We start from the raw sequence: 55,491 nt of genomic DNA, 5'->3' as shown, positions 1-55,491 counted from the left end.
TGCCACCTCACACCCCAACCTGGTCATTCAGAGCAGGAGCTGATTTATACACAGCCCCTCGGGTCACTGGGAACCCGTCTTGGTCGGGAGGGGGGGGAACCTGACCCAAATTCCAGCTGGGGAGGACAGGCGTGTTCTTGGTTCCAGGGAGGAAGCAGCAATGCTCTGTTCCCCCACAGGTTCCTGCAGCATTAAAGGGAGACCCCAAGGCCACTTGTCCAGGCTGCACGTGAGCTGTGCTGGGGAGGCCACCCCCAGGGAACCCCAAGGGTCTGGCTCCTTCAGGTGCCAACTGCGCACACAGCCTACAGCAAAGACGGGCGTCATGCGGGAACAGAGGACGGAAGTGGCCCCAGGTCACACCTAACTGGAAGAACCAGGACTCTGAGCTGGGCCCAACTCCAAGGCCCTGGCACCCTCCCTGGGCCAGTGGGAACAGGAACCTTGAGAAACTGGCCCGAATGTGTCCCCAGGCAGCGGCCACCCTCTAGCACAGAGCACAAGCCGCGGCCCTCCGGGGAAACCCCGGAAGACACCAGAAGACAAGGTCTGTGGCCTTGAACTACAGTAAGTTATGGGACTGCGCGAGGGACCAGAGACAAATTCCTGCATCAGCAAGGCTGGCCCAGCTGTGTCGGACAGACAGACAGACGGGCACGTGCATAGCGGTCAGGGGCCTGGCGAGGCTGAAGGAGGCCTCTGCAGCTGGGTGGCTGGGGGATGTGGTCGGCCAGAGGGCACCCGTCTCTAAGGGCTGCTGCCCGCCCCAGGTGGCCACAGAGGACGAGGAAGTCCGGTGGCAGGCCAGGCCCAGACCAGCCCCCTCCCCCCATACACAGGAAGAAGGTGGCCCGGAGGCCTTCCAACCCTGGTCAGAAATGTTCATTTGAAACCAGAGACAGGCAGAGAAAGCCCTGCAGGGACACAGACCGCGACAGTGCTGGACAGACGGCCAGGGTCTCACGGAGCCCTGTGTGTCCCTGCGGGCAGCAGGCACACAGAGAGCTCCGAGGAAGCCCCCACCACTGCCCCATTCTGGTAAGCTGGGCTGCAGGGCCCTGATCTGGGTCCAGCTCCCCACAGCCCGAGTCCCCCCAGTACACACACTCACCAGGCCCCAGAAAAGGTAGAGAAATATTTGCTCAACTTACCTATTTACCACTTCCTCAGAACAGACTCATGCCCGTCGGGCGTTCCAATTCCAGAGGCAGCTCTGACCTGAGTTGCAAACCTTGTCCTGCCTCCCAGAACCCTTTCTGAGAGGTGCCTCTCTGAACAGGAGCGGCCATGACAGCTAGTGCCCCAGGAACAAAAGGTTCGAGAGCTTTTTTAAAAAGGTGAATCAAGGCCTGATGTTGACTAAGGAGCTTCAAGGCTAAGAACCATCTCCAGGTCAACTCACAGCTGAGCTCAGGCAGAGAGGACCTCTGGCTGTCTCTTCCAACCTGTCCCCCTGAACTGTGCACCCCTTGGCCTCCCAACCCCCCTAGCCTATGCCTGTCCTATCACCAAGCACGCTGCCCCTGCACTCAGGGTCCAGGGTCACCTGGTGCATTCAGAGGGCACAGCTTCCAAGGTGGGGGGGACCCCAGCTCAGCAAGCCGCCTGGAACTTTCGCTCTGACACCAGCCCTACACCATCAGGCAAAATGCCAGGCGCAGCACCCACAGGGGAAACAGGCCAGGAGACATGAAAGCAAGAACAAAACCAGAATCAGGCGCGTTATTTTTATCATGGTACAGACTCGCAGCAGAGATCTAACAGCTAAAGGGGCACCCCAGGCGGCAGGCAGGTTTCTCTCCCCCTCTGCCTCTTCACTGCTTCTGTGCCCCGAGCCCCCTCCCTCGGGAAACCGAGAAAGTGGATCGGGTCAGAGCGAAACATTCCTCATTCTGCCTTCGCCACAGGAAAAACTAATTAGTCGCCAAATATTCGGAATGGGTAATTGCTACCTGAATTAATAAGGGCGAACAGCCGGCGAGAAAACGGTGGTTTACTATTTCTGAGAGCTTGCGGCTCTGAACCCGGGGTCCCAGGCTCGGCGGGGAGGGACAGGCTCTGGGGACACACGTCTCCCACTGGCAGCCAGCAGAATGGGGACACAGCAGCCTAGGGCTGTCCCTGCGTCTGGGGCAGTTCAAACACTCCTGTGGCTGGGGGTCACCCCTGTCTCCTCCAGCACACAGCGCGCGTGTGCTCACACACACGTGCACACTCATGCACCATCACCGCACACATGCACACAGCACACACGGGGACGTCCAAGGTGTCCAAGGGGAACGCACCAAACCAGATCCTCACCCGGGGGCTCACCAAGTTGCCCCAAGTTCCTCTGCTCTGACGGGGGGTATGTAGACCAAACTGAGGGGGTTGCCGGCAGTAGGAGGAGGAAGAGAGAGGAAAAGGGCAGTGGAGATGACCCTAAGGAGAAGAAAACAGGCACGCGGGAAGGCGGGTGCAGCCCCGGTCCACTCCCACCCAGCACAGGCTCCGGAGTCCCGCCCAGAGGGTCCTGGGGAGCCTGCTGAGCCCCACCATGACCTTGCTGTGTGACCTTGGACACATCGCTTTCCCTCTCTGGGCCTGGGTTTCTCCCCTGTAGAAATGAAGGGACTCCGTGCAATTATTTGAACAGTTCTGAGGTGCTGCCCCCCCAGGAAGTCTTCAGTTCAAATTTGGGGTCATCCCGGTCTCCCCTGCCCGCAGCCCCTCCCCCCACCGTGCCGGAGCACTTACTATAGGACTTCCCCTGCACAGGGCCGCACGCAACTTCCTCCGGGGCGGCCGTGGCTCTCCGGAGGCGTCCCAAGGTCACAGGGAGCTTAGGCCTGAGACAACAGCCACCAACGCTGCTGTCGAAGCTGCACAGGGAATTCGGGGCTGCACCTCCAGGGGCGGCGCGAGTCCGGCGTGCATCCGTGTGAAGCCGCCACGGAAATCAAGTGTGTCCACACAGTGCACAATGTGTCCTTCACTTTTCTTTATTTAATGTCATGTAAGCACCTGTCATGGCTGTACGTGGACGGCTCTTTTTCTAACAAACACCCGATAATGCTACTGAAGGCTGTATCATAGATCCGACTGAGCCCTACTCGGGGACTTCAGAGCCAGGCTTTGGCTTTTATAAGCGTTGCTCTAAGAAGTCTGCTCATATGTACTCGTTCTGTAGAAATAGAAAGTTCTCTGTATGTCGCTATCCACAGGTATCTTTTTTTTTTTTTTTTTTTTTTTTTTGCATTTCAATGACTTTATTGAGAGGTATATCCCTTAGTACCAAAACATAATGGTAGTTGGTTAGGCTACCTCTGCCAACTCAAAATTAACACTGATGTAGTCAATTATTGAAATATATCAGCCTTTTGGGAAAATTGAAGTTATCCACAAAACACAGTTCACAAAAATATAAGATATATTGTGGTTCTTTGGTTTATTTTCTAGTGCACATTTACCCACAACATGATGTCAGAACTGGGTCCAGCCATTATGGATGGACTCAGGCTATGTGCTGCACTGAGTGTCTGCAACACTTTTCATGCTGTAGATCTCCTTACAGTCACTGACTTAATAGAAAATCTTGAATATTATCCACCGGTATCTTTAAAGGTTCCTACTCGCCTAGAAACAACGTCTGGTGCTCCGCACACCGTGTCATCAGCTGTGGTCACTGCTGGCACATGGGATTGGGGAAGAAAACTCGAGCTTTGTGTAAGCAATACTTTATACTGTTCTGGAAATGCCATCAGTAAAGGGGAAAATAAACGAAATGCAGTCCATGTTGAAGCGCCTTCAGAAGGGGTTTTCTTAGTGGGCGTGGATCCGGCAGGAGCAGAGCCACAGAACCAGAGAACGAACGGAGGAAGACGGCAGAAGGAGCCGCCGGGAGCCCACCTTGTTCTACTGGGTCGGCTCTCCCCTGTGCTGACGAGGAAAGACCTGGGTTCAAACCCTGCTCCGTGCACTCACCCGGCCCCTGGGTGTTGTTTTTGTCTCTGAGGACTTCCATTTCCCCACGTGCCGAATGGGACCCCCAGCCAGCCGGTCCCACGAGACCACCAGAGAGCACCAGGCACAGGGCCACCATCAGCTCTGTGCTGCCATCTTCCTCCTTCCTGCTCCACGTCGTGAGAAAAAGAAACACCGAATCTCACGGCTGCTCCTCAAGTCCCCGTGCCTCTCCAGCCTCCCCCACAGCCCCCAGCCCAGTCTCAGGGCTTACCTACCCTGTGGCCTTTCTCCCGAAGACAGAACCTCTGCCAAGACGCACCCCTTGGGCACAAATGGGAGCACATCTAGAAATCTCCAGATGATTAATAACTAAGACAACCAACCCCCTTTGTCACTAATGCTACAGGGCAATAAATCTACTAGCCAATGTTTTTTATTTATTTTTCCCAGAAAACACAATAAGCCCAAGAATCAGAAACACAGCAACTCTGGGGTTGAGCAGGGCTATTCTTAAAACTCCCAGTGATGGTTATACAGTTTGGCGAGCATCCCCTTCCCGTGGGCGCGCCCTGGGTTAGGAATCAGGACCCCTGCAGACACAAACAGGAAGGGAGGCCTGGCGGGCAAGAGCCGGGTCACCCAACGCTGAGCAGCCCACACCCCTGCCAGGATGCAGTTGCCTCCACCTGGCCAGGCCACTGACCAATCCCAGCTCACCTAAGACCAGGGGACCTCGGGAATCAACAACTTGAGCCGAAAGCCCTGGCTTCAGAGGCTTCCATGAGATAAAAGTCAACTGGCCAGTGGGGTAACTGCTGACGTCACCCCCTTCCCACAGATCTCAGGGGGCTGTTCTTGTGGCCAGATGGGCTCATGTCTGTGAAATCATGTGAGGTCATATGAAGTGGGGACTGTAGTCACCCCTACTCCCAGGAGCCAGCCCTGGGTCCCCAACTAGCCAGACTCCCCAGGCCTGGGAAGGATTGCTGTTCGTCACCAAAGATCCTGCCCCCACCTCCCCAGAGGCTGCCCTCCTGCCCCAAAAGCAGTCCGGGTTCCCAGCCCAGGAATCAGCCTTTGGCCCGCTCCCTACAGACACTCTGAACACTGCAAGTGCCTTCGCTCCAGAGAACATCAAAGCCCACAGCATTTCCTACCGTGTCCTTCAACCCAGTGAGCTGTGAACGTCTGTCCCCGTGGCCCGGGTACTTGGCTTTGACCAGGGAGCCAGACCCCATGCCCAAGTCCATTGCAGAGGTGGGTGATGCGGCTCCCCCAGTGGAAAGGCTGAGGTGGGTGCCTTTAAGCCACTCCATAAAGAGCTTGTCTCCATAAGCCTCTCCTCCACTTTCTTATGGGCTAATGGGTTAAACATCTTTAATTTTAGAAATAATTGCAAACAACTGTAAAGCACACACTGGTCCGAAATCTGTCCATGCATAGGGGACAACAACATTTTTATCCTACTGCAGTTACCCACCTTGGCTGCAGATGAAATGTTAATGAAAGGTTATGCTCGCAGCCTTCCAAAAATGATTACTCGAGACAGCAATTATATTTTCCCCCTTTCTGTGCAATAAAACTGTACCTCACTGCGCACTGAGAATTAATAATTCCAAACCCTGTTGTTACAGAGGCAGCATCAAAGCGGAAGGGAAGGCATGCCCATGAGGGAAAACACACACACGTTGAGACCCACAAAGAAAAGTGGGTGACTTCAAAAGAGTAGCATTCTATATTCAGGGCTGGGATCCTTTCTCAAGGTCATTAACGACTCTAGCTGACTGAAAGAGTGGCCCAATTACAAAGCACACAGAGAAACAGAAATTAGAACAGGACATAGTGACAGCTCCAGCCCTGGGTCACTCTGCACAGCCTGGCAAAGACCTGGAACCCATTGGCCAATTCCCCCAGAATCCTTCATGACTCAAAAACTCAGGACAGCCGGCTGAGTCCAGAGCCAAAGTTCAGGAGCTTCCTGGGTAATTTCCACGTGAGAAGAAAGAAGACATCCCATAGCCAGGAAGAGGAACAGCAGCCATTTATTGAGCATGTACTATACTGCAGGCAAGAGCAGCGAGGCAGGAATGCCCAGCCTCCCTGGATGGCTAACAGAACGGAAGCTCAGAAAGATTCAATGATCTGCCCGAGCTTGCACAGTAAATGCAAGAACTGGGATTTGAACTGACGTCAAAGAGGGTAAGGGCGGTCTGTGTGTCTTCCCCGTTCACTTGGGTCCCCTCAGACCTACCTAGCAGGGTGCACAGCACAGAGCAGGTGCTCAATGAATTGTACTTATTTAATGAGGGCAATTACTCTGGCTTGAGCCTCTGTGCTCAGAAGGCAAAACTCTGCCCCTTCTCTACAGACTCCAAGAGAAAAACCAGTTGCAACTTTCAATGAGTCTCAGCATTGAGGGAACTGGGGTGGGTGGGGGAAAGGGCAGGCACGGGATTTGGCACACCCCATGACAGCAGGCCCCCGGCATGCCCCCCCGCCAATGCATGCTCGAACTTCACCCCGGAGGTCCAATATTTTTCCTAAGATACATTATAATCATCTGCTAGATTAGTGGGCAATTACGGTGTGAGGCAATTGGGGTTCCTTTTGTTCTGTGACCATGCGAAAATCAGAAATTTTTCATGACTCTCCCTTGAGGAACCTTGGGTGACCAGATAGTACCCTGGTCCTTGGGGGTGGGGGGCCCGCCCACTGCCCTTCAGCCCTTTAGGTAACTCTGGGGCAAATGAGAAAACCTTAAGGCCTTAGAGAACAAGGTCACAGGTTGCAGGCGAACCAAGAGTTGGGGAGCTGTGACGGAGCTTGGGATCATGTGGCCCAGAGCCGGACCCAAAAGGCAAAGGAGAAAATCTGCTGACCCTACCGGAGGTGGGGAGAGCTGCTGAGGCAGGGGGAACAGAGCTGTCCAGGGGTCACCGAGGTGGGGGTGAGTGAGGCCTTCCCCTTGGACAGGGAAGAGCAGGGGTTCCGGAGAGCGGGTGGTGCATGTGGAGGGAAGGGCCCAGGGAGGCCAGAAAGTGGCCAGCGGGGGGGAGGAGGAGACTGCCTGCTGGGTGGGTTCCTCGAGCCCCAGGATTCTTCTGGAAACTGCAGCAGTTCTGGGTACATGTGAGGAGCTGGGGCGGCCCTGTGTGATGGGAAAGGCAGGAGGGGGCAGGAGAGGAGGTGATAGGAGAGTGTGAGAGACACCCGGGGACTCAGCTCCCCAAGCAGAGGCAGCGAGCTGGGCCGACCGAGGATGCCTTAAAGCTGGCGGGCGGACTAACGGGAGCCCTGTCACCGCCCAGAGTCCAGGCTGGTGACAGGGCCGGCGAGCAGCAGCCGGAGGAAGGGACACCCATGCTGAGTGTCCCGTGCGTGTGGCATGGCGCTCGGTGCGAGATTCAAGGTCAGAAAACATGAACGCAGCCCATGAGGATCATGCAACCGTGTGACAAGGCCAGCTCAGCCCGAGTGCAGCCGGCTGCAGAAGTGAGGGCCCGAGGCTTGCTGGGGAATCGTGACGGAGCCCGGGTACCGGGGCAGCTCCTCGGGGGGCATGGCCTGCCAGGGGCAGTGTTTGCACAAAGGGCTCAGGTGAAGAGTACCACAGTCCCCGAGACACCTGCCGACCAGGGTTCCGTGAGACCCCCAGACGGCCCTCTAGAATGGGGACACCCTGGGGGGAAGCCCTAAGTACACGACGGCCAGGGGCACTGCTGGACGGAAAGACGGAAAGAGGGTCCCACCACCTCCGGAAAAGGACCAGAGCACCTGCACTTTCTGAGCATGAATGAATCCACTGGCACTCATCCCTCTTAGTCACACGTGGTCCCAGAGCCTGGAGAGTCACTGCCCAGAGGTAGCAAGGCCCCAGCTTCCTCCTGCCCTTGACCTATGGGTCCTTCCCTGCTCAGCAGGGCTTGGCCAGAGAGGCCACCCAGAGAAAAGGCACAGGGGAGATAAAAGAGAGGTGGCAAAGGGAGCTGGGTCCTGGGACAGAGCAGCCCCGGGATGTGGGATTCCATTTACAGCCTCAGAGAGCTCCTCAGGGAGCCTCGGGGCCTCACAGGCCTTCCTGACCTGCCTATGAGTGGGGGCAGGGGTCAAGGAGGCAGAGGACAGGCATGAGAGAGTAGCCAGGGACACCCAGAACCGCTGCCAGGAGCTGAGCCAGGGCTGGGATGCCTGTCGGGGGACCACTCAAGCCCGGGCCTCGGCCAGTGTGGGTCACAGATGCTCCAGCCTTCGTGTGCAACTGAGCAAGGAGCACCTGCGAGAAGAAGAAGCGGGAATGTTCGGAGAACCAGATCCTCCTTCCCTCTTCCAGAAAATTGGGGCCATTTTCCAAGAAAGTCAAAGAAGAAGAAGTCAAAGAAGCTGCTTTCCAGAGCCTGAGAGACAAGGCACTTTCCCAGTCACAGTTTCCAGCAGTGCCTACCTACTCCCATCCAGAGGGCAGGAAGCGGGTCGCCCAGGCCAGGAACACAGAGAAGCTGGGGGCTCAGAGCAAGCCCCCAACTCCCCCACCCCACCCCCAGCCCCGCCCAGATCTGTAGGAAGAGCCTCTCCTCAGCAGTGTTCCAGATTCTTCCTCCACCCAGGTCTCACCCAGCATGGGGACAGGAATGCCTGAGGATCCCTGAGGCACACCTGAGAGGTGGCCACCTTGAACCCAGGGTCTACGGGCAGAGAAGCAGTAACGGCCCCCAGCGGGACTGAGGTGGTGCGGCCACCTGGTCTTAGGCATGAGGAGAGGGGGCGTTGAGAGGAGGGGGTGCTCTGCCTGGCTCGGGGAGGCACGGGGGCATCACAGGCTCACGCATTCATTCCGTAACACTTACTGGACGCCTCGCGATGCGCAATCTTAAAACAGAAGCGGTCTCAGAGGGGAGGGAGGCTTGTGATTCTCCGACCCAGCGCAGGGAGACGGCCCGCCCGGGTCGGGACAGGGACATGCGCGGGCACAGAGCGCGGGCTGGGGCGCAGAGAGGGAAAGGGAGAGAGGGTGCGCGGCCCCCGGGACCCGAGAGGCTGCGGGCGCCTCTCTAGCGCCTGGATGGAGAAGTTGGGGTCAGAGCTCCAGACGGGAGTCCCGGCTGCTGAATTCCCCTCCCAGACATCAGAGGCGAAGAGGAACACGCATTCGAGACCACTTCCCGCTGGGTCAGAACGTCGGGTCGTCTCGTCTCCAGCGGGGCGCAGGGACCGCTTCGCTTCGGCGGCGGCCCCGAAAACCACCGCTCCAGGGCGAAGGCGGCTGCCCCCGGGGACGGGCCCGGGGCGGAGCTCCTGGAGGCCCCGCCCACCGCGCGCACCCGGCGCAGCCCCGCCCGGGGCCTCCTCGCCGTGACCTTCCCAGCGGGGTGCGGGAGTCCCCCGCGCGCGGTCCCCGGCTCCGTGCCGCTTCCCGTTCCTGCCTCCCGGCATCTCTGCGAACTGTCAAAATCACCTCTTTTTAAGTCCGTTTCATTGCTCAAGACTTTTTTTGGATGAAGCCTTTCCTTATTCCTGGGCCCAGATACAACCTTTCTTTTCAGCACTCCACCTCCGGACCCCCCAAAACCCCATCCCCACCCTCCGTAATGTGGGCACACCTCTAGCCCCGCTGATCGTACCGTAGGGCCTGCTTGCCCCTGGCACCGCGAGGTCCTTCAGGACTCTGTGCATGGGAGGAGAGAGGACTTGCTTCCCTCACCCTGCGAGCAATCCCAGCTTCACCCTACGCCGGCGCCTGTGCACTGTCCGGGCTCAGAAGTGGAACCAGGGCCCTGCCTTTACGATGAAGTTTCCTCTGCCCTGACACGAGTTGTCCATCTGCAGGACTCGCCTGTGCCCCCTGGAAACCGCCAGGCTCCGGTCCCCACTGCAGCTGACGGCTCAGCGGGCTCGCGGTGCCCCTAATGTGCGCTGCGCGCCAGGCTGAACGGCGGGACAGCGGCAAGACGTTGTGCAGGGGTGTGCTGCAAGGTGAGAAGAGTGTGAACCTCGAGGTCAGGGGGACCCACTTTCCAACTCCGCCTGCCTTACACTGTGGCTGTGCTTAGGCAAACTCCCCGTGGCTCCGTTTCTTCCGCTGCAAAGCAGGGGCAGTGACCACTGTCTGGCAGACCTCTTGTAAGCTCTGCAGAAAAGCAGGAGCACCTGTGGGCTCTCAGTACACATTAGTCGCTATTGGGCACCCAGGGGATGCTGGAGATGAAGAACACACGCTCTGGACCCAAGTCACCTGGGTCAAACCCTGGCTCTGCCACGGGTTTGTTGTGTAACCTCGGACGAGTCCTCGTTTTTCTGTGCCTCGGTTTTCCCATCTATGAAATGGGGATAATATGCTTAACAGTGACTCCGTCTCTGGGAGGGGGAAGAAAAGTTTGGGAAAGAGTGGTGGCCACAGCACAACGCTGTAAATGTAATGAAAGTCGTTGAATTGTATGCGTAAAATGGGTGAAAGGGACACTTTTATATTATGTATGTTTTATCACAGTTTTACAAAGTTAATAATAATGGCACATACTAAGAAGCCGTGGATTATTGCCTGTGAATCATCCCTCAATAAAACTGCTAGTAAAAAATAAAAATAAATGAGGATAATAGTTTAACCTGCCCGGTAGGGTTGTTGGAGGGGATTAAGTGAGTCTATAGGGTCCTGAGAACAGTGTCCAGGGCTGCTGGGGAGCCGTCAGCCGGTGCTGGCTAGCATATTAAATATACACCATCTGTATCATTTAATTTAATCTTTACAAGCACCCTACAAATTAAAAGGTATTTTTACTCATTTGATGGGTAAGAAAATTGATGATATATTCATGCATGCACATCCTATCAGCTATTGGTTCTGTTTCTCTAGGGGACCCTGAGCGATACAAGCTGCAAATTCCCAGGTGCATTTGGAACCAGAATGACCCACTCACTGTGGCCACGAGCTCCCGCCACAGCCGGAGTACCTAAGACGTGCCGACGGCCATGGCCACACCTCAGTAGCAAGAACTAGAAATTCCAGCACTTTCCCGAGGAAGGAGAAGCACAACTCTGTTTGGGGATCTGTGAAAGTTTGGGTTTTCTGGGGCCTTTTGTATTTTGTTTTAGGATCCTTTTTTATTAGTATTATACAAACCACACAGAAATGTCTGAAATTTCCACTTCTAAGCTGGCTGTATGTCACCTGACAGGCACAGTGCTAGGTGACAATGGAAGACGCTGACACTTGAGAAGCCATCCTGCTCAGAAACGGAAGGAAAGGTCACTGTGTTGAAGGTGCCTGGTAAGTGGTTACATACACTTCTGGCTACTGAGTGTAGAACTTGGTCCCCCAGAGATAGCACTGGACACTTCTAGAAGCTTCTCCTCACGATGGCTGCTCCCCCCGCCCCTTCTCGCTTTTCCCTCTCTTTTGTTTTCTTTTTTTGTGGGAGGAATTAGATTTCATTTTCTTGTAAGCATAACTTCTTTATTTTTCGACAGTGTTCTGTTAGTTTCAGGTGTACAGTGTCGTGACTCGACACTTCCATACGTCACCCAGAGCTCATCACCCTCCTTCATCCCCAACCCCTGAGTGACCCAAACCTCCACTCACCTCCCCTCTGGTAACCATCAGACTGTTCTCTGTAATTAAGAGTCTGTTCCTTGGTTTGTCTCTCTCCCTTTTTCCCTTTGCTTGTTTGTTTTGCTTCTTTTAAACTCCACATCTGAGTGAGATCATATGGTGTTCCCACACCCCTTCTTCCACGCAGCTCTGGGCTCACAACAGGAGCATAGCCTTCCACTGCTGCCAGAGCAGGAGAGATGCTGGACTCCAGGGAAAGGGCTGGCAGCTCTCAGAGGCCAGTGACCAGAGGCAAAGCTGGGAGAAATGGCTCATCTCGAAAATGGATGTCAGGCTCAGTCAGCTTTGCCTGCCTCTTCCTAAAGTTGAACTCACATTTGCCCCCTGATAGAGAAGGGCTTGCCGCAACAGGGTGGGGGGGGGGTGTGTGCCGGGAGGGTAGAGACAGACCTGGGCGTGGTGGGGGCAGGGGGAGCCGTCAGTCACTTCCAGACAGAACTGGGTGGTGCCAGCCAGGGGCCGGACCCCACAAAGTCAGCGAGGGTGGTCCTGGGTCAGGTCACCTCTCTGGAGCCTGAACAGCTCATTTCGAACCCAGACAGGGCATAGAAGAGCTCAAGCCAGCAGGCCACAAACCTTAGACTCACCCCAGATCTGGGATAGGTTTGCAATTAAACCCAAAGACTGGAACTTGGAAGATCAAAACACTTGTCAAGTTTACCCCAATTCGCTTTAAAGTGAGAACAATGACATTTGAGAGCAGATGGTGGGCTTAGGGTGTTGCTGTGTGGATCGCGGGATTCTAAAGAGGGATGCACCTGAGTTCCAGGTTCCCTCCTCTCCCTGGCCACCCCAAGGCTCCCAAAGCACTGTCTCCTCCTAGGGCTGGGGGCCCAGGTGTGAACCCCAGACAAGCCCAGACATCTGCCCAGCCCAGCTGGAAGGGCACATTCACCCTCTGGGTCTGTTGGCTTTCCTCTGGGCTGACCCCAAGCAAGACCAGAGGAGTGTGGCGTGCTGAGTGAGCACCAGGCAGGGGAGGAAGTGAGCTGTCGACTTCTGCTTCCCCTCCCCCACGGGCCTTCCTGGGGGGTGGGCCTTCCTCCTTGTGGGGGCTGGGGAACCTGGCTTTCCCCTAAAACCTCTGCCCTTGAGAAGGATGCCAGGCGGGGTGTAACCAGTGGCAGCCCCAGGGCACAAGCCACCTGTACCCCCAGCCAGCACGTCCCTTGGCTCCAGGCTCCTTCTCTCCTTCCGAGTGACCACTGGCAAGAAAGTGGCCGGCGCTCCCTCACAGACCCCACTCAGGAAGCCACGGAACTGTGGCAGGGCTTTGCAGCAAGCCTGAGGGCTGCGGGGCCCTGGTGCAATCGCGGAAGCCCTCTGGCCCCTGGTTCCCCCCGCAAGCCAGGCTTTAGCCCTGAGCTCTGCCCTCTCTCCCAGTTCCAGTAGAGCGACCAGCAGCTCCCCGATAAATTCCAGTCGGGCACTGGGCACTGAGTGCCTAATCCCTCTGATCCTTGAGCCCACTCGGTGTAAGTGCAGCCGCACTTTACAGATTTGGAAACCAGAGCCCAGAAGGCAGCTAGTGAACAGCAGAGCCTGTCAGAAGCCAGGTGCCCTTGCCCATGGCCTTATGCCTTCTCCGCTCGGGGTCCCTGCCTTTGAGCCAGCCACCCTCCTCTGCTCGGGCCCACACTACCCCACTGGCTTTCCCAGAGCCTCCACGAAGTCCCACCGGCCCTCAGGTTAAAACCCTCCAAAACGGCTCAGCCAGAACAAACTTGCAACCCGAAACAGGACTCTAGAAGGAGAGAGGCAGAAAGGTGTGCGGGCCTCCCGCTACCTCCAGGCTCCCTTCACCCTCTCTCCCATCTAACCACCGCGTCCTGGGTGCGGGTGCAGGGGTGAGCCCTGTCTGCCTAGCCGCTGGGCGATCATTCCCCTTTCGCAGATGGAAAACTAAGGCACAGAGAGGCCCCATGGACCACCCAGGGTATTCGCACTAATAACTCAAATCCTAAGGGCTGGGACTTGAGCCCAGACCACGCAGCTCTAGGCCTGTCTCCCCACAGGGAGCACTGGCTGGTGACATGGATCTCAGTAGAGATCCGGGCCGCACACACTGCTTCTCACAGGGAAGGGGAGGACCGTGGTGCAAAATCCGGAAAGGCCGTGTAGTGCCTTGTGGATGCTAAGAAGTCTCCTCCTGTCCTGCCTTCTCGGCACAGCCCCGGCGAGCTGGCTCGTTGGTCTGTTGACTCACTGCTCTGGGAGACGAGGCTGGAGTAAGCACGTCACAACCTCATAGGGTCCGTTGGACACATGCTGCAGCCCGTTTCCTACAACCAAGAAGAAGCTCTCATATGAAGCCATCAGAGCAGACAAATCCAAACTAAGGAGACGTGCCTAGTAGCATCGGTACACGGGGAGAGCTCGGGGAGATGTAAGACATCGCTGCCCTGGGAGTGCAGTCGGAGGTGGCCAGTGCCCAGAGAGACGTTACCTAATGGGATAACAGAACACTTACAACATCTTTAAACATCTGCACGCCAAGAGGTCACAGTAAGGATGTGTCAAAGACTGAAAGTGGTAGGATGGCTCCCTGAGAAAGTGCTCTTCAGATGGTGGCCTCATAGCCTTCTCTCTCCCTTGCCTGCACCCATCACAAGCCTGTGACAAGCACCATCTCTCCCAGCATCTAAAGCTTCCTGCCACCATTCTCTGGCGCTCTGGAAGGATTTCGAGGGGGTTGTTACGTGTGTACTTCTGAACGTTGCAATTCTGTATTGTTAAAGTCTAGCACTTAATAAAATAACCATGACTGCTTATTTGCAAAGAGTCTTGATGTTCTGGAAGGTTCCTTCTTATAAATGGAAGTTGGTTCTTATAAATATTTGGTTAATTAGCCATGCTATCTGAAATAAATCATTTGCTCTCAGTTTTTACGGTGGTTAACAGTTTGTGAAGTAATTTTTACATACATTAGCCAGTGGCTAGAATGTTATCAGTGCATATAAAAGTTTATGGAATTGAGAATTGAGTTATCCCATCTGATTTTCTCAAAGGCCTATGAGGGGGTAGATTTTTGTTGGCAGAAGGGGCTGCCTTTTTTTTTAAGTATTTATTATCTGAGAGAGAGCATGAAAGAAAGAGAGCAGGGGGGACAGAGGGAGAGGGAGAAGCAGACTCCCCACAGAGCAGGGACTCGATCCCAGGACCCTGAGATCATGACCTGAGCTGAAATCAGACCTTCAACTGACTGAGTCACCCAGGCTCCTGGGGCTCCCTTTTTAAAAGGAAAATCTCATGTGCCCATAGTGAACAAATTTGCTCTCTATGAAAGATTATCCAATCTCTGGGGATCCCCCCCACCTTTCACAGAGCCCCACACTCTCAGGATGTAACCACTGTCTACAGTTTTCTGTACATCCTTCCAGAAATTTTCCATCTACACGAACACATACTAATACCTCTTCGCAAAGAATAGATGTATATCATCATCATGATGTTTTACCTTTCTGTTTAAATCAAATAACATACCACAGTCACATTTTCCATACAAAATGTGCCTATTCGTTTCAAGGGCAGTATAATATTCTGTTATAGGATGTATCATGATTTACCTAAACCAGCTTCTACTTTATCACGGAATGAATCTTGTTGTAAGTGAACAACCTGGCTCACCCATCTTTGCTCACATTGCCAGAGTCTATCTGCAGGATAAATCCCCAGAATTAGAAATGGAAACTTCAAAATACATGCACTTGTGATGTTGATATTTATTCAAATAAAATGAAATCTGGATCAATTTACACAAGTCTGGGCACCACCTCATGACTGTTCAAGAACCCTATTTCTCCACAACCCTATCAATCCTGCAGATGGCTGGCCAAACTGGCTCACCCTGGCCGGTATAATTGGTAAAGAAAGGGCATCTCGATCTGATTGACATTTATGAATCGGTGAAGAGGAACATTTTTTCACGTGTTCCCAAGTTACTGGTTTTTCATTTTGTAAAGTACACAGATTCAGAGAAATTGAGAAGTGCAATTTTCCAATATTTCTCTCCATAGCTGAGGACCAGACACCCATACCTGATGTCAGGTCCAAGGTTATAACTCACGGAACTCGAATGGAGGGGTTCACAAACATCCCCAACTTCATCTTCGTGACGAAACACTTTCTACTAAATCCCTCTGCACATGGGACAGCTGAAAGGAGAAGAAACGGCGTTGACTTGCCTGAGAACTGGACTTTGAACACCACCTTTCTGGGCTTCTGTTCTTCCCCAAAAGAGAGAAGGGTCCAGTCACCCAAGTGTCCACTAATCTTCATCAAAAGGCATCCACTTTTGGCAAGCAAAAGAAATTGGGTGGGAGATGGCCTTTAGAATCCTGTGTCTTCTCAACCTGACAGTACAGGATTTGTTTTGTTTGTCCTGCTTCTCCTTTTAACATTTAGTCTTCACTCCACCTAGACGATCACATTCACGTGGTTTGAAACCACGTGTTCTCGTGAACAACATAAGCTATAAAGTTTGAGAAATCTGTTTCCACCTCATGCCTGATCACCACCTCCTCCCCGCCACCTCATTCCTTCCCTCATAATTTCTCATCCCTTTATGGTTCATAGTTTATGTCATTATATAAGAGGGTTTTCTCTCATTTTCCAAATTTCAAAATATATACTGGTGCATTGGGTTTTTCAAATGATTTTGACTGCTCCACCCCACTGCCCCACCTGGAAGGCACTTTCTTTCTTGCTTCTGGAAAACCCTAGATGACACCCCACCAAAGTCCTGCCTAGAACAATGAGCATGGGATAAAAGAGAAGGATCCAGAGTCCAGCAGCTTTAAAACATTGTTTTAAGGGACGCCTGGGTGGTGGCACAGCTGGTTGGGCATCTGACTCTTTGTTTCGGCTGGGGTCATGGTCTGAGGTCATGGGATTGAGCCCCGCATCGGCTCCAGCTCAGCTCAGAGCCTGCTTAAGATTCTCTTCTCTCTCTGCCCCTCTCCCTTGCTCTTTCTCTGTCTGTCTCTCTCTCTCTCTCTCTCTCTCTCTCTCAATGGGTAAATAAGTTTTTAAAAAATTTGTTTAAGTGCCTGTATTTCCCAGTAGGGAAATTCTTCCTTGGTGAGTGGGAGCCTCATCTCTGACAGTCTTCAGAGAGATGCAGTCAAGGACATTGTAGAGATGTCCGTGCTTGCCTTCCATGTCCACGATTTCACGCTGAAATTTGTTCATCCATGTATTCAACAAACATATAGAAAGCTTCCTTTGTGCCTAGCCACACGCTAGGAATCAACGCATGGAAAACGGAATCCCAGCTCCTTTCCCACATTCAGGGGTTACAGTCCGGTAGATAATACTTACCGAGTCCAGGGTTGTCCTCTCAGCTGGGCAGGTGTTGCGATGCGCAAATTTCCCAGCCACACGGAGGCCCTGCGGCAGACAGATAGCCAGTTAGAAGACCCCTGGTCCCTCTTCACCTTGTGCAGGTGTCCAAAATAGGCACAGGGCTCTAAAGGCCCAGTAAAAATCCAACCTTGGCTGATGGTTCATCACCCAGGCCCTGTTGAAGGAGAAAAAAAAAGCAATAATTCTATAGGAATCATTGGAAAGTCAGAGGGGAGAAATCCCAAACCACTACAGGGCCTGCAGTCTGTCAGGACTCACCGCACACTGAGAATTTATCCCAGGAGTCAGGAGAAGGCCCAGAGTGGACAGCCATGGAAGCAGCACCGGAACCATGCTGGACATTCTAGGCCCATGATTCTAAGGTAGAGGTTGAAAATAACAGTTCCGGGCTGCACTGTGTCAAATTCCTAACCCCCACCACCTCGGAATGGGACCATATTTGGAGAGGGAAGCTTTCAAGAGGTAATTCAGGTAAAATGAGGTCATCAGAGTAGACCCTTGTCCAATATGACTGATGTCCTTACAGTAAGGAGGTCAGGACGCAGACTCGCACAGGCCACGTGAGGACACAGAGAGAAGGTGGCTGTCCACACGACAAGGAGAGAGGCCACAGGAGAGACCAGCCCTGGTGACACCTTGATCGTGGAACTCCAGCCTTCCAGAAGGGTGAGACAGTCCTCCTTTGTGCTTAAGGCCGGCGTCTGTAGCTCTCAGTTGCAGCAGTGCTCGCAGAGTCGTAAACCATCATGTATCACCTCTGTGTTTTGAATCTCCTCATTGAGCCATCGGTGTCTGTCCCCGTTGTAAGAGGAGATCAAAAGTCCTTAGAGGAGGAAGCCACAGGCTATGTGTCTCACACGCGTGTGCAAGCACCAACACACACACACGTCCATCCGTCCGTAAAGTTGGCTCCTACCCGTTGAAGCGCCGGTTCCAGCCCACAGGGAATCCCGATTGAGGCACCACCTTGAGAAGGGAGAGCAATCTCCGTGCCTTCCTCCTTCCCGCCTCAGTGCCCGCTTCCACCCGCCCTGCCACCCCAGCCCCGGGAAAGCTGGGCCCCAGGTCATGGCACACTTGACCAAAAACGGCCGTGGCTGCGCATTGGGAGGAGATAATAAATTTCCGTTTCCTTCTCAATAACTAACGAAGTGGATACGACTTCAGGAGCCGGGTCCTGCCACGCACAGAATGTGTCCACGCTTCTGTTTCCGTCAGCTCCGAGGACACGTGTCTGGGAGGCTGTGCTCACTGGGCAGCCCCCACGAGGGCTGAGGCCCTGACAGGGAGCTTGGACGAGGCCCGACGGAGTGGGGCGCCAAGCTGGGCCAGCACCGCCTCTGCAGCAGGGCGGAGAGCCCGTGGTTCTTCCCGAAACGCGCTTCACTTCCTTTCCCTCACAGAAGAATACCTCAGCTGAGCCAGGCGGTCAGAAGGGTCACGAGGCCTGGGACGCCACGGTAGTTCACAGACTACTACTACATGAGGCCACTGCCCCACGAACAAGCCTTGAGATGAGGTAAAAGTGGGTCTACCCGCCAAAAACATTGAGACTTCTCATGCTGGCTTTTCTCCCTTTTTAAGGTTTCAAAAGATGTCATTTAGTCCCAGCGCTAACGTGGGCTGCTTCCTCTCTGCACAGCTGTACCTGACGAAGACTGTTTCTCCATCCAGTGAAGACCCTTGAAAAAACCCTCCATAAACATAAGTCTTTAATTTTCATGATGTTATCTTATCATAAAAACAACACCACAATAAAAAAATAAAATGAGAATCCAATCCAATAACGTTGCCCCGCGGCCCATACCTTAATAAAAATTAATGTTTCTCTTCATTCAAATGATTCATGTCCATATGCACCCTGAGTTTTTGCATATAAAAGATAAAACATTAAATAGTAAATAACAAGTCGTTTGTTTTTTTCTCTTCGTAACAAATGTGTTTGCCTGGGAAGGGCGTGCGGGGACGGATGTAAGAACGAGCGGAAAGCACGAAGGGTGAGGGTCATGGAGTCGTCAGCTGTCATCAGACGGCCGGGACTGCAAAAGAGTCCCTGCTCTGCCCACCGGTCACACTTGAGGGACCCCCACCGGCAGCTCCAGGACCGGTCACCAGAGTCCCTTGCAATGGGGCCAGCAGCCCACCGTCTGGGACACCGTGCCCTCCATGCTCCCGCTGGATTACAGACTTGGGTGGGTGAAGCGTGGTCCTATCTGAGAAAAGTTCACCGCCCACATCTGAAATGTCCCCCTGCATGCACTCCTTCTCTCCTCACCCGTATCCGCTCCGGACCGGTCATTCGGCCAGCAGGCCATTCAAGGGGACTAGAGGTTAATTCTCATCCTTTGCAGGAAAAGCGGTTTCCAAGTCTCCTTTTCTCCAGCCCGCGGTAGCCGGCAGCAGCTCAAGGCCCGGGATGGAGGGGCCCCGCTGATCCCACAGCCTCTCCCTACGCTGCTTCTGGGCTGGAGCTTCCCTGGGAGAGGCTCCCTCTGGCCCTGTGCTGTGGTGTAGACAGCAGCCTGGCAGTGCGGATGCCGCCCGACACCCACTTACCCACTTACCACTCCTCCCCACTTCACCCCAGAGCCCAGCCTGGCTCCGTGAACGGTCCCCCATGCAGGGGGCGGTGGCCCGAAGCCTGGATCCACGCCCCGCTCGCAGACCTGCTCCGGCCTCCTCCCCAGGGACTGGCCCTCGTCTCCTCTCCAGGCCAAGTCTTCAGCATGACTCACCCCCTCGCTCGACAGGGGCTCCCAAAGGAGCCCCCAGACTCCTCGGAGATGCGGGGAGAGGCGGGGAGAGGGAAAGGGTATAACAGTGGCCCTCAACCATCTCCGAGGCCCCATGACCAATTCCAGATCATCACAGACCAAGTCAGAACAGTGAAGCATTAGCCTCAAGAAAGGGGTAAACTTTCCACACGGCTCCAGAACCCAGAAATATCCCAGAGTGTTCTACAAGGACCTTTTCATTAGGCTCCCGGCACTCTAGAATCTCCCAAATAATGCTGACACAAGACACATGCACACGGGCAGACACTCAGAGACACACAGAGACACACACACTAACACTTTCGCCGGATTCCATGCAGTTATGTGTCTAGAAATTGCAATATTCCCTAAGCAATAAGAAATTAAATGCTTCTGACTGAATGGAGGAGGCCTGAAGGGGTGGGGGGCATTCGCCCACATACGAGACTAAGTGTTAATTTTGCTCAAGGGAACCTCAGGCCCTGCCGTCCGCATCGCCCCGGGCGGCCCGCCGTCCTGCTTTCTGTCCCCTGCCATCCTCCGTCCTTCTCTCCTCCTCTCCCTCACCTGGAAGACACGGGTGTCTCGGGCACGCGGCCATCAGTCTCCTCGGAAAACTACCCGACTGTCTTGAGACACAGCTGGCACTTGGGATCATGGGCCACGGAGGAGAGGACGGCGGGGCTGACCTGGACCCGGGTGGCAGAGGCTGTCCGTGGGGCAGGCTGGGGGACGCCCTGTGTCCAGGGCCAGTTTGTCACCAAAGGGTAAATGAATATGTGTGACAGCGTGGCCCGTGTGTGCGGGAACTCCGGGGCATCCCCTGGTGTGTGGCCACGTGTGCACATGTTTGCCGTGAGTGGCTCTCGCGGGTGAGCACGTGTGCGGCGAGTGTGTGAGCACATGTGTGGAGACCGTGAGCAATCACACGTGGAGAGTGTGTGGTGTGCGCTTGAGGGTGACTGAGGCCGCAGCCGTGTGCGTGCAATGCGTTGTGGGGAGGCCGCAGGTGGAGGGGTCCGGGTGTCCATCCCCAAGCCGGGGAACCACCACACAGCGGGACAGGAGATTAGAGAAACCTCCCCTTCTTGAGCCCTGTGCCCTAGCACGTTGGCAGGTCATCAAGGCCTGGTCATGAGGGATCCCCCAGCCTGAGAACAGCAGAGCTAAAGCTAAAATCCATCGAGAGAAACCACATGGAGAAGCAAGGGCAGAGAAAGTCCCCAGCGGCCGACCACAGGCCCATGAAGACCAAGTACAGTTAGCAGATCACTAAGGGGCAAAGGGACAAATCAGATTCCTTAATCAGGGGCATGGACGCACCTACCAGTGACTCCCGGGGGCAGAGTCCCCTGGCTCTGGCATCGAAAGAAGGGATCAGACCACAGCCTGCCTCACCGGAGCTATGGGACCTGTTCTAATCGGCCCACGCAGCCAGGCCACCTCGGAAACCAACCAGACTTCCCTCAGACCGTGCTCAAGGGAAGGGCTCAGGTCCACCAAGGCGCTCTGACCATCACGTGCTGGGTAATCGCTAGTCCCTGTTTCCAGAAAGGACCTGCAGCTGCTCCTGACAGAGCGAGACAGCCAACCCGTTTAGAAGCCTAAGAATCTGGAGGAGCGACCCAGAGGCGAGGCAGCGCGGCGCACGGCACCGCGGGACATACGACACCCATGAGTCCGCAGCACGTGGCGCTTGTACCATGTATGGCAAACGCACAAAGGGATACCGCTTTGCCGTGCCATCCAAAAACAGAGCGTTCCTATGAAAACATTCGTTAGCCAAAATGGCATAAAGCAAAGAAGAAATTACCATTAATTTCTATGGGAAAAGGGCTGAGCATCCCCAGACCCCCAAAATCACCTCTCTTACTTAGGCTTTTCTGACACCTTAGAACACCTCTTGCGAACAGATGCACAAAATAAATGAAATAAATCACAGGTGCTCCCAGACACAGTTCAAAGCTCTGGGGGGCTGGATGCGGGGATGAGGAGTGTGGGTCCCCGGGAAGGTGCTCGGCTGGACCCCTCACCCTGCTCTTCTGATTTCTTTCAGTTAATGAGAAAAAGTACTAATGTCCCTCCTTCATTAAGCAGGGAACCTCTGCACACTCTCCGACGAAAGTCTGCACCTGGAGGGCAGGAGCAGAAATGCGAGGGGTGGGCAGAGGTGTCCGGAGAGACACGGCCAGGACAGGGCCACCGGCAGGACGTGGGGCTTCAGCGGTCTCAGATCTGAGAGGCAGCCAGGGTCACGGTGCCATCTGCAAGAATCGAGGGTGTGACTCTAGGAATAAGTCAACTGTCCCGGCAATGTTGAGTCGGCCTCCTCTCCACAGCCTTCCCAGGAGCCCAGCTCGGTCTTCAGGCCACTGCTCCCACCACTGCCCGTAAGGAAAATCCACGGAGGCCTCACCTGCACACAGGTGAGCCGGGTGGTAGGAAAACACACCCTGCTCTTTTCCACTCCGGAGGAAGAACCAGAAAGGACCCCAATCCCTGCCACCGCAGTGGGGGAGGGCCAGGTTCAGAGAGTCCAGCACTGGGCCCCAAGGGCTCCCCAAGGCAGACCACGTTGGGGAAGCCAGAGTTCAAGGCCATCTGGGGCGGCAGGGAGGGCCTGGGCTCAGACAGACACAGGTGCCTGGGTGGAAGGCGGGATGAGAGACAGGAGGAGCACACGTAGCACCTCAGCCCCGAAGCTTGCTGTCTCCCAGACAGATGCCATTCTCACGGGGCCCAATCACGGGGCAAGGCCAGCTTCTGTGTTTCCGGGTGAAAAACTTTCTTCTTCCATCAGGTCTGCAGGACCTAATCAGAATCCAGGCTCCTGGGGCCGGGACCATAGAGGCCGAGGATCGGGGCCGTTTCAACAACAAGAAAAGGCAACATCAGGAACCCAACACGTGCTGGTTATTCTCACCGACTTCCACAGACCAGAGGCTGCCCCTCACTGTTACCAACTTTCCAAGAACACTGATTCCTTTCTCGAAAAGTTCCCCCAGGGTCAAGATTCTCCTTCAAACCCACCTAACCTCCTCATGGCCAAACTACCCTCCCTGACTTGGCGGGAGGGTCCCACAGTGACCACGGGAGAGCAGGTTTCCTGCTTCTGAGGTTCAGAGCACAAACACCCTCCTGGGCCAAGCCTGCCCCAAGGCCAGCTTAATTGAAAATGACTGACAGAACATTCTAGACACCCAGAGTTCTCAGGACAGCACTTGATTCTCATCAGGGTCTTGGGTGTTGAGTTCCCCCACCACGGTTGAGGTGGGCACATCATGAACTAGGTAAATCCATTTTCCTCAGGGATGAGAACCCAGGCCCCTGAAGGCATTTACCACAATAACGGAGAAACTGGACACGTTTGTCACACTCAGAAATCCCCAGAGACCCACGTTCGCAGTGGTGGTTCGCCATCAACAGCCATCGGGGTTGGGAGGGTGTGGGCTGGTGGCAAGTTTATGGTTACAGAACCATAAAATGGGTAGAATCTTCATGTCTGGAAGAACATTGCACGGAGGGAAAAAAAATTGAATGAGTTTTTTTTTTTTTTTAACTTGGAAACTATGTCATATCTCTCTGCTCTTTAAACATTTCACAATTCAGAGACCATGAGCATCAGTCCCTTCAATATAGTATGCCTCGTTATTGTTTTATTAAAGATAATTTTTGAAACTTCATTTTCTGAGAAGAAAGGGATGATGAGAAATATGCAGTCCACATTGAGAACAAGGAGTCATTCTTCAATTTAATTCTAAAAATCAAACATAGCAATAAAAGAAGGTAACTTTACCCTCCCCTGACTCAAGAACCATTTACCTAGACTCTTTGCTAAGATATTTCAAAACGTCTATGGGAGTGGAAGCGTGCTTGCCTGGTGACTGGATCTCCACACACTCCTGAAGGCAGTGCCAATTGTCACAGACTCTTCCAGAAGCAACGGGCCCATGTGTATACCACACAATGTTCTAACTGTTTGACCCAGAAATGAATCTGCTGGGACCCAGCCCTAAGGAAACAGTTTGGAAGAACCAAAATGCTATACGCACGAATCCGTTCACTATAGAGGCACCAGGGTGGCTCAGTGGTTAAGCATCTGCCTTTGGCTCAAGTCATGATCTCAGGGTCCTGGGATCGAGCCTAGTGCTGGGTTCTGTGCTCAGCGGGAAGTCTGCTTCAGATTCTCTCTCTCCCTCTCCTTCTGCCCCTCCCCCTGCTCATACGCATGTGCTCACTCTCTCGCGCTCTCTCCAAATAAAAAACTGTATGTACCCAAACCATGGAACATTGTGCCTCTAATCACAACCGTGATGAAGATAAACGTTTCGGATATATTAGATGACTGAATCAAGTTACAAAATGGATCTTAGTCTGACTCCCGTTTTGTAAAATTAAATATTTTGTCTTTAATTTTAATGTCTTAATTTTTTTCTTTTATATAACAAAAAATATTTGAAAATGGAAGGGGAGCCTAATAATTTAAGCATACAAGTATCTAAGTTTTAAGAGCTAGAACTATAAAGCTCTTAGAAGAAAACATAGCTAAACATCTTCGTGACCTTGGATGGGGCAATGGTGTCTCACATGTGACAGCGAGAGCATAAACAAGCAAAAAAAAAAAAAGGTAAATTGGACTTCATCAAAATTAAAAACGTGTGTGACAAAAGACACCAACAAGAAAATGAAAAGAGAACCCACGGAACGGGAGAAGATATTTGCAGATGGTGCATCTGACAAGGGGAGAGTACCAGACTATATGGAAGAACTCTTACAACTCGAAAGTGGGCAGAGGGTCTGAGCAGACATGTCTCCAAAGAAGACATACAAATAGTCGCTAAGCACATGAAAACGTGCTCATTAACATTCGTCAGGGAAATGCAAATCAGAGTCACAATGATGGGCGGGCAGGTAACTGAGGGGTGGGAATGAGTCTAATGGAATGAATCATTCCTTGCAGGTCATTTTGACCCCAGATAGCAGATGCAAAGACTCCATACCCTCGTACTTTTGAGTTTCTCACTGACAGCCACAGGAAGGCCCGGAGCTGACCTCAGCAGGGAGTGAACAGAATGCCCTCTCCTTGGGTTAACACAAGGCAATGTTTGCACAGAGATTTCAGATCTCTTGACCTGGCAATCCCATTGGTGTAGAGAGAATGGGGACAAACACTAGGTTTAAATACTCTAAACGAATTAAAGACTGAGATAGTCAAGTGGGAATTTCCAAATCTGATTTTTTTTTTTTTTATCATAAACCCACACTCTTGACTGGAGTGATTCTTGGGAGGACAGTACAGCTGCTGCGAGTGCGGGTCCTGACCCCCCCAGCCGGGACTCTGCGTGCACATGGTCCCCCGTCTCCCACTTGGAGCCGAAGATCACTTCCTATGGCCCAAGAAAAGGTGCAGGAGGGCTGTCCTCAGCCGCTGACCTGGGCTGAGAGCGCATGAAGCCCCACCTTCGCTCTGGGCTCAGTTAGTGCTCTGAAGCCTCCACTCAAAGCTGTCCTGGCCTAGTGTCGCGTTTAGGGAACGGTGCTGTATACGCAGGCTGCCACAGACCGGGGACAGACTTCACCGTGAACAAGACGGACTTTCCCCCAAGGCGCAGGGTCCTTACCTTCTCCCCAGGTTAACCCAGAACTGACTCCAGGAGTGACGTCGGCTTCGGTAACCCAACCCCAGAGAGGACGGCGGGGGCAGCCAGCAACTGAGACAGAGGGGACGCACCAGTCACTGATCGGGTCCAGCCTGCCACTCCCGACAGCAGCTGTGGCCCCGACGCGCCCCACCCCGACAGATCATCCTGCCACCCCTGTGGCGACACCCAGTGTGGAAAAGGCCCACCCAGCACCGCGCAGGTGGCCTTCCTCGCTCTGGGGCCTGGCTAACAGACCAACGGATGGGACTCTTGGGCTGGGCTGAAAGTGACGCTGTGACTTCCCACAGAGGAGCGAGCCCAATGAGTCTCCTCTCATTCCCGTGTAAGTTCTTCCCATACGAACACGTCAACCAGCCCAGCCACGGGTTCAGGGACACCGAGAGCGGATGAAACCGGGGAGGAGGGAGTGAGAGTTGCCAGACTCCAGCCTACATCCCCGTCATGGAGCCAGATGCTGGGATTCTGCGCTGCCCACGCTGGGCCGCACAATGCCCTAAAGAAGCCCCGTAAAGTGCAAAGCCCGTGTTCCTTGGTTTTGTTTGTTTGAGAGGGAAATCCCCCATTGCAGACGTCCAGGTTAGCGAAGCTGCCTGTGGCCAAGGGTCCCCATGTTCCTACCCCGGCCCTGCAGATGCGAAGGTGGGGTCCTCTCCCGCGAGCCCTTCCACGTTTCCTGAGAAGGGGCCACCGACGACTGCATCTTGAGTACAAATCATTCAGGAAGGACATCAGTGAGGTGTCCACCAGTGGGCCAAGTCCTCCGGCTGGAGTTCCTGTCGTGCCCCGGACAGCATCAATGGGGGCCCCGGCAAGGCTCTTCTCCCGGGGCCCAGGCCTGGCACACTCACCTGTAAAAGGGCTGGGATCTGAGACTCCGAAGGCCCCTGCTGTCCTAACGTCCTCCGCCCTCCCTGCCTGCTGACGTAAGGTCCCCAGCCTGGCCTTGGATGTGCCGAACACTTTCAACGATGACCAGTCTTGACGGCAGGGACAGACGGGTTCAGCAGAGCCAAACCCACCACGGGTCAATGAGGAGTTGCCTGGCCAAATGGACAACAATATAACCATCTTTGTTGATTTAGCAAGACAGTCTTTTCCTTTATCTCTTGTGAAGAAAAAATACCATCCTTCTTAAACTCATCTGACAGCCAGTCAAGAATTGTTCATTCCACACGGGTCCTGCCACAGCGTCATACAACTCTGGAGGGAAACTGAGGTCTGGCGGGGTCAGGCCCCACTACACTTCAGTGTGCTCGCAGGAGATGCCTCGTGGGTCTGTGGGCTCAGGCCTGGGCAGCAGGTGGAGAGTTCCAGCCAGGGGCGCTCGGGGGGCCGGCAGCCCAGGAAGGAGCAACTGGACAGCAAAGCCAGGAGGACAGACTTCCCATCCTGGTCCTCCAACAGTTAGCCCTGTGCTTCTGAGTGTCGGGCACACAAAGTGGGGTGGGGGTGCTGCCGGGAGCCCCGAGGACACCAGCCAGAAACTTCTGCCACTCCTGGAGGCCCTTTCAAAAAACACCTGAAGCCAGTGTCATGATTGACTGAGAGTAATCACACTCTCCCAAAATAACTTCGAGCAGCACAGCCCCAAGATGGACAGCAGGGCAGGTGATCGGTACAGGCTGTTAGGACGGGAACTTGCAGGAAAAGTCTCCGAGTGTGAGTTACAAGGCCTACAGCAGAAAGTCAAGCTGGCCTGGCCCTCGGCAGCCGAGAGGGACCCTGGAACCCAAGGCAAAGCAAGAAGGGACCCAAGAGGAGTCACCATGGGGTCTGGAACACAGCAGGAAAGCTACAGAGTAGCAGGGCTATGGGTCAGGACGCATGCTGGGGTCAGGTAAGGAAGGGGCCAGAGCGTCCTCACTGGAGGAAGTGGCTAAGCCATCTAAGCAGAGCTGGACAGGTGGCCGGGAACCGGGAGCCCGGCCTGCCTCCCCTGGGATCAGATTAAATTGTCTGCACCAGCCTGGACAAAGTCACCGGCTCTCCGACACGGAGCAGGGGCTGGAACGGAGAAGGCAGCAGGGACCCTTGTAGGAAGGAGGGTGCCAGGGCGGGCAGTGGGCAGAGGCCAGAGCCGGCTCGGGACCACATTTCCCCAAAGGTCACTTGTCTCCAGAATCACCTCTTAGGTCCTCCCTGGCCCTCCCTTTCTCTCCGCAGGCTTCCCAAAGCCTCATTCTGCTTCCCCGCCTCCGAGCTCCTGGATATCATCATCAGACACAGACGCACCTCAACCTTTATGCCGATCTCTTTTCTACATCCTCGACTGCATGTCAGCCTCGGAAACCCCCGCGAGGCTGGCCTTGCTCTCTGCATCTTTCCAGTGAGGAGGCTGAGGCTGAGCAAGGTCACCAGCCTGCCCGAGGCCACCAGCCTCCCCGAGGTCACCAGCCTGCCCGAGGTCACTAAGCTGCCCGAGGCCACCATCCGGCCCGAGGTCACCAGCCTGCCCGAGGCCACCAGTTTGCCCGAGGCCACCAGCCTGCCCGAGGCCACCAGCCTGCCCGAGGCCACCAGCCAGTGAGTGGCAGTGGTGCTAATGTAATGAGCACTTTACAGATGCCGTGTCATCAAATCCCGTCCCATTCCCTTTGAGGCCAGCGTTTATCTTCCTCATTCAGCCTCGGGAAACTTGGAGAGACTGAATAACTTGTCTATACTCCTCCAGGTAGATTCAAGCAAGAATCCATTCAGGTCACGTCTGAATCCGAAGCCAGTGTTCTCCCACTCGACTATGATCACCTCTAGCCACCGTCTCCCTCCCTGCTCCCTGTAAGTTGTAGGACTCCCCACCCTCAGCCCCCGAACAGTTTCAGGGAACATTCTGGGCCTGCAGGCTTGGGCTGGGTACCACCGGCTCTTTGAGCCAACACTACAGGAGCCGAGTGCGCCCCCTTCGCTCATGATGATGGGGTCATCGACCCGCTAACTCTGCCACACACACACCCCCCGTGTGCCACCACCCCAGCAAGAACCCTAAACTGGGCCCTGCATGGTGACATGCATGCTGGAGCTTCTGTTTACCGGCCCTTTGTCCTGGGAAGGGAAGATCAAGGGACAAATCCCTCGATGGCCTCTCCTTGGGACAAAACCGAGCACGAAATCCCTACTGATATGATAACTTTGGTGTGCGCACGAGAAAGAGAGAGAGAGAAGTCTGCGGAGAAAGAAGCTACCGGCCCTCCTTGATGAGGGCCCGTTGGAGGCCCTCAGACCACGTGTCTGCGGCTGCCTGAGCAAAAGACCGGCAGACCCCTCAGGCCCGGTCCCTTGGTCAACTCCGCATAAACCAGAATGTTCCACTCAGGATCACTACAGTAGGAGAAGGATACTGGACCTTTCCACATTTTGAAAATATGCCAGAACGTCAGATAATCGGGCCTGCTTGAATAACTATGAGGCTCCCTTTTTCCATTTTAACCAGTTTCTTTCAGGCAGATGATGCAAACACGGTCTCACTCATGTGGTGAAGAAGAAGGTCAATAAAGCCACGTTTTTGCCCTAGCTTGAGACCCCTACCCAGCCGGTCCGTGAGGACCACATGCTGACGCACTCAGGTAAACTGAGGCCCTGTGGGTTTCCGCTCTGGCCATGGCAGGGCTCCAGTGTCTGAGGAGCAGATGCAGGGCTGGAGGTAGGGTTTCTGCAAGACCATCGTGAGCGCCAAGAGCAGGGAAGGAGCCTGGGCCCTGGGCTGCAGACACTCAGAGCTGCACAAAGGGGGCAGGCCAGGCACTTCCCGTGTCCTCTTGCCACCTGCGTGACCTTGGATGGGGCTGGACTTCGCCTCTGTCCAGGATCCCGCAAGTAAACGTAGAGGAGGGAGAACATGCATGATGGACTGTGTGTCCCCCCCAGGTGCCATGCCCATGTGCACCATGACGGTGACCGTGCTGAGCTGAGGGTGGCTACACACAGCATTTCCCACCGGAAACTGCACCCTGATGTCTGGACTCACCCAACCTCTCCGCAACTCAACAGAGGCGCACACAAAATCAATCAGCAGATTACTCCCGCGTCCTGGGCACTGGCTGTGTTCGTTCAAGGCTCTTGCGTGTCCCTCACGATGACTCTCCTGCGTCTCTGGGTTGCAAAGTCATGGGGAAGGAAACAGAATCTGGAAAGTTGGGTCACTTGCATAAATAGGCTATGCTTGAAGACCCACTTTTTCTAGTGAAGAGAGGAACGAAGGTCCCATTCAAGGTAAGAGAAGCAGGACCCTCTCAGAGAGCCCCAGTTCCTGCTTTTCTTCCCTTCAGCCCCAGCAGACGAGGCCAGCTGGTCCCACACGGCCACCACCCGAGGAGGCAGGCTCGGATCTGGCACACACCATAGGACTCTGCCACATCGGCGCTCAGTAAAGAGTAGGCTGCAAGCTTCGGGCTTGTTCTGGAAGCACCGCCCATGCCAGCCAACCCCAGGGACCTGGGAAGTTAGGGACGAGCTCCAAGCTGGCCAAAGCCAGCCGTGACTAAGTGGGTCTGCCTCAGGCCCACAAGAAGGCTTGGGCTGTCCTGCTGTTTTTCATTCACCGGTTGGTTTGCTTTGGCTTTGATCTCTAACAGAGCATGTCTATAGTGTTACTCTGAAGAGAAAGTGTCCTTTTTCTGCTTAGAAGGCCCCAGACATCTTCCTTTTTCCCTCCAGTGCACGACCAGGAGGTCCCACCTCAGGACTCAGAAGACAGGAAAAGACCAACGTTTCACTGAGGATGTTTCCAGCTGAGACGTTGCTCTTGTGGCTCTTTCAGATCCCAGGAGAAACACTCAGCTTGCTGCCGGAGATAATCAAGTCTGTTGTCAAATACTGAGAAATGAGAGCTCTTGATCGCCAGAGCCCTGGTGCTGCCCACCGCCCAGAAGCAGTGTATTCTCCCAGCATGATTCTGTTACTGGTTCTCATGGAACCTTGAACTTCTAACGACCCAGGGTGACCCGGTCTGACCCTCGATGTTGGTGATAACGAAACTGAAACCTTGGAAGCGGGGGCTGGACCAAGGTCACGGAGGTGTTGGACGCAGAGCCGAGAGTGGTTGGGCCTTCAGTCATTGCCTGTTGTGGGCTCCGTGGGGTCACCCCAGAGCTCACAGGTGGAGTCCTAAGCCCCAGTTCCTCTGACTGTGCCTGTATTTGGAGACAGGGCTCTCAAAGAGGCAATTAAGGTAAAATGGGGTCATGTGGGTGGGCCCTAATTCAGTATGACTAGCGTCCTTAAAAGGAGATGAGGACACAGAGCGGGAAGACCCAGTAAAGACATGGAGAGAAGATGGCCGTCTACAAGCCAAGGAGAGAAGCCTCAGTAGAGCCAGCCCTGCCAACACCTCGACCTTGGACTTCTGGCTCGTCTTTGTTAGAGCAGCCCCAGGACACAGCTACAGTGCCTTTCTCTGCTTCCCCATGACAAGGCAGCCATTTAGGGAGTGCTAGTTTTAAAGTACATCACTTTGCACACTTACTGAAATTAATGAAATGTTGAGGGAAGCAGGTTTCATTAGTAACTGTTGTTCAGGAGAATCCCTGGGATGTTGCTCGTATGGGGCAGGTGGTGGTGATAAAGTCATGGAAATGGCTCTTCCAGGTGACTGGTGAGCTCTCTATGCAATTGGTTCCCAAAGAAGTCATCCAGAACGTTCCAGGCGGCAAGGACAGCCCTGGAGCGACTATCTAAGGGCAAGAGTGCTCACTGTTAGGACAGGATCATTCAATTGTTTGAACAAAATATAGTGAAAGTTTCATGAGTTTTCTTACCTCTCAAGTTCAGAAATAGAGCAAGAAGTGAAGCCTGGGGAGATTTCGGAAAGACATATGGAGGCAGGCGAGGAGAAGGTTGAAAAAAACCAGAAAACTGCCCCACATGTGTGTCCGACAGAACTTTAATGACCAGTGTTCTGCAGACAAAGACTGCCATGAAGAAGAATGCCATCGGTGACAGAGGCCACACACATGGGCTACAGGTCAACCTGCCTCCAACACGTGCAGGCTGTGCGGGTTTGGGCAAGTCCCCTAACCTCTCTGTGCCTCGGTTTCTCCATTATGTTTTTAAAGAAAACCCACAGTAGTGCTTGTCTCACAGGACAGCTGTGAAGACCCAGTGAGTTAAAACATGTAAAGCTCTTCTTAGCGCCGTGGTCGGCACATGGAAGCCGCACTCACCTTCAGTTGCAGGTCGGGTCAGTCTCTCAGAGAAGCAGTTACAGGGAAACGCAGCACGTGTTCTGATGAAGGGCTCTGGAAGCCCGGAGAAGAGAGCTTCCGTCTAGGCCACTACAAGCTGGCTCTGGCGGGCCGATCGGGGGCTGTGTTCTGGAAGAGAGACCTCCAGAAGACGAAGTTGGGGGACTCGAGAAAATATCACGCCGTTTGGGGAACCACAAGGAGTGTGTGGCCTCTAGAGCTGAGGAGGGCACTGGGAGACGAGAGCAGAGAGGCTGAGACGGGTCGACCACCAAAGCCCACCCCCCCCCGCCCCGTCGTTGCCCAGAGAATGGACAGAAGGCCCGGGGCACAGGAGTCAGGCCTCAGCAGGTTTTGAAGCAGGACGTGGCAGGGTCCACGGAAGAAGGAGACATTCCCACGGCTCTGAGGAGGCCCAGAGAAGGAAAGGGACTGCCCGCGGGGACAGACGTCCGGGCAGTGGCCACAGGCCCAGGTAGAAATGACAGGGGCTGAGGTGAGGGCCGTGGCCGTGAGGGTGGCGGCCGAGGCAGAAGAACGGGGGCCTGGCAGAGGCGAGGCTGGGGGCAGCAGCTCATCTCCTCCCCCAGAGCACACAAGGCAGGCGGTGAGTGGGATGGGGCAGAGGGGACATCAGCCTCTCCCAGGCTTCTTGCAGGATCCTCGGGTCCCTTCTCGCCCTTTTGCTACAGTCCGAGAAGGCGTGGGCTCGGGGCAGCACCGCCGTGGCCGGAGCTCCCTGGAGGACAGCAGCAGGCCTCAGGCCCAGCCGCGGCGGACGGCCCGTGGGCAAGACACCCCTGTTTACTGTAGCAGCCCCTGAGACCCGGGGATCTGTCACACCGCAGAGCCCACCCGAGCACGCGGCAGGGGGATCAGAGCAGCGGTTGCGGGGCCGAGGACAGAGGCGAGTCCAGGAGGAGCATGTGGGCCCTGGGGGAAGCTGGTGCCGCCGACTCGGGCAGGAGATGCCGGACACCAGGCCTCCGCTTGGACCGCAGACACGAGCGTCTGGGAGCTCCCAGCAGGAAGTGGAGGACCACCGCGGCGCGGGTGTGAAACCCGTCGGGGAGATCTGGGTGTGTGTGGCGGACCGCGGGCAGGGAGCGCTAAGAGCTAAAGGGAAGAAGAGTCTGGAAGAAAGGCCATCAGCAGGGACAAGAGGGACCCAGCGAGGTGTCCCTGATGGAAAGACATTGAACACGAAGCAGGACAGAGCACGGCAGGAACGGGGAAGGAAACCAACCGACCCCCAGCACGGCCCCAGGGGGCTCTCGGTGCCCCAGGTGGAGGCCCGCTGCGGATACTGCCCCCTCCCCAGGGCGCAGAAGGTGCCAGAAATCCAGGAACAGAGGGGGCGACGCGGGCCGGGATTCAACCAGGGATAACGCTCGGGCAGGGAGACGGCAGGTGTTTCCGACAGCCCCGCCCCTGAGGCGCTAGCGGGGCGAGATAAGGCAGGTTCAGAAATAACTCACTGGAGGCAGACAGACGGGAACAAGTGCCCCCGAGCCCGGCAGATAATGAATGCACCAAGGGGCTTCCAAAGGGAGATGACCTCCAGCTGGAAGAGATCGGGAAAGAACCCTTTGAGGCAGGGCCCGTGGGGTCCAGGCTTAATCGCTGGGGGCCAGCGTCGCCTCCAGGTTCAGGAATGACGGTGTCTCTCCGTGGTCTCGCTCTGCTCAGCGGCTGCCACCGCCACAGTGAGAGTTATGTGGCTGAACACCCTGTGCTCCTTGCGTGAACGACAGCATCGCGCGTGGAGTGCGGTCAGGAGAGCGGACTGGGGGGTCTCCACGGGCACTCCTGGATGGCGGGAGCAAAAGGGGTCCGAGCAGGACCCCAGGACGAAGTGAATATTTATGCCACATGCAGTGGGCCAGACTGGCAAGGACCACCGTACCGGCTTTGGCGATTACAGGCCGCACCCAACACCTCTGCCCAGGCCGCTGTAGCCAGACACCGCGAGCAAGATGGCCTAACCCAACATCTGTCTGCTGCTGGGCCAGGGCGGGAAGAGATGGGGCACCCGTACAGCCGGGTGCGGGTGAAGGCCCCTTCCCGGCTTACACACGCCACTTCTTTGCCCTGTCCTCACAGGGTGCAGGCAGAGATCGCCTCAGTGGGTCTCTTTTTATAAAGGTACTAACCCCATTCACGGGGACCCCACCCTCACAATCTAATCTGCTCCCAAAGACCCCAATCCCACTCCACGAGGGTATGAAATGAGGGGAAGAGCGGGACATAAGCCTTCAGTCCCTGGCACTCCCTGATAAACCCCCTACTGGATAGTGAGGACTCCAAGACATAAGCGTCACTTCCCAGATCTTCTGAATAATCAATCAGTTCAGAGCATGAAGGACATATTTTTTTCTAAAAAAGAGAAACAGTTCACATAATGAACGGATAGCTGTTTATTTAGAAAAAATATAAACTTTTTAAAATAAAACGGAAATGGGCACAAAAATCAATAACTTTTTTAAAGTCTTTCTTAAAGTTTTATTTATTTTGGGAGAGAGCGAGAGAACATGTGAGCGGTGGCAGGGAGGGGCAGAGGGGAAAAGTCTCAAGCAGACTTCCGGGGCCTGAGATCACAACCTGAGCCGAAATCAAGAGTTGGACGCTCAACGGACTGAGCCTCACAGGCACCCCAATCTCTAAAGGTATTTCTGCAGGACGCCTGGATGCCTCAGTCCACTATGCATCTGCTCAGGTCATGATCCCAGGGTCCTGGGATCGAGCCCCACATCCAGCTCCCTGCTCAGCGGGGAGTCTGCTTCTCCCTCTCCCTACCCACTGCTCGTGCTCTCTCTCACTCTCCCTCTCTTTCCCAAATAAATAAATAAAATCTTTTTTTTTAATTATTTTTGCATCTCTTAGCTTGATTTCTTCACACTACCTTTTGGGGTCTCGGGTGAGAAAATAGAAGCATAAGGTTTGGGATCGACCTGAGGTCACAAAGCCAACTATGGAAGGACAGGCTTGCTTCCGATACAGCGCTGCGGGAAAGATGCCCACCATTCTAGAATCATAGCTCTAGCTGACTCTTGGGGAAGGGCTCAGAGGAGACAACTCCTAGGCATTACTGCTTTGCTACTGTGTGCACTAGCCTCCCAACACAATGACCACGTCCAGGGTTGAATCCTTGAGCCACAGCCTCAACAAGGCCTGAGGGCCAGGAGTGAGGGAGGAGGGAGCCTTGCAGATCGCTCGTCCTCCACCTGCCACCGTGGGAGCCTACCGGGGTGTCACAGAGGGAGCTGAGCTCGGCACAAGGAACTTGCTAGAGTTGGATGCCACAGTCCCCAGCAGGGGCTGCAGGTCTCCCCAGTAAATCAAACCCCGCTTTCTGCCAACACAACCTTCCTGCTTTACCCTCTCTGGGGGTCGGCATCCCCCCTCGCCCAATACCGAACTTCTAAACTTAGAACTCCTGTTGGCCTCCTCCTCCCCAAGCACACACACATCACAACCTGTGAGGGCTGCTTCCAGCCCCTATTCCTTCCATCCGCAAGAGCAATTTGCCCAGAGGTTACTCTCTGGAAGCAGAAGCATGTGGCCTGGTGTCTTTTGATTTGGGAGCCGATCCGCTGGAAAAAGGTATTTTGCAAGGCTCAACGGAAGGAGACCCTCCCCTCCACTAGCCACTTCGCAGACATATGGCCTGCTTTCCCACCAGTTAGGAAGTGATTATTGGAGCAGCACAAACAGATTTCTTTGTCAACGTGGAGGTGTGATTTTCTCAGGTTTTGTGAGAACACACACGTACATATTTTTACCAACCCAATCTGTTTTCCAGCAACCCAGTGGCCGCAGGGTCTGGGAGACCAACATGAATATTTGGGCGGCACAGAGGGTTGCCTGGTGAAGTCTCTAGAAGCTTCAAGCACACCTGAGCTGACAGGAGTCTGAACCGCCACAGAGGAGGCCCTCGGGTCAACAAGTCGTGAGCTGGAGGAAAGGTGGGCTGCCACGAGAAGCACAGGCCTGGAAGCAGGGGCCCCACGTCCACTCTGGGTCCGCGGACAGCCTCTTCTCTTCCTACCTGCCCAGGCTCTCACCTGTGACGGGAAGGACCCCACAAAGCTGCCTCGTGCACACAGAACCCTACCACAGGGCTCCTCGGCGACATAGGGCCAGAACTTTTTTTTAATTCACTATTGCTGGTGTAGCACTAAGATCTCTTTGAAATAAAATTTAAGGCTTGCAAGGGACATTAGGGCAAAGAGAGCAGATGTGTTAAAGATACCACATTCCTTTATTTCCATTACATCCCTAATTACCTTGACAATCAAAAACTTTTTTTGTGTTGCTTTACAGTATAGATCTGTGCTATCCGATATGGTAGCCAAATCACATGAGTTACGCTGCATTTTTATTAAACAAATTCAAAAATGTAGTCTGTCCTTTGCACTAGCCACATCACAAGTACTCAGTAGTTGCACATGACCGGCGGCTCTCATACTGAAGAGCGGAGATAAAGAACATTTCCATCATCACCGAAAACTCTACTGGACAGTGCTCGTAGAGACCCCCAAGGAGCAAAAGCTATTGGGGAAAGCGCAGCGGGAAAATGCTGGAACCTGGAGGCGTGGGGTGGGTAGTAACTGGCTGGACCAGTAGTAAAAAGCTAAATCCTAAACCAGAATTGGGAGGCGCTATGGAGGCCGCTGACCCTTGACATCTATCGGGTCTGGGCAGCCATTCAAGGCACCTGCCCAAACTCTCTGAAAAAAAGGCTAAACCAAGGTAACAAACTCTGTTGAAAGGACTAAAAACTACGTGTCTCCTTTACCTTGACAAACGTGCCTTCTTGATAACATAAGAGGACAGTGTATTAGCTTGCTGGGAATGCCCTAGCAAGCTACCAGCAAACAACACAGTTCTGGAAGCTGGAAGTCTGAAGTCAAAGTATGGATGAGGCTGGTTCCGTCTGAGGGCTTTGAGGGATAAACAGCCCCATGCCTCTCTCCTAGCTTCTGGTGACAGCCAGCAAGCCTAGCATGCCATAGCTTATAGATGTCCCCTTCACCATGTGGCGTTGTCCTCACATCTCTGTCTTTACATGGCCCTCTTATTGAACACACCAGTGGCATTGGCTTGGGGACTCTCTCTACTCCACTATGACTTTATCTTAACTAATGACATTCTATAAGGACCATATTTCTAAAGGTCACAATTTGAGGTGCTGGGCATTAGGACTTCAATACAACTTCCTTGGAGGACAAGGTAAGCCCTAAGAACCAGACTGAAGTTGGAGTTTGCAGACATCTCCGGGTGCTGCATCAGAACGCCACAGCACGAGAAGAGCCCCTGCTTCGGACCCTTCGGTTCCTTCCCGCCCCCTGACCCCCCCCCCCCCCCCCCGCTCTTCCATGGTTGAGAGGCCTTGTCATTGTTCCCTCCGGACCTCCCACACACCGACACCTCTCATTAGAAAGACCAAAGATAAAAGAGAGGAAATAGAGCAAAACTCAAAGGCTTAGTTCAAGAAGTCCCATGTTCGGAAAGAGAGTTTCAGAGATAGAGAAAGAAATCAAGGGAAACGGAAGAAAGAAAATCATCAAGATGTAATTTAAGAGGGGCCTGGGTTGTTTAGTCATTAAGCATCTGTTCTTGGTTCAGGTCATGAGCCCAGGGCCCTGAGATCGAGGCCTGCATCAGGCTCCCTGTTTCTCCCTCTTCCACTCCCCCTGCTTATGTTCCCTCTCTGGTTGTGTCTTTCTGTCAAATCAATAAATAAATCTAAAAATTTTTTTAAAAAGATATAATTTAAGAACACTTCTGAGACCCGAGAGACATGAGTTTCCAGCCTAGGACCCACTGAGTGCCTGGCATGATAGATGAAACAGACTCACCCCAAGACAGTAGCAGGACATTTAAGAACACTAAGGATAAAAAGAAAATCCTACAAGCTGTCAGGGAGATAAAAATAGGTCCCATACAAAGGATCAGGAATAAAAATGGCTTTGATTCTCAAGAGTAACCCGAATGCTAGATGACAATGCGACATGGTCTTCAAAAATCTGGGAGGAAACTACTTCAAAACCAGAAAGTACCAACTAAGCGTGAGGTACAGTGAAGATAGTGTCAGTCATGCAAGGTGTCAGAGTATTTACCTCCCACACACCTCAAGAAGCTATTAGATTTGTTCCACCAAAGGAAGAGAAAGAACTATGAAAATAGACATGAAACCCATCCCAAGACACAATCTAAGAGTAAACTTGGGACTTCCAAGCTTAGCTCCAACATGTAAATAGCTTGGGAGTTGTCACCCACCACTCTTACAACAGGAACAATCTGGAAAACTGAAAAACATGACTTTTCTGGGACTCCTCAGAGGCTGGTGTCGCAGGACAAACCACCACCCCTGAATTGAGAGAGACAAGGTATATACAGCCAAGATCTTACATAGAGAGCCAAAGCCACAAACTGGAGTCATAAACTGGTAGGAACACGTAAGTGGTCATTTTGACAAATTGCTAGAGGCTGAGTGTGGGCTAGCCTAAAAGAGGGAAACCCCCGGGGCTACAGGATTGGTGGGCTTTCACATTGTGGGGGAGGGGGAGGCTTAATCTCCAGGAACCCTACCAGGTTCTCATAATGAAGAATTAAGGAAGATCCATGCCATGGTTCTGGCAGGAGGAGGGAAGGTGGTCAAGTGTGATACTCCCCAAGCACTCTCCCTGATAAATGCCAGTTCTCCAAGGAAGAAGACTGCCAGGGCTCTCCCAGCTGGGGGAGGGGCGCGTCCCCCAGCACAGCACCCTCTAGTCTCTCCCTACTGCCTGCCAGGGAAATGGTGGGGGAACACTGTTAACAGTGATCCTTGCTTCACAGAAATAGATTGGAGACACAGACATAGCATGCTAACACTAATCGAAAGAAAGCTGGAACAGCTATATTAATTTCTGACAAAGCAGCAGACTTCAAAATAGGGAAGACTATCAGGGATAAAGAAGGGCCTTACATAATAATAAAGGGGTCAATTTGCCAAGAAGATGAAGAAGGCCCTAACATGTATAACCCTAATAACAGAGCATCAAAATACAAAAACCTACAGAAATGCAAGAAGCAAATACATCAACGATCACAGCTGGAGATCGCAACTTTCAATCAGCAAATGACAAATACAACAGCAGAAAATCAGCAAGAGGACAGATGGCCTAAAGGGTGAGTGTGAACTACTTGACATTTATAGAAGACGCCATCCAACAAGAGCAGAATACATTTCCTTCTACAAGAATATAATTCAGTTTCTAGGAAGGTGAAAAACAGCAAAACTGATCTGTGTTATTAGAAGTCAGGACAGTGGTCACCTCTGGAGAGCAGGAGAGGGACAGTAATTAGAAGAGATATAAGGGATGCTTCTAGAATACTAAGAAAGTTCCATTTCTTGACAACTGCATGTACACCTTGTGATAATTCATCAAGATATGTATGTATTACGCTCTGTGTGCTTTTTTCTTCGCAGATAATGCTGCCGTCAATTTTTCCAAAGAGAAGCAGAGGACTTCCTGGGGACGATGGAGTTGTCTGGAGGACACACAGTGCAGATGCCCGGAGCGCAGCCAGCCCACTGCTCGGAGACTCCAGAATAAGTTACCCCAGGAGGATGAAATGGACCTGCTTCAAAAACATCTAGACTCGGAAGGAGAGGACAAGTGTCCCAAAGAGATGGAAATGGAGCCGTGTCTCCACAGATCGCAAAAGAGTGCAGATGCTCTCAAAGAACTTTCTTCTCTCATCAAGGAGAAAAGAGCAGGGCTAGGGAGATGGTTGATGAGTCTGGTCAGTTTCAGGGGATGCGGCAGACACAGCAAGAACTCCCAGGCTCCCTGGCGTGCTCTCGACCTGTAGAATGGAATCGAAGGAACAGAATTTTTTTTTTCTTTAACACCCTTCCTTTTATTAGGGTGTATTACCGATCGCCGTGTGACTGAGTGGGGCTCCTTTCAGGAGAGAAAACAATGTCTCTACTCAAATTTCTCCAGTTCCTCAAGACAGGAGTTAATTCCAAAGTCGGTTTCAGTACAGAGCTAATCACACCCATAACCCACTCGCTTTCTCTTTGCATTCCTCCCACCTCTGTGATGTTATAAATGGCTTATTTTCCATTTCTATAACGTTTTTTATAATGGGCAGAAGTCAAGAGAGCAGAGAGAAATGAAATTATTAAATGGTCTCGACCCTCTTTCTCCATGTCCACATGTACTCATTCATCCGTCTTTTCACTAAAGGTTTGTTGATGACTGTGAGAACGAACCAGTGAAGAAACAGACGATTTTCCTCGGAGCTGCCAGCTCCTAACAAAACGGAACGCCTTGACCTGCTGGCTGCACCTTTGTCCCTGTCAGCAGCTGATGGCAAAGAACCCGAAATAGTCTAGCCGCCTACATCCGAAGGACGGGAGAGATACAGGCGAGGGAACTCAGCAACTACAGAAATCAACCATGAAAAATCAGGAGAGTTTTCCTTTTCCTGGAAACATTTTTATAATTAACCTACAAACCTAAATTCTGTGGAAAAGAACCCAGTGCAAAATCCCCAAGTAGTAATAAAATTCCCACTTCTTAGGTTCACATTTCAGGCCCGCCTCAATATTAACTTCTCATTTCCTCCTCGCCTCTGCTCATCAGGAGTGAAATAAATACAATCTTCAAACCCGTGACCTTCAATTTAATCCCAGGTCTCTAGGGGGCTTTCCTGCTTTTGTAGTCTGGCCACCTCATTACACAGATAAGAAAACCCAGGCCCAGGGAGACAGCAAGTTGCCCAAGGTCACCCAAGGTCAGAGGTGCAGCTGGGACCAGAACCCAAGCCTGCCTGTACCTACATTACCTCCATGAGAGGAAATCGAGTGGCTCGTGATGCCCGTGTCCTTGCAGCAACGTGATGACCCGGGACTCGGTGCTCGCCCAGCCCCACTGCCAGCCCCGAGAGCTGCAGCAAACCTCCTCCGCCCCTCCTCAAAGTTCAGAGCTGCCCCTCCCTCTGCCACCTGCATTCGGCTTCAGGCTTCACCTCCGGAGGAAACAGAAGCCCCCGCCCTGCTCCACGAGGGCCCACCTCCGTCCGCCTCCCCGTGGCCAATCCCCGGATCCCTCCGGCCCTGACCTCCCCCTTCCCACTCCTCATGGCCCCCATGGATGAGTCACCTGGGCTTCCACCAGCCTTTTGCAGCTCACCTGCAAGGGCTCTCTGCCCTTCCGGGTCGGCCTCCTGTGAGAGCTGCCTGCCCCTCCCCGGCCTCTCCCCTGCCTTCCCGCCCACCCCACCTCTGCCCACTGCCCCTCCCCACCCCCTTAACTCCAAAAGACACTCCCTAGTTCTTTGCCCCTAACCTGTCAGATGAATCCCACCCTGCGGACCAGGACCACCTCTTCCAGGGAACCCTCTCCCCCCACTGTCGCCGGAAGAGCCCCTCTTGGGGTCTGCTTGCCCCTGGGTCGTCCTCCCTCAGCGCACCCGCCCAGCTTCATCTGCGGTAACCCTGCAGCTGGGTCCGGGCCCTCCTCTCTCGTTTCACTCTCTCCCTGGAGGTGAGCGCCCCCTCCACGGCCCCAGTTACTGTCCCGTACCCCAGCCCCCAACGTCCAGCCTGAATACACCTCCCAGATGCCACACGATCATCCCCCAGAAACTTCACACTCACCTTTTCCATACCCTCCACACACTCTCTACTTCTCCCTTCCCTACAACCTGTCCCTCAATTTCCTCCCCTGCATGGCTGGCCCCTCCCTCCCTTGCCCACCAGTCTCCCTTTGTGCCGAACCGTCTGGACTTGGGGCTTCACACACGCTGTTCCCTCTATTGGAAACACGGTTCCTCCTTTGCCATCCCCTCCCCCAACTGTGAAATGATGAGGCCCTAAGTCCCAGGTCTCAGCTGAGATGCTACGTCTTCCACGGACCTCTGCCATCTCCCCCAGGTGAGCAGTAGGAGCGCCTGCCCCGGGTCCGTACCCCCCCCCCCACGCCCCCCACCCTGGAGCTGACATCTGGGTTATTCAGTGCAGGAGAATGTGAGACCGTGTCTCCCTTGCTTGTCATGACATTCTCAGCTACAAACACAGACCTGGTTCAGAAATGTTCCGGTTGGTTCAACCCTTAGTTGCACAAAACAGATGTTCACCTCACTGGGTTGGCCTCTAAACCAGGAGCACCTGGAGGACAGAGACTCGTGTCTCTCTGTGTCCCAGAGCCTAGAACACAGCAAGCCTTAGTGAACACGGCTTCTGGGCCACTACGGCTGGAGGGAGCCGGGGTCTGCTGGGCTAACCAGGGCACCATGATCCACCTGTGGCCAGGGGAAGACGAGCAGCGGCGCTGGGTGACGGCGATTTGGGCCAATTTCACATGGGTCCCTGAGCCCCAAAGAAATGAGTTCAGACTGATGACGTCAACTCCATTTTCAGCAGAAACGCAGCATCCTGGCTGCAGGGACAGCGAAGTGCCACAGGGAGGATCTACTGGAATGGAGCCTTCCGTCATCAGACCTTCCCGTGCTGCCGGCAACAGGTCCCTGGTGAACACCCGATGCTTTCAGGAGACCAGAGTAACAGGGGCCCGACTGCCTGCCTGGCTGACCTTCAGAGCAGCCGCCAGCCCGGGCACCGGGGCAGAACCCTGGCCTCGAGCCCCAGCCACACGCGCGATGCCGCAAACTGTGAAGAGCCGGATGATGACCTTCGGGCCCCGGGCTTTGCCGGCAAATTCTGCCACCATGTCCCTGGCCACAAAAGGCTGCCCCGGTGGGGACCCACCTTCAACTAGCTGCCCTGAAATCGAATTAGCCTCTGAGAACACAGCAAGCAAGCCCCTTCGGCAGAGTCAGGACACGGAGAAACCCTAAAAATCGAAGGTGTGATCCAAGCCGCTCAACCCGAATGTGTGCACCTGCTGGAGGGGCCGAGCGCGGGCTGCTGCCCACCAGCCCGTGGATGGCTCCCAGCCCCAGCTGCTGGCTGTCCTTGCTTCCCCTCCCTGTCACCACCCCTCACAGGCAGCATTAAAGCATAGGGGTGAGAGTCACACGCACCCCAGTGAAACACCATGTCACTCTCCTGGAAGCACGCAGCCCCCTGACGCTCTGGAGGGGGCGACCCTGGCCTGGAGAGAGTGGAGCCCAGGTAGCAATCAGACTTCTGGAGTTGGCAGAGCCTGACCAGTGACCTCGATTTACAAGCTGCTAGTCCCGGCTGAGTTACATAACCTCTCAGATCATCAGGTTCTCGTCTTTAAAATGGGGGTAAGGATGGAACCAACCTCACAGGCATAAGAAGGGGGGGCACATCACTTGTGCATGGCAGGGGTGACTTTGCTCTTCTCTTGGTATGTAGGCCGTATTTTTATTGTCCCAAACAAACAGAATGGGTTGGTTTCGTGTCCTTTTGGCAGACCCAGTATATTTCCATCAGTTGCACGCTATCTCCTGCCCTGGGAGAGGCCAAGGGGAGAGGAGGGCCCCTACCTGCCACAGCCAAGCTTAGCCCCAGCGAGTCCCTCCTATTCACTGAACAGATACTGGTTGAGGTTCTGCAATCTAGTAGGGAGAGGGAGATAATGAACGATAAGCTCAAGACATAAATAAGTTATGTAGTAGGTTAAAGGTCCCGTGTATTCTGGGGGGAAGGAGCGGGAAAGGGGAATGGGAGGAGGAGGTGGTGGGGGCAGGTTGTACATTAAATGAATCAGTCAACATGGACCTCACTGAGAGATGAAGTTAGAGCAAAGCCTGGAGTCAGTCGGAGAGAAACCTGTGCAAAGATCTTTCCAGATGGTGGAGGGAATTGCTGGAACAAGGCTTGGTGAGAAGAGCGTGCCCAGCACGTCTGCAGATGCCTCCTCAATACAGACATCTGGTCTACTCCTTGACCCCTGGTTCTCATTCTAAGCATCTTCTGGCAACCATGATAGGGCTAAGCCCTGTTCACGATAGTCCAAGCCTGGCCATGTCTAGTCGCTGAGGCCTTGCCTCCCTGACCTGCCCAGATGTCTCTGTATCACCTACTCCTGCGGGGAGATCCCTCAGAGGGACCTGCACTCCAGGACATGCCTCTTTGCTATCGCCGGCCCCGTGCTTACACCCTGATCAGCCTGCGGTATTAGACCTCCTCCTCCAGCCTCCAATGGAGTTTTATCCCAATGGCCTCTTCAGGTCCAGCAGGAGGTCCCACTGCAGTGGTCCGTGCACCAACCTCTCCTCAGATGCTGTGGTTAACGAGGTCATGCAGCCAACTTTCCCCCATCACAGCTCACAGCCACCAGGAGTGCTGGGTGCAATGGAGGTAGCCTTAGAAAGGGAGGGCTCATGGGTAGTGAATGGAAGTGGTTGGGTGGGTGGAGAAGGTGTGCGTGGACAGATAAAGGACAGATGGATGGCTCACAGATGAGCTGACTCCAGCAAAGAAAAACAGCCCTATACTTCCCCAAAAAGCATTCTGAAGAAGAATGTTCTTTCATCCCCAAAGCACTTTTTCCAGAAACCCCACCCCCACAAATACAGCCGCCTCGGTTCCCAGCCCTCCACGCCAGACTCACAGCCAAAGTAACTTCCCCAACCTCCCTAAGCCATTGGTTGTGGAGCTGGGGACACTTCATATATACTCCTCTAGCGTCTTGGCCCCAACTAAGGTGGGCCAGTCATCTTCAGATCCTTTTTAGCACTAGAATTATTTCTTCAAAGAAAGTTTGTGAAAAACCCCAGGAGACAAAAAAGAAATGTGAAGCTGGTCTAATCAAAGAGTAAATAAGGAACACGGCTAGAGCACCAGCCCTTACTCCATCCAGTCTACCCCTCTGCCCTGGACTCCACAAAGCAGCCTTTACAAGCCAGTCAGGAGACCCAGGGGGCTCCAGGAGAAGCAAGAGCTCATGGCGGCCTGTGGCTCATGGCTAGAGCAGAGTTACAGGAGATGGCTGGAGACTGTGGAGAGTGGAGTCTACGAGGAGTGTGTGTGTGTGTGTGTGTGTGTGTGTGAGAGAGAGAGAGAGAGAGAGAAGGAGAATGTGTGTGTGAGAGACAGAATGTGTGCGAGGGAGATTGTGTGAGTGTGTATGTGAGAGATGTATGTGTATGAGAGACGGAACGTGTGTGAGAGAAAGAATGCATGTGAGAGGGAGAATGTGTGCGTGTATGTGAGGGAGATTGTGTGTGTATGAGAGAGACCTGTGTGTGAGAGACAGAATGTGTGTGTGAGAGACAGAATGTGTGCGAGGGAGTATGTGTGAGTGTGTATGTGAGAGATGTATGTGTATGAGAGACGGAACGTGTGTGAGAGAAAGAATGCATGTGAGAGGGAGAATGTGTGCATGTATGTGAGGGAGATTGTGTGTGTATGAGAGAGACCTGTGTGTGAGAGACAGAATGTGTGTGTGAGAGACAGAATGTGTGCGAGGGAGTATGTGTGAGTGTGTATGTGAGAGATGTATGTGTATGAGAGACGGAACGTGTGTGAGAGAAAGAATGCATGTGAGAGGGAGAATGTGTGCGTGTATGTGAGGGAGATTGTGTGTGTATGAGAGAGACCTCTGTGTGAGAGACAGAATGTTTGTGTGAGAGAAGAGAGGGGGTGTGTGTGAGAGAGAAAGAATGTGTGTAAGAGAGAGTTTGAGTGTGTATGTGAGAGACATATGTGTGTGAAAGACAGCATGTGTGTATGTGTAGACTGTGTATGAAAGAGTGTGAGTGTGAAAGGGTGTGTGAGAATATTAGTGTGTGAGTTGAAAGGATGTGTGTGTATGTGAGAGTGGGAGTGTAAAGTGTGTGAGTGTGAAAGGGTATGTGGAAATGTGAATGTGAAGAGGTCGTGTGAGTGTGCAGGTGATGTGTGACAATGCGCTTGAGAGAATGTGTGTGTGTGTGTGTGAGAGAGAGAGAGAGGTTGCGAGTCTATGGGTGTGAAAGGCATGCCTGAGTGTGTAAGACCGTGTGTGAGTGTGGACGGGAGCGTGTGCGGGCGTGTGAGAGCGTGGGTGTGCGTGAGAAGGAGGGAGCGGACCCTTCAGGGTGGAACTTCGCCGGTCCGGCACCCGCGGACGGCGGCCATAAACCCGAAGGTAAACAGGCGAGCCTCCGTCGCAGGAGCTTTCCGGGCCGGGCGCGGCGCCATAAAGCGCGACCCCAGCGCAGCGGCCGCACACGGAAGGGCTCGTCGTCCCGGCCGCGGCCCCATAAAAGCTTCCCCAAGGCCGAGCGTCCGGCTGCCGGCGCGGGTCACGGCCGGGCCTCGGTGACTGGAGGGCCGGGAGCCGCCCGGGGGGGGGGGGGGGGGGTCGCCCCGGGGGTGGGGGAGGGGGCATCCGTGGGCTCGGGTCGGGCCAGCGGCCGCGCAGCCTCCCCCGCGGAGCCGAGCCCCCGAGGCCGCTCCCCCCCGGGGGCCGCTGGCCGGGAGCCCGCGCCTGCCTGGGCCGCCCTCGGGCCGCGCCTCCTCCGCCCTCAGAGCCGCCGGGACTCCGCGGAGCCGCGAGAGTCTGAGCAACTTTCTAGAAACCTCCTCAAGCACGCGGTCGGCCGTGGCCGCGCCCCGGACCAGCGCCCCCGCCCCCGCCCCCGCGTGGGGGGACCCGGCGCCGGCCTGGACCCGGGGATCCTCCGCCGACGGAGCCGCCGAAGGAGAGTCGGAGGGCGGCGGCCGCCACCCGTCCGTGAACACGACCGCTCGGGGCGGGAGCCGGGCCGCGCAGGCAGCCCCCGGGGGCCGGCGCCGGGCTGAGCCGCTCTCCCCGGAGCGGCCGGAGCTGGGGGCGCTCAGCTGTGTCCCGCGGCCGCGACCCACGAGGGGCGCTGGGCGTGGGGCTCCCGCGGGGCTGCGGCAGGGGGAGCCTCACCGGAGCGAGCCCGGGACAGCAGCCCCAGACAGGAAAGCGGGTGGCGGAGGAGTAACAGTTTCCTTAAAGATAGCAGGAGGGGGTGGAGAAGTGACAAAGTGACATTCTCGCGAGCACCGACAGACGCCAGGCCCCGGGTCAGATGCCTAGCACCTTCCTAAGTGTCTTCTGAGCGAGACCCTTCGCACCCGTTGGACCGATGTGGGAGCGGAGGTCCAGACAGGTTAAGACACTTGCCTGCAGCTACCCAGCTCATACGTCCAACGCTGGGACTGAACCCATCGAGACCATCAGTGGACCAGTTCGGGGCACAGAAGACGGGCACAGAGAGCCACAAGGGCCTGTCCTTTGTGGCCCAGGTGTCCCGCTGAGTATGTGAGGACCTTGTTCCCCATGCGGGAGCTTCCCTGGCAGAGTGGGATGGAAAAGCACAGAGCTCCCTCAAAGGACACCCGAGATCATGCGGCGGGCCAGCACCCAAGGTCTAAGAGTCACGGGGCCAAGTTCCCAGTGTCCAGGACACAGTGGGCCTCCACTCTGATAACATGCTCTGTCCAGCGAAGGACTGCATCTGCCCACAGTTATCCTGTTTTCGTTTTGTGATCATGAACTCACTGAGCTCTCGTCCAGTCGCGCCCGGAGATCTGAACTTCCAGAGCCCCGTGGCCTCACCCACGTCACACAGAATGTGCAGACACTGTCAGCCGCAGAGCGAGGGGACCAGAGAGTCGGCTGGCCAGGGCGAAGTCAAGACTGGAGCCCCAGGAGCTAGCGATCGGCCCCTGGGGCCCAGGAAGTGGACAGGCACCAAGACCCAGTCTAAAATCTCTACGACCGACTCAACATCAGCCCCTCACGAGGGACTCAGAGCGCTTATCAGAGGAACAGGGGACACGGAGGTGGGCGGCTGGACACTCGTCCCGTGGCCAAGCTGGCCACTCAAGGGCGATGAGTAAACCCTCCACAAAACCGTTATCTCTCATAGGGAATGACGTTTGGGAGACAAGCTCTTTTTGAAAAAGCCCTAGGGCTGATGCTTTGCATCTGATTTGAGAGAAAGACATTTTCCCCAAAGTGTTTCTGAAATAGAGACAAGACAAACACCTTCACTGTGATTCAGTCATGTTCTCTGTGCCTAATTAATGAGCACGTACCCCAAGAGATTGAGAAGTGTCGCCTATCACCTCTAGATTTTTTAAAGTGTGAGAACATCCAGACACCAGCGTGCTTCTAATTTCTGCTTGAAAATGTGTCCCAGTCAAACTGCCGTTCCCTCCCTCCACACTAAGCACTGGTAGTCTTCATGAATCCAGAGTCCCACTCTCTCCGGGCACACACTGGCAGGTGCTGGGACAGCCCACCCATCAGACCACACTTTGCCACAGGCACAGCCAATGCCCGGCGGGGAGCCGTTTGATAAATGTTGATAGAAAGCTGGTTCTGGCCCAGGGTAAGCCCTTCACGGTCCTTGGCCTCCCCGCCACCTGCAGAAAGGGGACAGCCCAGCACAGGGACGACACAGGCCTGGATTCCTGCCCACCACACACTTGCTGTGTGGGAATAAAGACACCTAGCATAAAATGCTGATTTTATCTCTCTTACCTTAATGGTCATTTTACAGGAATACAAAGGCAGGAGGCAAAACATGTATAATTAGTGTCTCTGAACTTCATACTTCGATTTAGAATTCATGTTAAAGGATGCTGGACTGTCCTTATCATGTGTTATAGCCTTATGGCGGGGGGCTATACTCCCCTTTAAGGATCCAGGGAGCAAGACTCGTGATGGAGTAAGTGCAGACGACTGTGCTCTCTCGGGGACGCTGGGATGGGTTTCACTGATTTCTCCACTAAAAAGTCTCAAAAGTTTATTTTCAAAAACGATTTACTTTTAGAAGTCCTCATCTTTGGCTGTACCTAAAAAATGATCAGCTTCATCCAAAATGATGTATTCGTTGTTCTAGAAGCTGCAGGTGCCCAGGGACCCACTGTGAGATGCACGGAATGAGGCCCCCGAGAAAACAGGTAAAAACCCAGAGCAGGATCAGGGGACACTTGGGAGAAGCTTCCAAGAGTGAAAAGTGTTCTCCCAAGGAAGCCTTGCTGCATCGTGGCCGCTGCTCCTCCTCGCTGGTCCGCGCCCCCATCCCAACCCCGCCAACTCTGCAGCTGCTCCCTCCACCTCCTGCAGTACTAACCTGTCCTACTCGTGTTCTCCAGCCGCACACAAGGCACACAGCGCTGGTGGTCGTGCCCAGATAAGAAGGGAACCCAGGAGTCTCGAGGCGTCCCAAACTGAGGCCACACCTCGCTTATACCATGAGTCCACGGGGGGAGGGGCTGGCCACACAGGTTCCAGGTGTGGAACCCAGCCTTGTCAACACGTGGCTTCCAGGGAGTTCTGCTGGACGGTGAGAAGAAAGCAGAGACCACACGTCAGTGCTGCTCATGGCCTGCTTGCTGGCTACCACTGCCCTATGTCCCACCTGGGACAGAAGACTTCCCGAGTCCCCAGGGAGAAGAGAGCCGGGAAGCTGGCCCACGCCACTCTGGTCCTGCCTGTGAAGCCAAAGCTTCTGAGCTTCCCCTTCTAGGTAGGCCCTTCCCTCAGGCTGTCCACCGTCGTGGCCTCTGTGCAGACCTGCCTTCTGCTCCTGCTTGCCCCTCAGCCTCAGTGGGGCTCCTCCTCATCCCAAATGCCCTCTGCCCACAGGCTGGGCTCCACAGCCCACACCCCTGCCTCCAGCACACCCTGATGTGGGATCCTCTCAGCACCTCCCCGTCCCTGGCTGGACTAAAAACGCTTAGGACAGACATCGGACCTCCCTCCTGCCTCCTCCAGTCCCAAAGCACTCCTCCCAGAGCCTGCAGGCCTATCTGTCCAGCTTCCAGAGCCCCGTAAACACGCACCTGCTGCACTTGTTCCCGAGAGTCTGGAAGGAATTGTCCCTAAGCTGGAGGGTCACGCGTTCACTGGACAGGCAGGTGCGAGAAAGCCATGGCTCTACGTGGAGCTGCTGGAGTCCTGCCACCGGGTGCACCGGCATGAAGGTTCCAGGACCTGCCAGGCTACAGATTCTCCACTTCCTGGACACAGGCACGTGGAGAACCATTCCCTGAGACAAGTCATAAGAAAAGATGTCACCCGGTATATTCATTTTCAGTTGCTGCTCTCACAAATTATCACAGACCAGACGGCGTCAAACAATACAAATTTATCACCTTACAGTTCTGGAGCCAGAAGTAACAAAAGGGTCTCCCTGGGCTAAAAGCAAGATGTTTACAGTCTCGTTCTCTCGGGCACTTCCAGGGCACAATCTGTTTCCTCGTGTTTCCCAGTTTCTGGAGGCTGCCCACGCTCCTTGGCCTCTGGCCCCTTCCACCGTCAAAGCCAGCAGTGGCCATCGGAATCACATGCTCACTCCCGCAGTGGCTGTGACAGGCTTAGGGAACCTTGTGACTACACCAGGCCCATCTGGGTAATCCAGGACAATCTCCTCATCCCAGTATCCCTGACCCAACCGTATCGGGGCCATGTCCGCGGACTCTTAAGTTCACGGAGCTTAGGGTGTGGGTGTCTTCGTGTCTGCCGACCTCGGTCCAAGGAAGGTGTTCCCCTGGGACATGCCGTGAGTCAGGGGACTCCCACCGCTCCCGGCCAGTGGGGTGGCCTCTGGGCCCACCCCGTGTCATCTTCGTGATCACTGAGCAGCACCGCCTGGCAGCCGTGGGCTTAAGGACCTTCCCAGGAACTGGGGTCCCATGCGGCACAAGCAGAAAGACGGGACGGTCTGCTGGAGGCAGCATTTCTGCTGCTCTGTGAATCACATGAGGGAAAGAGCTGGAAGGGGTGGGTCTGAGGAGTGGCCACAGTTCCATGATGGAGAGGAGGCTGGAGGCCCTGCGCGGCTCTGGTGGAGGGAAGCCGCGGGCAGCAAGGACATCCTGGACGTAGAGGAGGGTCTCAGAAATGGAGGAGAGGCTCAGAGTGGGGTGCTGAGCCCTGGGGGCCTCCAAGACGCCAGGCCTCTGTCAGATTGATGGCGGGACAGACTCTTGCCGCACACCCTGGGGGGGGGGGGCACTGTGGGCGAGAAGCAGAGCGGCCCTCTGCAGGGGACGTGGGAACAGAACGGAGCTGGATGCACCATAGTGGCAAGCAAGGGAGGCTCTCGCCTGAGGCTCGGCCTCCGCAGGACCAGCTCCTGGCCCAGAGTCCAGACCCTCTGAACACAGAGACATTCTTTACCATTTCAAGACTCCAGGAATCCAGAGTCAGCAGTGCTGGGATGGGCCGGCATCCTGCAACACCGACCAGGCTGCCCCACCGGCCAGAGGAAAGCGCCGTCCTCTCGTTCACAGAGCCCGCGAGGCCGTCCAAGGCCACACTGCCAGGTCACTGTGGTGTGGGCTGGCTCCCCTGCTCCTGCTTTGTCCCTGATGACCGCCTGAGAGGGGCAGACCCAGAGGCGGGATCTAGGCCCCCTGTTTCTTGCCAGGGCCTGCAAGCCTCCTCTCCAGCAGCTTCAGGAGGCCCCGGGGGAGGCATCAGGAGCCCCATGCCTGGCTCAGCCACTGTTTCTAGCAGCAAAGCGTCGGCCGGCCAGTTAACCTCCCTGAGCTGTGGCTCCCCCCCGCCCCCCACCCGGAGACTCGGTCGGGCAACTCCCACCTCACAGAGGCGGCAGGATGTCCCTGAGCCTACCTTCCCCTCACCTTTCTCCTTCTCCTTACCACCAAGTTCAAATCACGCCAGACTGATCTTCCTGATCAGCCCAACTAATTTCCCGTCCTGGCAGTTTCCAAAGCAAAATGCCTTGTTGTTTCGGGGGCCGCGATCTGAGCTTCCTGTGGTCTTCCCGTGTGGGCCGCATAGCAGCGGGGGCGGGTGAGGAGTGGGGTCAGCCCGAGGACCCGGCTGGCTCGGCCCATTGCAGTGGCACAAACAGCGTAATGATTAACTCCCGTCCAGCGCCGTCAGCCTCCCACACACATTCATGAGATGCTAACCGCTCCGGCTCGCTCCGCAGAGCTGGCCGCTCACATTACAAGAGGACCAACATACTTGGCTTCTGAGTCACTCACGGACACGATCTTTCATGCCTTTGCAGGGCGATCTCTCACCAGGAATCACGGATGATGTATGTGTCAACAAACCCTGTGCCAGCTTGACTTCCCTGGGCCTCCCGTGCACCCCTCCTGCCCCGGGGCTGTCTCTGCTTCTCCCCTCTCCCATCCTTGCCTCTAACCCAGATGCCCTGGTTCTCCTTGGGCACCGCAGGCCCCTCCCAGACAGTAGCCCGCAGCCACAGCCCTTGACACCAACCTGGTCCTTCCCTTCCCCCACGGACTCCCTCTTAACACCCCTGAGTCCTAAACGGACTCTGCATTTTCTCCCTCCTCCAGGGCACCCGGCTGGCTTAACAGGGAAAGGCTGCTCACCCTCATGGATCCCTCAATGAAGCGCAAATACTCTGGACCCTCTCCGCTCGCTCCTGTGCTTTTGCCTGCACTTAGGCTTTGCAAGCTCCCCCTACGGGTGGCCCCAAACTTCAATCCCTCCTCGGGTTCTCAAGACCTTGCAGCATCGGGGTCCAGCAGGATGCGGACAGCAGCCCTCACCTCTTCAGCCTCCCCCGCGAACCTAATACGGAACTGTTCAAGGACACAGCCGAAGCAAGGTGAAAACTTGGTGTGTTCCATTTCCCATGGCTCCCATGGCAAGTTCCTACACACAGGGTGGCCAAAACAAGAGATTTACTTTCTCTACAGTTCTGGTGGCTAGAAACCCTAAATCGAGGTGTCAGCAGGGCTCTGCTCCCTCCAAAGAATCTAGAGCAGGATCCCTCCTTGCCTCTTAGCTTCTCTGGTTGCCAAGAACCTTTGACTTGAAGGCCAATCCCTTCAGCCTCCACCTCATCACCACACGGGGCTCTCCTGACCTTCCCTGTGGACGTGTCCGATGTCCCCTCTTGTCATAAAGACACCCGCGGTTGGATTAGGAACACCACTATGACCTCCTCTTACTTCGGTTATATTTTCAAAAACCCTAGGCCCAAGGAAAGTCACGTTTACAGGTACCAGGGGTTAGGTTCTGAACTTACCTTTTTGAGGGACACAGTTTCTTCCCGCAACACTAGTCCCATATCTGCCTAAGCCTAGTTTTCTTATCTTGAAGATAACACCACCCCCGACATCCCTCCCCGCTCCCCACCAGGAGGGAAGGGTGAAAGCAAGAAGGTAGAGCCCAGATACTTCCTGGCACAGATTTCTCAACCTTTTTCCGGCAAAACCCACAAGACTTTCTGGCAGGAATAACTGCGGGTCCACCAGCTGCTTCTCCTTCTTCCGTCTTTCTCTCTCCTGAAAATGTATCAGAGCGAGAGTACACACTAGACAAAGCCTGGAATTGGTGCTTACTTCTACATTTTTTTAATTAAGGAATCATTGGCAAACTTGGCCACTTTGCAAGGAATAACAATTTTCTTTGAAACATGGATTGTCCTGAAACAATCCAGAACCATCCGTTGGGGTAGAGCACAGAGTTATTCAACAAGCGTCCGGCCGCCCCACCTTCCACAGGGCCCACGGCAGCAGAGCGGTTCCTTGAGGACTCAGGGCTGGGGTTGGACGTTCCGGCCGAATCCCAACCCCCCGTGAGTCGGCCCCACCACGGCAGGCCAGTCCTGTCAGCCATCTGAGCCTCGGTCTCTCGCCCATGAAACACGAGCACCCGCGTCGTGGCGTGGAGTCTGCCTGGGAGACAGGACGCACCTGCAGACACTGAGCGCCGACCCATTTGCTGCTGGAGCTGGGCAGTCCCTTCCCTGCCTGGTGGAGACCCCCGCATGGAGCTGAGGTCGAGGCCAGAGGTCTTCTGTTCAGTACTTGAAGGCCTTGCTCAACTCAACAAGAGGCCATTGGCTGAGTGTTTGCCGGGCCTTGGGGACTCCAAAAAGCTACCTGGTGTCAAGTCTCTGCAGAAGCTGGAGATCAGGGACTGGGATCTCGGAAGACTCTGAGCTGGGGTCAGAGCCGATACCCAGCTAAACAGAGGAAATGGCTCCCTGAGGGCCCCTCGTCTCCCAGACATGCCTCCCTTCCCCACCGCTGCTCAGAGGGTACTGAGATTTCGGGGAGCTCTACAGTAGAAACCCTGTCCTGGGATTCCTAGTCGGGCCATGACTGCAAACATGTTTCTAACTCCAGTGAATTCAAACTGATTTGTTCTGAAAATGCCACAGGAGGATTTGAGAATTCGAAGACTCCGGGTGGTTGGGAATTCAGACCAGCTGCCCTTGGGCCCTCTGCGCCCCCCCAGGGTCTCTCTGTGCCCAGTTGGCCTCCGAGGGTCCCCCGGCCCCCAGGGTTCCTCTGCCCATATTCCCTGTTTTTAAAGCATGTTAGTGACAAAGCTGCCAACTTCTTCCTTCGCTGCATTCTCCTCCCTCGCATTCCTAAAATGCTCTCTGCGTCTCCGTGGCCCGCACTGCTCCTGTTGACACTGCACGAAACTGGAGGCTTTGGGGAAAACTGGGAAGAACAGACAGACGCACGAAGGAGAGAGGAGCTAACGTCTTGGTCGGACGCTGGCGCGCGGCCGGGGGGAAATGGTCCCGCAGCACAGGGCGCGTGACCCGGCATCGCGGCCGCGCGGTTGCCGACCGCCTCCTTCGGTACCGCTCGTTCGGCGTCTCCGGGTCCCGATCTTTCCTGCGTGGTCCGGTCCACTTCATTAGCCACGTGTTGCTTTCTCCATGCCGGCAGGGCTGGGTCTTGTTTTGTTGGTGAGGGAGTTTGTTCCCTTTTATGGAAAAAAAAAAAAAGTTTTTCTCGCGCGGTAGATGGGAAAGCGAACAGACACAGTAAAAGCAAGTTTCTGAACACGGAGAGAGGCGGGAGCCCGTTTCAGGTTGGTTTCCGTACAGTGACCGCCCACCCCATCATCCCGCACGGGGAGGCACAAGAGGAAACTTGTCCTCGCAGGAGGGGAACAGCTCGGCTGGCTTTTTGCACCTGGGAGCATGGCCACTGCTGCTTTCTCCATGGAGGTGTCTGGCCTACTGAGCCCTGGTCAGTGACCAGGGAACTGACACAGGAGTCCCCCAAAGGTACAGGAAGGGCCTCTGCCTCGAGTGCCCAAGTGCCCCCTTAGTGGGGTGGTGTCCCTCACAGCCGCGGATTCCTAGCAGTAACAGGCCCCTTCTAGGGGCCCAGGCAGGTTCTGGAAATTGATTGCCTTCTGCTCCTCACTGACCAGTGTTAAACCAGAGGTGCTGATTTTTTTTGTCCCGTATTCCTGATTTCAGAATCAAAGAACTGACAGGCTAGATCCTCAGGGTCTATCAGAAAAGGGGTCCTCAGCTCGGGTATCCCCACAGGCTACAGCTTCTCTGCCCCACCCCCCAACACCTTGAAGTCCCCTCCTCAGTAAAGACTTTCCAGGGCTCAAGCAATCCTGGGAAAACCTGACCCCTCACCCCCTTTCCCTCCCTCTCTGCGCACTCCCCTCCTGTGGGTGCAGACATGCCTCCCTGAAGGGGTCCCCTAGAAAATGTCCCCCGGAAACAGACCCCTCTGAAGCCTCCAGGGGCTCCAAAGCCTGGCTTTTAAAGCTCTCCAAAAACTGGAGGCCGGTAATCTAACACTCCTTTCTGATAAGAGCCCCTGCCCTGTCCTTTGCCCAAATACAATGGTCCTCATTAGCTTTCAGTTGGGGCTTTGAACTCCACACAAAACCCTGGCCTCCCCGCCCTGGCCTGCCTGCCCGCTGGAGCCGGCCTGGGGCCCCGCTGCCCAGTCAGCATTTCCTTTGTGGCCGCCTCTGAAGGTGTTTATAATGGAGCCTTTTTTCTGCCCCATACGCAGCCCCATAGGTGAAATCTCAGCCGAGTACGATGTTCTGCTTCCCAAACACCAATGTCTGAGATGAGGTTAAGCCGCTTTCAAGCAGGACCAGGTTCTGGCGGTCGGGAGGGGACAGGTGAGCTGGGTGGAGGGCCCATGAGCACTTTGAGAGGCCAGTGGGAAAGAGGCTGGAAAGGGGCCTCCGGCACCGTTTCTCCCTCTGGCCCCAACCTACAAGCTACAGGCTGTGTTCCAAAAAATCACCAGGAAGTTGCATGACTCACAGGTAAAATACCCTTGTCCCTCA

General features: G+C 54.7%; 1 protein-coding gene and 1 long non-coding RNA gene across 52 annotated transcripts; one reads left to right on the top strand and one right to left on the bottom strand.

Annotated features, from left to right (window-relative positions):
• The first annotated feature begins 6,816 nt into the window (after nucleotides 1-6,816).
• On the top strand, nucleotides 6,817-14,330 carry LOC131807414 (uncharacterized). Of its 2 annotated transcripts, XR_009344477.1 has the most exons (3): nucleotides 6,817-6,892; nucleotides 9,769-9,915; nucleotides 10,793-14,330. It is a non-coding gene; the product is annotated as an uncharacterized LOC131807414 (long non-coding RNA). The 2 variants fall into 2 exon arrangements; XR_009344476.1 differs by lacking the exon at nucleotides 6,817-6,892 and having other exon boundaries at nucleotides 9,105-9,915.
• A 920-nt stretch (nucleotides 14,331-15,250) lies between these two features.
• LOC131807412 (uncharacterized) lies at nucleotides 15,251-51,584 on the bottom strand. 50 transcript variants are annotated; one of them, XR_009344446.1, is made up of 12 exons: nucleotides 51,054-51,584; nucleotides 49,248-49,453; nucleotides 48,536-48,741; nucleotides 32,983-33,068; nucleotides 31,484-31,736; nucleotides 30,787-30,994; nucleotides 29,343-30,105; nucleotides 26,177-26,368; nucleotides 25,947-26,101; nucleotides 23,007-25,376; nucleotides 16,868-17,066; nucleotides 15,251-15,702 (listed from the first exon to the last, which is right to left on the bottom strand). XR_009344446.1 is itself a non-coding variant. In XM_059132721.1 (6 exons), the coding sequence occupies exons 1-5, from the start codon at nucleotides 50,587-50,589 to the stop codon at nucleotides 16,887-16,889; spliced, it is 657 nt and encodes a 218-aa protein (XP_058988704.1). In that variant the 5' UTR covers nucleotides 50,590-50,977; the 3' UTR covers nucleotides 15,251-15,702; nucleotides 16,868-16,886. The 50 variants fall into 50 exon arrangements, 13 of the variants coding, with proteins under 13 accessions (XP_058988704.1, XP_058988710.1, XP_058988713.1 ...); XR_009344454.1 differs by lacking the exon at nucleotides 32,983-33,068 and having other exon boundaries at nucleotides 16,868-16,936; nucleotides 17,040-17,066; XR_009344447.1 differs by lacking the exon at nucleotides 32,983-33,068 and having other exon boundaries at nucleotides 29,290-30,105.
• Nucleotides 51,585-55,491: the final 3,907 nt, after the last annotated feature.

The sequence above is a fragment of the Mustela lutreola genome, chromosome 9 (genome assembly GCF_030435805.1).
Source record: "Mustela lutreola isolate mMusLut2 chromosome 9, mMusLut2.pri, whole genome shotgun sequence".
Classification (NCBI taxonomy): Eukaryota; Metazoa; Chordata; class Mammalia; order Carnivora; family Mustelidae; genus Mustela; species Mustela lutreola.
This window is presented reverse-complemented; position numbering and strand designations above follow the sequence as displayed.

Bases quoted from the DNA above. Each gene is read 5' to 3' on its own strand.
- LOC131807412 (XM_059132717.1), bottom strand. The intron at 48,739-49,247 runs GTGCGTGTTTAC...ACCGTCCAGCAG, and splicing joins CTCGGGAACAAGTGCAGCAG to AACTCCCTGGAAGCCACGTG. The intron at 26,102-26,176 runs GTGAGTGTGCCA...GGGGCACGACAG, and splicing joins AGATCCCAGCCCTTTTACAG to GAACTCCAGCCGGAGGACTT.